Here is a 61,993-nt window from a genome sequence, read left to right as displayed (position 1 = left end):
CTCGAACAACGATCCACTTATAAACAGGCTCCCTCCAATAAGGTGTGGGGGCAGCCCAGAGCTCCTTGATGCATGATTATGAGTTTTTTCTTGTAATTTTGGGGGTGAGCAATGTGTCGTGAACTAATTTTCCCCCTTTTACGTTGGTTGCTTTTAGGGATAATATGATCTATTGAAGGGAGGAATGAATGATCACTTTCTGCTTACAAGGTTAAGACACAACTCACTTTCAAATGACTTGATGCAAGCGCTGTTTGCCGTAAATGGAGGAAGGAGCAGAAGGGCAAATGCAATTAGTTTCACTACAATTGCTGCAGACGTTTCTCTAGATCAACATGAGGCTGCCGAACAGAGCGATCGACCCGAGTGGGTTGGATCTGGGCAGCTGCCAGAATGATCGGACTGAGAACGTGGAAAGTTTGTGACAGAAAATATTCCTATTTTTAATTCATATTTAAAGTAATCATTAAACAGCAACTAGTAACTAGCCAATGCAATAGCTTTGGGTAAACTGAGCACAGAATGTCCTTAAATGCCAAAGCGAATTCATAAAAAGGCGACTGTACGCAGGCGAGGATCAGAGAATTTCAGAACTTTTAAAGAAAAATCTGAAATTGGATTTTACCTGCAGATTGGTGAGTTCTTGTACAGTTTACAAGACGTGAGGGCATCACAGGGAGAGAACCGAGCCATGTATTTACCCATGGCCCTTTATGTAAAATATGTGGAATGAAGACATAATTACAAGATCTGACACACTAGGTGGGTGCAGAGAGTGGTAGCATTGCACACACACACATGTATGCACGTGTTACATCAAAGACCAGATTTAAGTAGAGCTGCACGTGCTCATGGCTCCTGCTATGTTATATTACAGTTAAAGTTAGAAAGAGTTGCTTCAGGCCTACACAAAACCACATTTATTTCAATGTCACTGGTGCATCTGCACAAGCTGGAAGTCTCAACTTCAAAGATTTGTCTCAAGTTTTTGCTTCAACACACGACATTTAATGCCTCAACATTTTGTAAAGTTACTTACAAATAAAGACGTACTTAAATAAAGAAAATGATTTTTCCAGCCTGAACTAACTGCAGTTTTAAGTAATCTGAACCAACAGCTATTAACCTTAGCAGGGTGAGAAATTGTCTTAGAAATTCCTTTATCATGGTTGATTGTTCCTGAGTGCTTAGCTCTGGCACTTGGTGTTTGATGAGAAAGTATTTCAGCTGGTAAACACTAAACAGCATGAACAACTAAATGTATGCGTCAGCCTCTCTTTTCCTGGGGTCCCATTTTCAGGTCCATGGTGTGCCTGTTTAAAAACTCAACTGATGCCATTTTTAAAGGTTTCTAAATATAGCACGTTCACTGAAGAGGCCTCTTAGTAAATGGATGTTCTTTATTAATGCACTAAATTTGGTAGCAACATCATATAAGCATTTTTAATTGACAATTACGCTGGAAACTGTCAGTGTTAAACAATCTACACAAAGGCAATTTCAGAAATGTCAGGAAACATTCACAACAACGTCACATTTGATGCAGAGTTATGAGGACTAGCATGCATTAACAAAACTACATATAAAGGATCACCATGAGTGGTCTTTGCATTCCTGTTAATACTATATCACAGACTGTAAAATGACAATGATTCACTAATAATAATAATGCAATTTAAAAACACATTTAAAAACACATTCATTCATTTGGGAAGCTGAGATTTAAAACACAAGGCTCGTTATACTGAGATGTGCTGCTCCCTGATATTACACCAACAAACACTTAATTCGAGGGTTAACAATTAAATTGTTGTTGATGTTAATTTTAATGCATCCATCCTTCCATCTTAGGTATTCTTCATAAGTGCTTCTCCTCTCCGTCACTCCTGTTTCCTGGAGCGCCCCCTGAACGTGTCCATGAGGTTGAAGGCTCCCAGGTACTGGCCCAGAACAATGGCCTGCTTCATGTTCAGTACACTTTGAAGAGAGAAAAAACATAGAAATGAACATACAAAATACATACAAAAAGGTGTTTGACATCTGTGTTAGTTTCTTTTTATGTGCCAATGTCTTAATATGCTATAACAATGCAACTGCACCAGAAACTGCACGGACCAAAGCGAGTGTAAGTTTCCACGAACAGTTTCAACATCAACTCTGCAAAACTTTTGTGATCAAGTTTTACTGAGTAAAAAAGTCCAAATGCAACTGGAGTGGCTATAGCCTAGGAGAGGTCATCAGGGAGGTTGCTGGTTTGAACCCTGACTAATCCAGCATGCCAAAGTATCCTTGGGCAAGACATTGAGCCCCAAGGTGCTCTGTGTGGAATCACTGGATAGTCATATTTTCAGGTGGTTTAAGAAATTTGGCCAGATTTCCAGAAATTTAAGCGGCTCCATCCAAAGTGGAATGGATGCCATCTTTCCTAACAAGAGGTTGTGTTTCCCCCAGAAAGCTTCCGAAGTATGTACAAAACCCACATCATTGTTCATCCCTAACAGACTGGTAACAAACTTAATCAACTTCAGCCTCCTACACTCCATCTCCCTCTGGATTAGGACTTCCTCAGTGACTGCCCACAGAAAGTTGCTGAGGAAGTAGTAGGGCCGCACCTCTCCGCAGCACTCAGTCATTTTCAAACAAAATAAATGAACACTGGAGAGAGTGCCTCCTTTCAATAACCCTGCAGTATCTCATTTGTGCTATCAATACAAACCATACATGTTGACACACATGTATATAGACAGGGTGTATTATAAAGAGTCAGCCTATTATAAATAAATAAATAAATTTCAGTGCTTTAATTCCACAGCCATTCACAAACCTACTCTAGAAAGGGGGATTCAGTACCACATGGTTGCCAGTATGTAGCACAAGAAGTGCATTGTTAGCAGTAAACTCATCCACCTACAACATTTCCAAACATCTCACCACCATCCCAGCCCCCGGTGGAAAACACACCCCATTAAAAACTCTACAGACCTAAAACCTGGATCACTGGATCCAGATGAAACCAGAGTGTCCTTTAATGAGGCCTACATTTCCACTTGCATATCTTTAACCAAGGCAGTGGAGACTGTCACAACAAGACAACAGCATCCAGCTCCTTACAGAAGAGAACTTTACTCCTGAATACAACAGAACAGAACAGAATAGAATAGAATAGTCCTTTATTGTCACTGTACATGTACAATGAAATTGTGGGTGCTCCACAGTAACTGTGCTGGAATAAAAATATGAATAGTTGACAGCAGGAATAAATGGCAAACAGGAGAAATATGTACAGTCAAGAGGAATATATATCTAAAAATCAGAGAAAGGGCCACTGTAAAGAACAAGTTGCATTAGATTTACATGCTGTTAGACCACATACTTACAACCAGATATTTTAAACACAACAAGGGTATCTATAGATAAGTACAGCTCTTGGCTCTTTCAAACAGACAGAACCTAGCCACCTAAAGATATGTGGATGCCACTGCGGTTAAAATCAAAATCTATCAAAACCCAAGAAGTAGAATCTTTCACTGTTCACATCAGCTCAGTGGATAGAAACATAAAGCTCACCAGGGAAGACACAAAGGACCATAGTTTGCCATTTATGGACTGTGCTGAGCGCATTGAGGACTCGGGAAGCCTCAACATTTACGTTCACTGGAAGCTCACGCACACAGACCAGCATCTACTCTTTGACTCCCATCACCCTTTGAAACACAAACTTGGAGTAATCAGGACCCTGCAACACCGGGCAAAAGCCCATCCCAATAAGGCAGAAACAGAAAGAAAAGGAGCACATACATGTAAATGAACTCTTTCATCCCAAGGACAGAACTCCCAAACACAAACGAAGCAACATAGTGTATGTACTGGAGAAACCAAACAGCTACTCAATAAACACACGACACCTCGACGGGACACGACTCACTGTAAAGATGAGCAAGGCAGCAGAGCAAAGCTAGCCAGCTGGTTCTTAGAAAGTTTATGATCACGTGAGAAGTTCTAAAACAATGAAACTGTACCTCCAGCAACTCTACAAGAGTGCTGCAGCAATCCTTTAAAAATAAACAAACATTCCAAGGACTGATGACCTCATTAGCATCATTAGCATTAAGCATAACAATGAATCTAACAAACAGCTCCTAATGGAACAAAATATTTGTTCTAATTTAAATAGGTCATGTCTAATAATTTCATAGAGCCAGAATAATGTTGCTTGCATTTCTCACTGGTAGCGAAATCTGGATGACTAACAACTCCAACAATGACTGTCTTCAAAGAGGGAGCAGAGACAAGGCAGGATAATACAACACATTATTAAAAGCCCGGATACAATGGCTTTTATCTAAAATGAACAGAGGTGACAGGCGAGGCACTATCTGTGAGCTGTATTTGTGTGAGCTGTTTTCCAGAGACAAAAATCTTTCTAATAGAGAATAATAGCCCTGTCCTCAGATAAATGGACTAGAGGAAGAAGAAGAAAAGAATGGCAGACATCTTTTCTTCTTAAACACTCACTCATGAAATACAATTAAAGAACAAAACGATTCAGCAGCAGTGCAGGGGGCTTCAGCTATCTAAGACCTGGCTCTTCCAAATGGTGCACTATTATCAGTGTTATTGCTAAGGTATTACAGATTTCACTCATTTGGGTAAAGTGATGTGAAGTTTACACAGTGCTCATACAACTAGACTTTTAACTTATGTTGGCAAGCTGAGGGCAGTCAAATACAATGTGACCTTACAGTCCCAGCAAGAAATCATTGCAACTTCTGTTAACCTCTTAAACACCCAAAGATGGGTGCAAGAGGGAGGAGATCGTGGAGATCAGGAAACCACATTAACAGGTTAATGCACTATTATGTAAAACTCACGCGCTGACATTTTTGCTCACTTCTGCTGCCTTTATAACCAAAAGGGGTTAACCTCCCTCACTATTCTCGGAGCTTCAGACTCAGGTGTCAAGCAACTCATATTGATGTGGTGATCAGAAGCTGCGGAAAGTGAATAACATGCAGTGACTTTGAGCAACTACATGTGAAACAACTGTGCTCGAAGGGAAGTGGCAGAACTTCCAGGGGAGCATGTGAAGCCAATGAGAGCAAAGTATGGCGTTGATTGACATACGAGCTGGTGGAAATTTGCTCACCTTCATACAAACTGTACAGAAAATCTGCAATGTTTTAAAGTTCCACCAATGCATTGAAAAGGCAAGTCACATTTTAGACAGACTACGATCTCTCCTCTTTGTTGACTTCTACAGAATTACTGACACAGTAAATGCCACATTCAAAATGTCTATATGATGTTCTGCTATCCCATTTCTGTAACTGAGCAACAGAAAACTGATAGAAATATTAAGTTTATTATTAACCTTTATTTTACCAGGAAAAGTCCCATTGAGATTAAAAACCTCTTTTCCAATGGAGTCCTGGCCAAGAGGCGACAACATGTTAAAATTACAAAGTTACATACATGATTATAAGTAACAATTAAAGTTTAATTAAGTTTGAGTGCAAGGTTCAATTAGCTGAGAATTATATTTTTGACACATCGAAAAAGGATGAAAACTCCCAGTACAGACTGTTAATTGGCAACTGCAGATATGATACATCTTCATGTTTTTGGCATAAATTGTAATACACCTCTATATATTAATGTTAGAATTGATTTTATTTAAATAAATACTGTAGAATAAAGACCCTACAATATTAGAAAGAAAATCTGAACAATCTGACAATCCCCCATGAGCAAGCATGTATCGACAGTGGAGAGCAAAAACTCCCTTTTAACAGGAAGAAAGCTCCAGCACAACCAGGCTCAGGGAGGGAGCAGCTGAGTTTCAGAAGAAACCTCAAAATCAGTTTCTTCACTCTTAGTCCACTCTATTTTTGCAAATTTACACACCAAACTCACATTTAATCATTAGTAATTATTACAATTCATCTAATTTCAATTTCCCCATAATTCTTAGCTAGTACCCTTTTAAAAGGGAGTTTTTTTTCCTCCCCATTGATGCCAGGTGCTTGCTCGTAGGACATTGTCTGATTGTTGGTCTTTTCTCTCGATTATTGAGGCAACTGTTTGTTGATTTGGTCCTATTATTTGGGGCTATATAAAAAACTGTAATGAACCAGATGAACAAACACTAAAATAGGACTGTGGCCTGCATTCGCTTTCATCACTATAACAAGGAGAACCAGGAATATCATTAACATATGTAAATCCATTACACAAATAATGGCTGCAGCTCCTAACTTCATCACCACTCAGTCAGGTTTCATATCCATTCAAGATTACATTTTCAGAATATCACACACTGCTACCAAACACATCCTGTAAATTTGTTATTCTGCCACGCTGCCAGTCTAACCCTTCAAGCTGCCTTAGATTTGTTTCCTCAGATATCTACTATATTTTCCAAAAGCATCAACCCACCTGTATTTTTCATGTCTTGGCTCTTTTCCTTGAATAAGAAGATATTTTACTAAATGTATATAAAGACAACAAAGCAAACATCCTGGGTGCTTTTAGTTGGGAACCTTTATTTGACTTACACTGGTGAAATACAACTTATATAACAAAGTCTCTATTTAAAGAGATGGTAAATGGATAGGTTCCTATATAGGGAAAGCCATGTGTGGTTGTAACACATTGTGCTTAAGCATCTGTAACTCAATGAATTTTTGTACTTTTAAACAAAATATCCTGTTTGTTTACTATGAATGACACCTGCAAGAATACCACAGATCTCATGTGTTAACATTAAAATTACACCAGAGAACATGCTTCAAAAAAGTGGTTTATTGAAAAGAAAGAACAGCGTCCGCCTCTCTCTGTGACTGGCCATAACTCAAACACACTCTTGTGGTATCAGTGTGTAAATTAGTTCACTAAACAAACTTTCAGTTAGTACAATGCACCTGTGTGACAAACATATAGGTTTGATTTAAAGTGCAGGCTGGGTGGACATTTTACCCAAACTACCTCCGGCTTTGAGTTAACAAATCCAGACAGACAACGCAAAAGTTTTTGTCATCTGCTGTCTCAGAATCTTCAGCGTTACTTTAAGACTTTTTTGGGCACATTTCTATTTTTCTTCTGCTCGCCTTGATTTTTTCCTGAGATACTCTTTCTTGTAATATTGGTTATTTTCTGGTCCACTTGCATTAGTGCTTGTTTTAAATGGTAAATGGACGGATTCTTATATAGCACTTTTTTCTTCTTCTTTTCTCTTCTTTTTAGAAGGTTTGTATGGTGGATCAAAATCTGCCAGTACTTTTCTGCTTCGTAATTTGATCAATTTTGGTAATATTCCCAATACTACTGGTTAAAATCCAGCCCAAAACCATGGTAGAGTCTGCACCATGCACCATGTTTTACAGATGGCTGTTGTGTCTTTCTCTTGACCTGCTTCGTACCTATTGATGAAGGTTTGAACCATAAATTTCCCATTTGAAGTCCCTCCACCATCAGACCTGTTCCCACTGATTTTCAGTCCAGTTCTTGTTTAATTTGGCATAGCTCAGCATTTTCTCCATGTTTCCCTTCTTTAAGAATGGCTCCTTGACAGCAATGCTTCCACTGAGACTGTCTTTACTGTCTTTTCATCTGTTTCTTAAGGACATGACTTTCAGATACTGTTTTATCCTCCTTAAATTGTTTTGTTAGGTCTGCCCCCTTTTCCCCATAGATTCGATTAAAGAAATGTGAGCAAATTATGTGTTTTTGCGACAGGCTACTAGTAACAAAGTCCTCAAAGATACAATTTAAAACTGAGAAATGCACAGCTTTTCCATCTTTTCTTCTGCACAGTTTCTTTCTTGAATATCAACTGTGCTAGACAAACAGTGAAAGAATGACTGTATCTGCATTACAGTGTGCAACAGCACGCTGAGACAGAAAAATCTGTAATACGACACCTCAGATGCTGGCAAACCTCTGCATGAGACTCAGACAGGTTTGCAAGTCAAAATGAGAAGACAAATTTACTGGGTGTGAACGCATACCGCTCCGTCATTACTTTTAGAGAATAGTGGCCATTTCCCACACAATGCCAGCTGATGATGCGGGCATCGCTGAATAGCTAAAGACATTAAATTGTCAGGGATTACATAGCGCTTTTCTACTCTCCCGGAGTACTCAAAGTGCTGTATACAACATGCCTCATTCACCCATTCATACAAGCACTTCTAAACTCAAGTGCAAACTAACAAACTCCGATGAACACATCAGAGGGCAACTTGGTGTTAGTATCTTGGATACTAACACTAACTAATACCAAGGATATTTGGCATGCAGATTGGGGAAGCCCAGGATCAAACCGCCAACCTTCCAATCAGTAGCTGATCTGCTCTACCACCTGAGCCACATCCCATACTGGTGTACTGATGATCATTTCAGACTGCCTCTTCTTCCTGATCCTGCCAGTCTTTTTTCTTGGCCCTGGTTTTGAAAATGGCCGTATACCTGAAGAATTGACTGTCTGAGCTGTAGACAACCCTGAGGTACTAGGTTCATCTAGAGGACAGGACATAAATAGTAAGGAAGTCATAAGTCCCTAGGAGAGTTGGAGGACAGCATGGCTGGGAACTTGCAGATCTTAGTGATGGACCTGGTTCTGGGCGGTCTTTGATTCGTGACGGTGCATCGCTACACTTCTCAAAAATGTCAGTGTTGAAGGGCGAAATATCTGTGGACTGTAAACCAGATGGAATGGTTTTGGGTGTTGCAGCTGGAGGCAGAGCAGCCTCGACAATCCCTGGAATATAATACATGATCATAGTCTTGGCAGAATTCATCTTCATCCAGGCAACACTTGCATTATTTCCCGTTTTCTTAAATGGGTCATAGACACTGCGATCCAGTGGATGAGGTTCATGGGTGCAGATGGGATGGAAGGTAAGCGCCATGATTCCCCTTTCCTCGCAGAACTGGATAGCTTTCACTGATATATGCACTACCACACGCCTTTAATGGTTTTTCTTTATTTTCATGACTAGTTGCCTCTGCACTCCTCTGCAACAGGCTGTGGTTCTGCTTCATAAAAATTGTAAACCAAGTGCTTCTCACCACATGATTGTGGGTGTTATAAGTTACTGTGAGCTAATAAAAAAACTTTCAGACCTAAAAAAAGAAGTGGAATGACGACTGAGTACAAACATTTTTTTTAATTGGTCAGGCACCTTTGCTAGTATTCTGTCTAACTTATAACCAGGTCTGCTGTCGAAGTCGAATAGTCAACCAACACTTTTTCCCTGCGCTTCGGAGAAAGCTTTATTGCTGCTATACTAACCTACCAAGGATCACGGGGTCTCTGTCTCACAGCTTTTTGTAGCATCTACTCAGTGTTACATGGCAGATGTTCCTTTGCCACTGATCTGACTGCCTTCAGCAGCCACACCAGTATCAGTATCCCTTTTCCAGGCAGCTGGAAAAGTATAAAAATGAATAAACTCTTCTTTAGGGAAGGGGATGGTTGTAACACTTAAAAAATATGTTACAACCCACCCTACCATTATCTGTTAACGGCTTTAGCATTGTGGTTTGAAATGATCAGGGGGAAAATGCATCAGTTTGCCTAAGAAACTACAATTTCATCTACTGTAAGTCACACTGTTTTGCAGTTTAAGCACTAAACAAAGTTTAGCACTAAACCTGCTCAAAAGATCAACTTTCTTACCTCAAAATCAGTTTTCCCCCCAATAAAACCTGCATGCAGCGGTTTCCAGCCATGACAACCACCATGCAAAAACAGGGATTGTGTCATGTGGGCAAACACTGAAATGATCGTGAGACTCCTAGCGCCTTCCTCATTGGTGACATTTGTGGTGTTATGAGTCTCCCCTAGTGCTTTTCTACTCTGCTCGAACACTCAGAGCATTTTATACTCGAGCCTCATTCATAAAGGGTAACACCATCCAGAGTAACTACCATTAGAATCTACTGTCAGAGGCCATAAGACCATTTGTAACCTTCACTTTGCACTTTCTGTACCGTGATGATCGTTACATTCTGACTGAAACTACTCAAAAGACAAAAAGGAATGAAAGGAAGGTTGGAGATTGGCCTATAATTAGCTAAGGCAGCTGGGTCTAGAGATGCTTTCTGAGTAACAGTTTAAATACTGCCACCTTAATGACTGCTGGTACATAGCCCATTAATAGAAACAGATTGATCATATTTAAGTTTAACCATTACATAGTTTTAAATGCATCACCAAAAGGCAAAGATGGTGCAGCAGCAGGGATACACCTGTCATGGGGAAGTGATGTGGCCACTCTATGTCTCAAGTCTTTTAAATTAGCTCTGCTGAGCTGGATCCTTCCAAGACCTTTGTTTTCTCTGTAGGAATACATGATGAAGGAAAAACTTCCTAATTATGTGACTTTGGCCCTACCTTGCTTTTTTACTTAAAGTTCTTAACCACAAGTGTTTACACTAGGTGCGTGAAGTGTCCCTTGTATCCTAGGGGCAGACCCAGCAGGTTGCTGAAAATTATTTTTATTTTACATTTTGTTTCTCAGCACCACTGTTGTGGAAGCTAATGGGGTTCCTTATAAATAAACAAATAAACCACTACAGACGAGTTTAAAACAAACAAGATGATTGAAGTGGATACAGTAGCTGTAATTCAAGAGGTTTAAGAAAAGTATTCATTTTTGTTTATAATCAGAGTCAATTTTACACACGTGACACATTTTCAGTCTCAAAGGCAGAAAAAAATATCTAACAAATAAAAAAATATGTAATTTTTACACAATGAAAATTGTGCAGTCACTAAATGCCTCACGTCTGGAACCCATGAACATCACCAAATGCTGCATTTCCTCCGTTCAGAGAATCTGCCAGCCCTTTACTGTAGCGTCCCTCAGCCATATTTTTTAATCCAGTTTTGTCTTTTTCCCCCAGCAGAGCACAAAGTGACAGACTAGTTGATACAATATCCAAATTCTTTGCCTTTAGAAACTTGTTTGCTTTTGCAGTGTATATTGTGTCTTTATACATTTGTATTATAACAGGCAGCGTGGTTTGTGAATGCGATAACTTAAGAACAAGATGATGTAGGATTTTAAAATTCATACCACAGGTGTACCTACTTGGCATGTTAGATGAGTCAGAATCTCAGTGACCTTGGATTTAAGGTCAAGGTCAGGGGTCACGTTTTCTGAAAATCCTGTGAATGCAATAACTCAAGTAGGAAGACACTTAAGATTTTCAAATTGATACCAAACATGCATCTACTTGGAGGCTGAGGGGCGGCACTGGCAGCTGACACAAACACGTTTACAGTCATTCACTCGTCAACATCAAAGGCCGGAGACGGTGATCACATCACAGATTTATTAGCAGCTCAGAACAAACTCTATAATCTCCATCTTTGTAACTCTGGCACTAAATAAATGAAATTTAACTGAATTGAATGCAGCTGTCTGTTCAACAGACCAGACTGGTCAGTGACTCGTGTCTGAGAGGATTCCAGTATTTGAGTGAAGTTGAGCCTAAAATGACCAAAAATCAAAAACTGAACTAGATGCATTTGAGGTGAGTTTTAAATGCAGGCTGCAGACAGTCTGTGCTCTGAACATTGGACTGATTCTTATACAGCGCTTTTCTACTCTCCCGGAGTGCTCAAAGCACTGTGTACATGAACATGAATGAACATGCCACATTCAGCCATTCACACCCACTCATACAAGCACTTCCTTCTATACTTAAGCATTCACACTAGGGCTGCCACAAACGATTATTTTGATAGTCGACTAGTCACCGATTATTTTTGCGATTAGTCGACTAATCAGATCATCATCCACTGGACGTAAAACTACAGCTTATTGCACCAGCAGCATCTGCTCTTCTATAACTATCATTAGCTTACAGCTTTAAGTGTTTCAGGTCTGTGCTAACTAAAAATAAAGACAAGATGATAGTTTATTAAATTTTAATGAAATTTGCAGATTGTTTCAGTGAAGTTTAATAAACTCCTTGCTATCTAAAATATAACAGGACACCGGAGTAAATTCTCGAGCATCTCACACTTCTGATGATCAGCTGTCTGCTTGACGTTTATTCAGCTGTGTAAAAACTATAACTTTAATCTCAGACAAACTGATTTACTCAGGAACAAATAAAATACTAAAAAAGCCAAACAATAACATTTTAATTTATCTAAGTGACTCATATATCATGTTTAACCTGAGTAGCGAAAGAGGGCGGTGGGTTTGAAAATGATTTGCCGGGAGTCCGCTGTTCTCACGGCTCTAGTGAGCGTTAAACCCCGGCTAGCTATCGAGCTAGTGGGTAACAGACGTCTCTGAAAATGTCGGAGCGCTTTTGAAAATATGTGGTGTCCTGATAAACTGAGCAGATATTTGAGGTTTACACAGCTACATTCTCACCTGAAATATGTTAAACGTTTATTTTGTGACCCAGAAAGAATAATAAGAGTAATATTAAAACTAACTAGCTGCCGCCATTGTTGGAAACTGAGCTGGGCTGCGCTATGAATTCTGGGACACAGCTGCTTCTTCTTCGGGATTTAACGGCAGCTGGCATCCTTGTACATGCAGTGCTGCCATCTTCTGTTTCAGTCCGTTATTACACTCTTAAATCCTGCTACTTATTCCTGCGTCTTTTGGGATCTTACAAAGCTTCAAACGACGCGTCGACTATTAAATCAGTCGGCGACGATTTTAATAGTCGACGTAATCGTGACTAGTCGACTAATCGTGGCAGCCCTAATTCACACACATTCACACTCTGATGAACGCATCGGAGAGCAACTCGGGGTTAGTATCTTGTCCAAGGACACTTGACATGCAGACAGGAGCCGGGGATCGAACCACCAACAGTAGCTCAGTAGCTGATCTGCTCTACCACCTGAGCTACAGCCATTTCATTTGTTCACATTAATAAAATTCAGAAAATTAACAGATTTATCAATATGACAACACTATCATTAAATTGGGGATTAGATGAATTACAATCAAGTATTTCACTTTGTGTTTGAGGCAACAAAGACATTAGATGCTCTTAAAAAACAAAAACAATCTAATTCATGGAACGAGGTCCCAGGAATCCTAAGGATCTGAAACATCTGAGATCTTAGGGATCTTGGTCAGTCGGTGGCTGATCCGATACCTGCTGATCTCTAATCTGGATTATAACATGCTCTGAAACCAGTTAGGCATGAGTTGCCATGGTAATCTTCCCCAATAAGAAATGATCCACCTTTGTAGTTCTTAAACCACTGGGTTAGTTAGCTGCGTAAGAGCAATCCAGCTTTGTAGCACAAGTCAGGTCCAGGAAGATTTGACCCCACATCTTGTTTCAGTATAATGACATTGGCGAATACAATATTAGGGAAACACAAATTTAATGAAAGTTAAATAAGTGTTATGAGAGCAAGACATAGTATCTGAATGTTGTCTTTAATACTTGACATTTTAGATATTATATAGCACTCATGGCTTCACTACATGTAAATACACCATCACATGTAAAAATGTCATGTGCTGGGTTTCATGGTCAATAAAGCATCAAATCCCTCCTAGTAAACTTCAACATTTAGCACAGACGGAGGTTGCAGAATGTTTCGTTACACGTTACAACAGTCCGAGCTACAATGTGCCCTGTACGTGGTTAGAGATTACATCTGAGTACAACATCCAAACACATTTCAGTGTGCACTGAGGCGTTTGTGGCAGTCTATTTCAACGGCCAATTCCATGTAACGGCCAAAGAGGTAGCGCAGCTTCCACTGTAACACACTGACGATGATGGAGGGAAACAAAAGAGAACAGGATGAGGACAACAGAAATATAACCCCATCAGCACCAAGGTCATTTTAATGAAATGCATAACATATGTAACCATTACGGCAATCGAATAATCTGCCAGTGATGGCTGTGATGTCATTTTAATTATAAGGAAATAATATTTCTCTTCAACAATCAGTTTAAAGCCAAGTTTAACCTCATGTTATTGCTGGGATGTATCCATCTAAAAACAAACATCCACACAAAAAGATGACAAAGACGAGGACAGACCTGAAACAACTACTGTACCAAACACACCGACAACGATAAGACCATTACATAAACAACATGCAACATTACTGTATTCTGGCACAAAAGTCATCCAAGTGGAATCTTTATGAGTGTTAGTTAGTGTGCATGAGTTCAGTGTGTGCCAAAGACATTATTTAGGTCTGAGTCATTCTGGAAACGTTAGTAAGAGGGCAAAAAGAAATAATTAAAAACAAAATAAATCTCAGAATCAGTTTTGGGTTTGTTTTGTTTTTTAAATATACAATAAGTTTTTGCACGTATCAAATTGGTTTTAAATTTGGTGCCTTTTCACACCGGACATACGGACATACGACGTCCGTGTGAACATTTTGTGCGTTAAAAATACTTTTGGACTACCTATTGCTAATGCAGCCGTTCACACCAATCGTGTATTTTTATTGGACGAATTTGCTGAATTTTTTTTGTCAAACCAAGCTTGACTCTTCAGATGTTTTGGATCCGAATAAACTGATCTGACCAACCAAATCGCTGTATTTGGCAACAAGCTTGCTCATAGCTGCATATACAATGATACAGAAAGAGGAAAATGTTACCATTTTTACCACAGACACACTGATGAACGCTGGTCTGGCTCACTGGGCTCTCTGAAACGATTTCTCCTCCTCAGATCTGTTTCCAACTCTGCTAACAGCAGTTCAAACTGACACACTGACATCCTTCAATATGTATGGAACTCGTGACACAGCTTCAGCTGCTGGACAAAGCCATAAAACTCTCTCTGCTGAGAAATGGATAAAACCTAGAATCTGGATTTCTCCTTTTCTCATTTAGGAACATCACCACTTTATGTGGACTCCGTTTTAATCGTTTGCTGTTTTAACTGTTTGGAGTTTGTTGAAATAGTTTTGTGAGCTTTAAGCTGAGATTCTGGCAAAATATATATATATTAGGGGTGCAACGATACACAAAATTCACGGTTCGGTTCGATACTTTGGTGTCACGGTTTCATATTTTTTTGATACAAAAAAATGTTCATGCTTTTTTAATTTGTCATTTATTAAAATTATAAATATATATTTTAACTCAAAAGTACAGTTTTTAAATTTAATGTTGCTGAAACAACAAAGTAATAAAAAATAAATCTGATTGAGGAATCCCTCATCTTTGGAAAAGAGAGTTTATTACAGAGAAATGGCTCTTTCAAAATAAAAGCTACACTATACGCTTCTTCTGGGCTATATTCTCAGCAGCATATTAAACATATCAGGTCCCCATAAGGAGAATCCTGTGCTAACGGCTGTCTAAATGACTCGGGTAAAGTTAGTAGCATGCTTGTTGTTTTTGTCTTTGCACTAGGATGCTGTCGGAATAAATGTGCAGTCATATTCGTTGTGTTCCCACTAGTGCTGTCAGCGTTAATCTGAAATGACGTTAACGCCACAACACGGCAAATCTCCGTTAACGAGCTACCGCGGATCGCCCCGTGCGTGGGGCTGGACGGCCAACAAGCTAACACACTAGTTCCCACCCATGTAATTGAGCATTGCGTGGCACATCCAACATACTGTTTTACTTTAGTCCATGACGCGCTTACCTTCAGGGTCATACGTCACATGAAAACCAAAATAATTCCAAACGCCAGATCTGAATGAGGGTGGGGGAGGTTCAATTTGCCATGTTGCAACGAGCTTAGCTTCTGTCTTGCTAGCTTGCGCTGCGCTCAGTGGATCTGCGCTCGACAGTGCAGCCTAGGCGGATAAGTCGAACGCAGATCCACTGAGCTCTCAACACAGACAGCATCGTCAGAAGAAAAGTTGATAAAATAAATAAAAAATTTTGTATTGTTCGATACATATGCGTACCGAACCGAAAGCACTGTATCGAACGGTTCAATATCGATACGAGTATCGTTGCACCCCTAATATTTATATGTAAAAATGGATACAGGATTTATTGATATGGTTTACATTATTCTAACTAAATATGATTTAGGGTCTAAAGTCCCGTTTTTTTGGCCAGGCCTTCTTTTCGAGGTTGGACTTCAGGTAAATATTGACAGGTTGTCCCATTCCTGTAGGTGAAACGTCACCAGCTACAGGTAGAGACATCTATCACCTTGTATTCTTGTGATAGCCTTTCCCCGCCCCATCGTGTGAACATGTGTACATGATCCTCCTCAACACCCCACCTCCAGCAAAAATCGACCTTCAAAGATGGTAACATGCATCACAACAAAAACTAGAAGTTAACCAAGTCGAGCAAAGGCCAGAGAGCAACAGGCAGTGTCATTAGGCCACTCCCACTCCCATCAAGGCCACCTGAATCACCAGAGTACAACCAGAAATACACAGAATGGTGACTGGTGCCCCCATGACCCCAGAAATAGCCCACAATATTATTAAAAAGTTAGTCATTCATAATTTCTGTGCATTGCTGCATGAGTGTTTTCACCAGAAAGTGGAGTGCAGCCAAACTATATTTGTTATGCACAGAGCATCCAGAAAGCATTCACAGCACTTCGCTTGTTTCACATTTTTATCTTAAAGCCTTTTTTCAAAATGGATTCAATTCACTTTTCACCTTAAAAACAAAAACCCCGCCGGTTCAAGTCTGGCTCCTGGCAGGGCCACTCGGGACATGATAAGAAGCCACTGCTATCCTGGCTGTGTGCTTAGGGGGAAAATGAACCTTCGTCCCAGTCTGAGGTCGGTACAGAGTGCTCTGGAAAAGGTCATCAAGGACGTCTCTGTACATTGCTGAATTCATCTCCCTCCACCCTGACCAGTCTCCCTGTTCCTGCTGCTGAAGAACATCCCCACAGCATGATGCTGCCACCACCCGGCTTCACTGTAGGGACCGTATTGGTCAGGTGATAAGCAGTTCCTCGTTTCCTCCAGACATGACGCTTGGCGTTCAGGCAAAAGAGTTTAATATTTGTTTCATCAGACTGGAGAATTTAATTTCTCGTGATCTCAGAGTCCCCTCAGGTTCCTTTTGGCAAACTTCAGGCAGGCTGCCACATGCCTTTTACTAAGAAGTGACTTCTGTCTGGCCTCTGCGTATAAATGATCAGTGCTGCAAAACAGCCAGTCCTTCTGGACCGTTCTCTCTCCAAACAGCAATGCTCCAGTTTTTTTGAGTGCAACCATCTGGTTATAATTGCTAACTAAGGCCCTTCTACCTGATCCCTCAGATCATCTGGGGAGCTAGCTCCAAAGAGTGAGCTGGTGGTTCTAAGCTTCTTCCATTTACACATGGAGGCCACTGTGCTCACTGTGATCTTCAGTGCTGTGGAAATTCTCTACCCTTCCCCAGATAGGTGCATTGATCTATGGAAGGACCAATCAAGGCCTTCTGTGTCTTGAGGTAGGTCAGGCGGTCTATTAAACCCCAGCACTTGTTCTATTTCACTTTACCAATTTCTGCACCCTCAATTTTCCAATGGGGATATACAAATGATCCATTTTGTGATAAGGCATGACAAAATATGGGACAAGTGAAGTGGATAAATCTTCAGATATCTCTACATTAGTGAGTGTGGAACTGTGTGCAAGTGAAAGAAACAAAGAAAGGTAGTGACTAACTTCTTCAGACCAGCTATGAGGTACATGCTCCGAGGCAAAAGCAAGTAGACCTGGTCTGTGAGCACAGCATGGATGATCTTCTTTGCCACATAATCAGGATTCAGGATTGGTAGCAGTTTTGGCCACCTGATGAACACAAAAAAAGAGACAAAAAAAAAAAAAAAAAGCACTGAACTTAGCATTTGTCAAGTTCTCCATTTCAAGTTCTCCTGCGACAATCTGGGTGGGTAATCAGATATTTGGTTGAAGGTTACAGAGGGTAGATTTTTAAATGATTTGGAAAATTATTACACTTTATATAATTCATGTAATTAATGCACTACATCTGCTTACATGATGTGTATTATAACATTCATCACACCAAATATACAACATGTAATTCTAATTTTCAACAGACTATTGGAATCTGCACAAACAGGCCCCCTAAAAAGATTTTACCCTTCAATAATGCTACAAATGGCAACTCTATGAATAGTTACACCGTACTAGCACCAGGTTTGCCCCCGTTTTGCTGTCAGAAATGCCTTAATGTTTGTGCCATAGATTAAACAAGGTGATGAAAACAGTACTTAGATTTTGGTGCACGTTGACATCATGGCCTCAGCTGCTGCCGATCTGTCGGCTGCACGTGCATAATGTGAACCTACCACATCCCAAAGCTGCTTCATTGGGATGTGGCAGCTGAAGGCCACTACAGTGAACTCATTGCCATGTTGAAGAAACAATATTGAGCTGACTGAGCTTTATGACATGATGCCTTATCTGGCTCGATGCACTGTGGTGATACAGGGATGGACACTGTGGCAACAATACTCAGTACCAACTGAACACTATTTAAACAGGACACACACACCGTAACATCTCCACAAGCATGAACTGACATTCTGACATTGCCATCCAAACATTACAGTAAGGGAGGAAATTTTACTGTAAGTCACAGTAACCTTGTTAATGTTGCCTATCAGCTCGTCACCCAGACAGCTGACACTCACTGGTTATTAATTTCTGGACCAGTCTCTGCCATCCTACAGATGCCTGGGTGGGATTAACCCCAGCAGATCAGCAGTTTGTGAAACACTAAGAAGCATGGTTTGACACCATGCTACATGCTACATTCAAAGTCACTGAAGTCTCAGTTTGATGCCAGTCAGATCCTCAGTTTAAACTTCAGGCAGTCGTACTGACCATGTCTACTTGCCCAATTGCATTGTATGGTAGGCTGATCACATGTTTGTGTTGAGAGGCAATTGAACAGTGTACCTAATAAAGTGGCTGTAAGCGTGTGCCCAAAAAAAAGGAACCTCATGTTCAGTCGTGTCTGTTAACATGTGGCTTAGCACTTTCAGTGCTGCCAGTCCACTTCCATCACATAACCTGTGGTCTTCTGTTCCTGGTTAATAACCAATATGTTTGGTTAGTTGGTCAGCAGCTGCTGTTTTTGTGTGAAACTGGAAGTGTAACAGGACTTCTAGTCCTCATATGTGTCAGCAAGGTGGTTTGCGACTATGTGCTAGATGGCGTCTTGGGACACCTTTGCAGAATCTGCAACTTAGGTCATGTCAGCTGGGGTAGGCTCCTGTCTCTGTGGACCTGCTGCTTAGGCCTGTTAACAATAATCAGAGCCTCTGTCTACATTGGCCTTTTCTAGCCACTGGTAGCACTTCTTGATGTCAGCACGTCCTCGCCCAATGGTATCATGCAAGGGCTTGGTCCGACATCTTTATGCATCTTCAGCTGCTTAAGGCATTCTTGGAGCCACTCATCTGGTGAGGTGGTGATGGTTGGTGGGCTGGCGCATCTCTGATGATGGCTCTGACACTCAGTAATCCTAATCCTCCCCCTCCTGTTGCTCAGAGTCACAGTGTGCTGGATTTCAGGTGGAGACCTCCATGCTTTAAGAGGAGTATGCACCTTGACAACAGTGGCATCTATCTCCGTTTGTAGCATGGAGGAATATTGGTGTGACACTAAGAAAAACTATTGTAATTCTATTTCAAGAAAAAAAAAGTAAAAATATTCAGATTACGGTTATTTCGAGACAAACTGCCACAGCTACAAAATGCCTTGTATAGACAGTTAGTTTTACTAACTGATCAGCATACTTGTGATGCAACTGTTGGTAGCCTTGAATCTGTCCATGAACAACCATTTCATGCTGTATAAATCCATTCTTCCAAGTTTGTGTGGCCATAAGCAACTTTCTGCACCATCTTTTCAATGTCCTTGTACTTGACCCAAAAGAGAAATAACTTCATTCCTTGTTACTAAATGAGATTCTGAAGTACTACGTTATAAACTTATAGGGTACAGCAACTGCCGCAGTTTGTCTGGAAACAACCATAATCTCCACATTTTGACTTTTTTCTCAAAATACATTTGACTTAAATCTCAAAATTTCGACTTTTGCAACTTTTATCTCTGTTTTTTTGTAGATGATGTGCTTCTGTTGGTATCAGGTGGTGAACTCCATCCCACATCGGAGTGGTTAACAGCCAAGTATGAAGCAGAGTGAGTGAGAAGTCTGAGGCCATCATCCTCAGCTACATAAGGGTGCAGGGCCCACTCCGGGTCAGGGACCAGTTACTGAGGAGTTTAAATATCCCAGGGTCTTGTTCGTGAGTGAGAGGAGTGGGAGATCGACAGACTGATTCGTTCTGTGGCTGCAGTGATGCAGCACCTGACTAGTTCGATCAGTCAGTTGTGGTAAAAAAAAGCACCAAATATAAAAGTGAAGCTCTCGATTTACGGGTCAATCTACGTCTCTACGTCTCCCCCCCCCCCGTCCACTAAACTCACAGGCCGAACAAGGAGCTGATCAGAAATGCAGCCAAGAGGCCCATGGTGACTCTGGACGAGCTGCAGAGATCTACAGCTCAGGTGGGGAAATCTGTCCATAGGACAACTATTAGTCGTGCACTGCACAAAGTTGGCCTTTATGGAAGAGTGGCAAGAAGAAAGCCATTGTTAACAGAAAACCATAAGAAGTCCTGTTTGCAGTTTGCCACAAGCCATGTGGGGGACACAGCAAACATGTGGAAGAAGCTGCTCTGGTCAGATGAGACCAAAATGCAAAACGCTCTGTGTGGCGGAAAACTAACACTGCACATCACTCTGAACACACCATCCCCACTGTCAGATATGGTGGTGGCAGCATCATGCTCTGGGGGGGCTTCTCTTCAGCAGGGACAGGGAAGCTGGTCAGAGTTGATGGGAAGATGGATGGAGCCAAATACAGGGCAATCTTGGAAGGAAACCTCTTGGAGTCTGCAAAAGACTTGAGACTGGGGCGGAGCTTCACCTTTCAGCAGGACAACGACCCTAAACATAAAGCCAGGGCAACAATGGGATGGTTTAAAACAAAACATATCCATGTGTTAGAACGGCCCAGTCAAAGTCCAGATCTAAATCCAATCCAGAATCTGTGGCAAGATCTGAAAACTGCTGTTCACAAATGCTGTCCATCTGATCTGACTGAGCTGGAGCTGTTTCAAAGAAGAATGGGCAAAGATTTCAGTCTGTAGATGTGCAAAGCTGGTAGAGACAGACCCTAAAAGACTGGCAGCTGGAACTGCAGCAAAAGCTGGTTCTACAAAGTATTGACTCGGGGCTGAATAATTACGCACACACCACTTTACAGTTATTTATTTGTAAAAAATGTTTGGAATCATGTCTGATTTTCGTTCTACTTCTCACGTGTGCACCACTTTGTGTTGGTCTTTCACCTGGAATTCCAATAAAATTGATTCATGTTTGTGGCTGTAATGTGACAAAATGTGGGAAAGTTCAAGGGGGCCGAATACTTTTGAAAACCACTGTACAGGTTCTTAATGACACCTGTGACATTTGAAACCATAAAAATGGAAACCATGTAGCATGACCTACTTAGTTTGACATCCATCGAACATTCCGGTGTTGATGAAGTACGGGCATACAATCGTAGTTTTGACACCATCTTTCCCAGTTGCTAGCAGCTCAAGACCCACAGACTCTGCAAACCCTACTGCAGCAAATTTACTGGCACAGTAGTCTGCAGAATGAAGGTATAAGACAAAGCATTACAAAGAGATGTTCCTTAAATAAGGTTACTTCACCAATACCAGAAAGTGTATTTGTTTAGTTAAAATGATCACGTATGGGAGTATGCACTTTTACACTGATGGCTTAATAAATAATTCAGTCCTTAATAAAAACAATAAATAGATTAAAGAATACGTCATGTTCTCAAGCTCCACGTGTCAAACAGGGGATTCATCCAACACATTCAACTTTAGAATTACTGAGATGCATCACATGTTTAGGGAAGAAAACACACCTGCCAATCCATTGACTCCTATTAGTCCAGCAGAGCTGGCAATGCTGACAAGGTGCCCATGATTGTTGGCAATCATAGCAGGAAGGAAGGCCTTGTAGGTCTGAGGGGAGAAAGAAAAGGGGGGGGGGGGGAAAAAGACCAAATCACCTGCTGTAACAGAAAAGGTCGTATTCATTCTTAAATTCTACTAAAGAATCAACTGGAGACGTTAATGCCAAATTAAATATCACAGTGTTGTCTAATCTGCTAGTAAAATCATGTGGAGACTTGTCCATGTCCTTTACTGACTGACCCAAAAGTGAGCCATGATGTTGACATCCATGGTCTTCTCAATCAGTGAATCAGGAGCATCCATGAACTTCTTTCCTGTCACAATGCCGGCGTTGTTCACTAAAATGCTGACATCACCCACCTCTCGCTTCACCTACATGAAGGAATGAAGAAAAACCATCACGTATGAATAAATATCATTTTGTAAAAAAGATACTCCAAAGTAAAATGTACAACAGCTGTAGGATATGCATGAGGAAAAGAGATTCTATGATTTCCCAAACAATCTGTGTTGTCTTGAAATTGATCTGTGATTTAGACGAAGAGCTGTTGTTGTTCTCTCAGCTGCCTCAGTGATGCACAGACATAACTCAAACATACAGCGGTGTGAAAAAGTGTTGTCTCGTCAGTCCACAGAGTATTTTCTTAAAAGTCTTGGAGATCATCCAGATGTTTCCTGGCAAAACTGAGACGAGCATTTATGTTCCTTTCGCTCAGCAGTGGGTTTTGTCTTGGAACTGCTCTGCAGGCCATTTTTGCCAAGTTTCTTTCTTATTGTGGAGTCATGAACAGTAGCCTTAACTGAGGCTAGTGAGGCCTGCAGTTGTTGTTCTGGGGTCTTTGGTGATCTCGGATGACTCCTCTCAGGAAAAGCCGGCCGACCAAAATTACCCTAAGAGAACAGCGAAGGTCCACTACAGTTTCATGCTTTTGCCATCTGTGGATGATGGCTCTCACTGTGGTCCACTGGAGTCCCACAGCTTTAGAAATGGCTTCATTACCTTTTCCAGATTAGCTTCTCATTTCTTCCTCAATGTCCTTGAATCGTGCCATGTCGTCTTGTTTTTGAGGATCTTTTTGGTTCTATTCAAAGTGACTTCTTGATTGAGAACAGGTGTGGCAGTAATCAGGCCTGGATGTGGCTAAATTGGCATTGAACTCAGCGTTACAATGCTGTGATACACCACAATGAATTTGTTATAACGGGGGGTTTGTATACCAGTATATCAGTTTAAATCAGATTTAAATCAGATCAGGGTATATCAGTTTTTCCACATGGGGCCATGTAGGTATGGATTTTTCTTCCCTCTTAAAAGCCTTCCTGTTTGTGTGTCATGTAACTAATATTTGATCATCTAATATTTGAATTTCTTTGATGAGCTCAAACATGCAAGTGTGACAAACATACAAAAAACCTGAAATCAGGACGGGGCCAACAGTTTTTCACAGCGCTGCAGGCTCAGTCTACATAACATTTAGATTCACTTTTTAGTTAAATTTTAAATAGCACCAATTCATAATTCAGTTGGAGATCAAACACACACTACATTATGTTACACTGACTAGAAAATATTTCATTATGGTACACAAAATAAAAGCCTCCCAATAAAGTGATAAAACAAAGATCCTGTCAGCTTCCATCTTAGAGAAAACCTCTGACAACAAACTGAATCAAGAGAGAGTATGCAAAGAGAGAAACATGTTTGGATGGTTACAGTTACACTTAAAACGGCCCGTGGTGGCTCCTCAGCCGGAGCGGGCGTGGCCAAGGTAAAGCGATCCCACGCCTGTGACGTGGACAATGACACCACGAGTAGTAACGCCGCTAAGCAACACTACCGGGGGAGTAGTGTGAGTGTCCGTTCATTTACAGCTTCCTACACTGTATATTCATTCTGTTTACATTTTTCAGTGTTAAATCTTCCTGTGAAACGCGATCTAGACCCAAACAAACAAGACAGAAGGCAGGAAGTGATGCTTGTACTCGATGGTTATTGCTGACTCATGTTTCTACACATGAAAGGACAAATCAATTATTTAACCGTACTGCTAATGTATACAGATGTGTACAAAAAGCAAAAGTCTTAATATACAACATGAATTAATTAATTGCTGAGTCAGAGAAAGGTGCATTTTAGTCTTTGGATTATTTTTATTATTGTTTTGGGGTTTTTTGCCCTAAAGAATTATACCTAAAATATGCGGAGCTTCACTTTAACGATGAGGGAAAAGCTGCTGTAGGAGCCACTGTGATTAACACGACTGCTGTCATTGCCACTTTGCACCAGCATTTCAAATAAATGAAAAGTCAACAATGCAAAGGACGGCATTACTCAAGCTGTCTGCAGCTAATTTTAATTTTAGTGTATCACTATGTGTGTGTGGCTGAGTGTGAGAGAGCGAGTTACTCATAAGTGCAAAAGCTCCATGTGCTGTTAAGTAGGAGAGAATTAACACATCATTAGCATTCAACGGGGTCTTAATGAGCAAACGTTTACGCAGCTCTGCTAACTCCTGCAGAAATTATGAACAACTTGTATGTCATAAATTTTTCATATGGTTTCTTATAATTGTGCAACCATAGCATCATTGTCACAAGCCAAAAAACTGAATTAAAGTGAATGGATCAGACAGTGTGATAACAAAGTAAGTAACATGTTGATCCAGTGGTTAGCACTGTTGCTGCACAGCAATTACGTCCTACAGTTAAAAGCACTGGCTTCCTGGGACTTTTCTGTGTAGCAGTCCAGGTACTCCAGCTTCACCCATCACAAATATATGGTTAGATTAGCTGCTGATTCTAAATTGTGACTATGACTCTTAATGGTCATTTCTCTGTTAGCCCTGCAACAAGTAGAAACCTGTTTAAGGTGCGCCCCATCTTTCACCCACTACAATAGGCTCCAGCCCCCCAATGAACCTGAATTAGACAATGAGGGAAACCACAGATTTCTCTGAAGACTTAAAATCATTTGAATACAAAAGTTAAAAGGTCTAAAACTACTTAGACTAATATAATGTATTTTTATTTTCAAGCCACTGAAAGTTTGGACGTTGTAATAAGCTCAGGTAGTTAACTTGTTGCACGTACACATCGATGTTAACTCAAGTCAAAAACGAAGTAGATGCCAGTTGCACTACAGGCACGTCGGTCTAATGTTCACCCAGAAACTTTACCTGGTCAGCCACTCTGTAAACTTCATTCTTGTCACTGCAGTCACAGATATAGTAGTGGACTCGACTGGCTCCATTACTTTTAGCCAGTCTAGCAGTTTCCTTCATCCCTTCCTGGTTGATATCCCACAGCACCAGCACGGTGCTATAAGCTGCAAATTCCTGAGCCATGAGACGGCCGATTCCACTACCGGCTCCTGTAATGAGCACCACCTCACCAGCAATGTTCTTCTTTTTCTTTGGCACAAAGAAGTAGATGAAAGACTCCACATTGTACCAGATGGACAAAAGGAGTACTTTGATGGTTTCCAAGAAGAAATTCATAATGAATCTGGAAAGAAAGAAGAGAGACATCAATCAAAAACAAAACAAACGTTTCCTGGTATTATGAATAAGACTGGAAATCTTGATGAAATGATTTTCCTCCAATTTTTTATACAAGTAGCTTCAGTCAGATTACAGAAACCTTTGTGTTATTCCTATGACTCTTTTTAGTTTTGTCTGTAATGAATTTAAAAGAACTTCAAAGCAAGTTGTTTTGGGGCATTATAGAATTTTGTGAAAAATGAATTCAGGAATAATCATAATCAAAAGGTGCACCTCAAGGCTCTGTATTAGGACCGACACCATTTCAATAATAATTTAAGAAAAAGGCTGTACCGTGACAAAACGTGGAACAAGGGATATGCTGTTAATGCTTTCTGAATGCACCGTGTATCAGCATTGATACTGGCAACTTGCAGGCAGGACCATTTATAAGTGTAAATAAATAATGAGTACAATCAGCAAGCGCCCCTCATTTATCATACACTACCTCATTTGGAGTGCAAATCTGGTGAATGACAGAAATATTTGGATAATATTCTCTCCCCCGATCAGTCTGGTTTCAGAAAGCAACATAGCACTGTCACAGCTTCGATTAAAGTTTTAAATGACTTTGTGGAAGCTTTTACTGTGTGGCACTTTTTATAGATTTGTCAAAAGCATTTGACACAGTACATCATAAGCTGTTATGTCACAGACTTTTAGATATTGGCTTTCCAGACCAAGCTACTGACTGGTTTTCAAATTATCTTTCTGATCATAAGCAGAGTGTTCACGATGCAGTCCACGATTGTTCTTGTTATCCAAGTGTCACAAAAGGTGCACCTCAAGGCTCTGTATTAGGACCGACACTATTTCAATAATAATTTAGGAAAAAGGCTGTACCGTGACAAAACGTGGAACAAGGGATGTGCTGTTAATGCTTTCTGAATGCACCGTGTATCAGCATTGATACTGGCAACTTGCAGGCAGGACCATTTATAAGTGTAAATAAATAATGAGTACAATCAGCAAGCGCCCCTCATTTATCATACACTACCTCGTTTGGAGTGCAAATCTGACATGAGCTGCATCATAGTGCATATATAGCAAGAGAAAAGTTTTTTTGTCTTAAGTGGTGAAACAAGTTTATTTTACACAGTATTGAAGATTGAATAGCTCTCCCTCTCAGACATGCCTGTGTGTCTGTGCTTGTTCCATTGTGTGTGCTGAAGATGTGAACGCATAGCATTGCTATAACAATGACACTGTGATACGACAATCACATAAAAAGTAATACCATACCATATTATCAGCACAGCCCTAAATAATGATGTCAAACACAGCCAGGAGAAAGTATATGCACACTACCTGTTTTTTTGTTGCGGCCCGTCATCCAACTGGGCCTTACTCAGACTTTATCAGAACTCTTTGTTTTTAATCTGGTTTAATGCTCAGTTATTGTGGGTGATTTTAACATCCATGTAGATGCTAAAAATGACAGCCTCAACATGGCATTTAATCTGTTATTAGACTCAATTGGTTTCTCTCAAAATGTAAAAGAACCCACCCACCACTTTAATCACACTCTAGATCTTGTTTTAACATATGGCATAGAAACTGAACATTTAACAGTGTTTCCTGAAAACCCTCTCCTGTCTGATCATTTCCTGATAACATTTACATTTACAATAATTGATTACACAGCGGTGAAGAGTAGACTTTATCACAGTAGATGTCTTTCTGAAAGCACTGTAACTAAGTTTAAGAATATAATCCACCCACTGTTATCATCTTCAATGCCCTGTACCAACACAGAGCAGAGCAGCTATCTGAACGCTACCCCAACAGAGGTCGATTATCTTGTTAATAATTTCACCTCCTCACTACGTACGACTCTGGATACTGTAGCTCCTGTGAAAACTAAGGTCTCTAATCAGAAGTACCTGACTCCGTGGAATAATTCTCAAACACGTAGCCTAAAGCAGATGACTCGTAATCTGGAGAGGAAATGGCGTGTCACAAATCTAGAGGATCATCATTTAGCCTGGAGAAATAGTTTGCTGCTTTATAAGAAAGCCCTCCGCAAAGCCAGAACATCTTACTATTCATCACTGATTGAAGAAAATAAGAACAACCCCAGGTTTCTCTTCAGCTCTGTAGCCAGGCTGACAAACAGTCAGAGCTCTGTTGAGCCAACCATCCCTTTAACGTTAACTAGTAATGACTTCATGAACTTCTTCACTAATAACATTTTAATCATTAGAGGAAAAATTACCAGTAATCATCCCACAGATGTAATATTATCTACAGCTACTCTTAGTACCATTGATGTTAAGTTAGACTCTTTTTCTCTAATTGATCTTTCTGAGTTAACTTCAATAATTACTTCCTCCAAACCATCAACGTGTCTTTTAGACCCCATTCCTACAAATCTGCTCAAAGAAGTCCTGCCATTAATTAATGCTTCAATCTTAAATATGATCAACCTATCTCTAATGATCGGCTATGTACCACAGGCCTTCAAGCTGGCTGTAGTTAAACCTTTACTCAAAAAGCATCTCTAGACCCAGCAGTCTTAGCTAATTATAGGCCAATCTCCAACCTTCCTTTCATATCAAAAATCCTTGAAAGAGTAGTTGTCAAACAGCTAACAGATCATCTGCAGAGGTTTATTTGAAGAGTTTCAGTCAGGTTTCAGAGCTCATCACAGCACAGAAACAGCTTTAGTGAAGGTTACAAATGATCTTCTTATGGCCTCTGACAGTGGACTCATTTCTGGCATTCAGCCTAATCCTGGCCCACCTGAGTAGTTTTAAAAACATGCCTGGGTTACATATTTTACATGTTAATGCCTACCTGACAAGATAGATATGGTGTTCATCGTCCAAGAAAAGATGGTGTAGTAGCAATGTATGTTAAATGTAGTTTTTCAGTGCGAATGAGGCTTTCCAAATCTTTTTCTAAAATAATATTCTCTCCCCCGATCAGTCTGGTTTCAGAAAGCAACATAGCACTGTCACAGCTTCGATTAAAGTTTTAAATGACTTTGTGGAAGCTTTTACTGTGTGGCACTTTTTATAGATTTGTCAAAAGCATTTGACACAGTACATCATAAGCTGTTATGTCACAGACTTTTAGATATTGGCTTTCCAGACCAAGCTACTGACTGGTTTTCAAATTATCTTTCTGATCATAAGCAGAGTGTTCATGATGCCGTCCACGATTGTTCTTGTTATCCAAGTGTCACAAAAGGTGCACCTCAAGGCTCTGTATTAGGACCGACACTATTTGCAGTTTACATTAATAATTTGGAGCAGAATGCATCTGCTGCATCTCTACGCTGATGACACTGTTGTTTACTATCACACAAACTCAAATGCCCTGGATTTTGATCATCTACAGATTGCATTTATTATTCAGTCACATTTGTTCCATCTCAAACTCGTACTGAATGCTGGCAAAATGAAGCGCATGTTGTCTGCAAACTAAAAGAAATACCTGCCTAATTGAATTTGTGTGGTTATAAACACCTAGCTATTTTAATACATGAATGTGTCTCAAGTCACATATTAAAAATTAATTTAAAAAAAAAAGCTCAGATTAAAAGTAGTGTTCTTCTATAGAAATGAATCAAAAACAACTTTGCTACCACGTTCTTACCTCACGTTGATTATGATGAGATTACTTATATGAACACTCCCGTGAGCTCTTTTACAGACACTGCTTGATCATGCAGCGCTATATTTCACCATTGTACTTTTTACTCTTTGGTTAACTGGCCTCCCCTGTCCACACACAGACTAATGCATTTGGCTTGTTCGGAGTCCCAGACACTTTCCTGCACCTCCCCAGATAACATCATCCACAACGACATCTGTGCCAAGAATGTGGAGCAGGTGGCCACGATCCTGGAGTCTCTGAGGCAGGCCAGACTCACGGCCAAACCAAGTGACGGAGGAAGGTGGAGTATCTGGGGTACCACAAACCAGCAGCCATGTTCTTCACAGTGATGAGAATAAGGCCATTAAAATAACTTTTTTCAGCGACTGGTAATCTAACCAATTACTTTTTCTATCATTACAACGCCGTAACCGTTACTAACAAGAAAATGCGGTGGGTGCGTTACTGTTTTTCAACACACAGATGCTTAAAGCTGTCTTCATCTTACTGTGAGCTAGGGAGGGTGAAACAATTGCACAAGTGCTGCTGATTGGCTGAGGAAGAGTAAAGTAGTCATGGTAAATCAACCAGAGGCAGGCATGGGCGGGTGCTGACATACAAACAGATATGTAGAGCGATGAGACAAAGTCATGGAGAGTCCAGATAATTCAAAGGTAGCAAACAGCTGAAGTGGAAGTGCAGAAATGATTTTTCTCTTAGAAGAGATAAAAGGCTAGTTCCCATTTACTTTAATAATAAACTCATTTTTACAACAAACAGCTGAAGATATATTTTAGTATGTTCAAGTATGTTTAGTAATTTATATTTTAGTAGAGTTCATTAAGAGGGGATCCAAGCTCTTTTACATATTTAAACTAGAGATGGACCGATCCGATATTACATATCAGTATCGGTCCGATACTGACGTAAATTACTGGATCGGATATCGGAGAGAAATAAAAAATGTAATCCGATCCAATAAATATAAAAAAAAAAAAGCACCTCACAAAACTTGCAACACGGCGTAACTCAGCTCATAACCGTAGCACGTCGCAGCAGTGTGGTCACGTGATAGAGCAGCTGTGTGTATTTGCAGCCTCGCTACCAAACCAACATTTCATCTCCGAGGAAGTTTTCCCAGAGAGAAGTAAAGCAAGTGTGTAAGTTCATCTCTGAATGTTTGTAAAGCATTCCAGCGTTAAGCTTAACAACCTATGGAGCCACTGCCTCTTCTCTCTCCTGCTGCCACTTCAATCGTGACACTGATCAATGATCAGCTGATCGGCTTTTCTGTGGCGAGTCCGTCTCTCTTTGTTTTTGGCCCACTTTGCAGCAGAAAGAGGAAACCAGCGGCTGAACAACAGCAGCACGTTTAAGCTTGATAAGCTGTTGTTATAATGTATTTAATATTACTTTCTACTCGAGGATCTTTTTCTACGTAGCTGACGGCTGGTAACTGTGCAGGGGCGGATCTAGCAAAGTTTAGCCAGGGGGGCCGATAGGGCATGAACAGGGAAAAGGGGGCACAAAGACATACTTTTCTTTCTTATTCTCATTTAAAATGTCAAGCTTTTAATAAATAATTATCTGAATCTTACACCCAAAGTTTTAATCTGATGTAAAATGTATAGAAGTCCATTACTGTATATAGTAACTATTAAGTCTAATATACCCTAGTAAGCTATAGTACTTTTTCCTTTGGAAAGATACCATCTGTGCAGTTCTGTTGAAGAAAGATGTTGAATCTATTTAATTATTCTTGAAAAATAATTTATTTCTGTGCATTTTTTTTTCACACTGCATCAAATTAAAGTTGATTATGTCGATTAAGCGTCATGAGGTGGAGCGTGGTTCCCCCCTTTTTTTTGCTGGGAGTTTGCAACCCTATTAGTTAGGTTGCTTAATATTTCTGCTAAGTACTCTTTAAAATGCCAGAATAGGGAGGATGGAGCAGGTTTAAGTTTATTAGATTGATCAGTTTTGCTGAACTATGTAATGTTTTGGGTGCAGTGTATTTTTTACACACAGGTATAACAGAATAGCTTTAGTGTTGTTGTTTATTTAAACTTGAGTATGAACTTATCAAAATGCAGCAAGATATTAAAAAAACAGTCTTATTGATTAAAAAACACTATATCGGATTCATATTGACAGATTCAAGATGGCGGCGCGCACGGGTGCAGCAGCTCTTAGCTCTCCAGTTTGGTGCTCGTTTTTACTTCTTTGAACTATTACCGTCAGGCCGACGGTACAGGTCACATAAAACCAGGACAAACAGATTCAGGGATAGTTTCTTTCCCAGAGCTACCACCGTAGTAAATAAGCACAAAAACAATTGAACCTATTCCATACAGTCACTGTCATTATATTATGCTGCTACTCATACTGTCATTATATTAATGCTGCTATCCTGTATATATTGTACATACTATTGTTTGAGTACTTACGATTGTTTTTTTTGTACTTTTTATATTTTACATTTATATTTATTATTGAAACTTGCACCAAGGGAGTGGCACTCCAATTTCGTTGTACTCTGTACAATGACAATAAAGGCTATTCTATTCTATATTGGTATCGGCAGATATCCAAATTTATGATATCGGTATCGGACATAAAAAAAAGTGGTATCGTGCCATCTCTAATTTAAACATTTTCTAAAGTAATGCAATAGTTACCTTTCCTGGTAATTAGTTACGTTTACAATATTGTAACTCCATTACTACTTAAAAAAAGTAACTGCGCATGCGTGTTTTACCCATATTCTATCGCAATATTTCATTTTCCTATCGCTGCCCAACATTACACCGGTATTATCGTGACCGTGATTATCGGTATAGCCCAGCCCTAATTGTAATGCGTTTCCTATCTTAGTTTCCTACAGTCAAATGTATGGCTATCTGTTTAAAATCTAGAGGCTGGCTGCAAATGGGCCATGCAACATGATAAAGAGCCAAACACACCTGCAACAAGAAGGGCTGAAGAATCAATGAGCTGCAATGGCCCAGTCAAAGTCCAGACCTCGACTGAAATGTTGTAGTGGACCAGAGCAAGAGCTGTACATGAACAACTGGCTGCAAAGCTCAACGTAAAGCAACGCTGTTTAAAAACTGACAATGATGCCAGACTGACAGCCATTCATTACTTCAATGTGTTGCTGCTAAGGACAGCTAACAGCTGTCGAATCAACCACCGTGTTAAATAATGACATTGTATAATACAACATGTGCTGCTCATCAGAGGTTGCATTACTTTACTTTCAGAAGCTGGCAGGGACCCGATTTTATTTCTATAATGAGTAAGTGAGAAAAACCTGAGAACTCAATGTGTGTACTTTTCTATGTGTGTGTACTTTTTTTTTAAATATATGCCACAAGACTGAAATCACCCTTCGCAAAAACCTCCTTACACGTGAGACAGAATTTGCAGACAGCACCAAACCGCAAGGCAACAACCACTTCCTCTTTGAACGGTCAAAACCTCAAAACTCTGAAAACTGTTGTCCCGATTGGACAAAGGTTAGAAAGTAGGTTTCGTGTCAAAGGTAATCAGGACACCTTTTGCTTTTTAAAACGACTGCAGGCTTTTCTGGGACAATTAAAACTCGAGTTGTTGATTGTCAAACATCCGGGTAAGTAATTTTCTGGTGATGAAGTTTTGTATGATTCACTAAAAGTAACCAGTTCTAGGAATTTAGACAAAAACGTACTCAAAAATCAAAACTTGTATCTTGTTGTGAAGCATCACTGGCAGTTTAACACCAGCTTGAACACGCTGCCGTGTTACAGCCGTTTGCAAAAGGCAAGCATATCATGAAACACTTTGATGCTTTCAGCTGAAATTAACTTTCATTAACTCACCAAAAACCCAGAGTCCCGTTCAGGCGGTTTGACAGTGAACCCGTTCCCTCGCCTTGTTGGCACACACCGCATCAGTTTGAGTCAACCTTTGCTCTCCACATAGGCTAACGTTATCAAACTGATAACGGAAACTAATAAAGAGTATCTGTAGAGTTCGCAGAGAAAGGAAACGTACCGTGCTCTTTATTTGGTGGGACAACACCGCGTCTCCAACACAAGCCGTTCAATATTGTGTCACAGCAGTTTATGTAGCCTGCGGGCGAAGAAGCACGATGTCACATCAAACAGAACCAACACGGATATGCGGGGTGTGTCTGTGCCTGTTTTCTGCCCAGATGCATCATGGGACTTGGAGTACGTGTGCTTACTGTTACGCATACAGCGTGTAATTAGCCACATGCTACATGTTTAAAGCGCTTCCATGCCTTTAAGCATGTAGACACTGTCAAACCTAACCTTTTCAAACTAGGCATAAAAATGAGAAAGTAGTGTGACTTAAATGACTTTAATCAAACCATGCTGTGGTACTACAGGGCTGAAGGTTTCAGAAGCTGCGTATCTGCTGGGATTTAAGCATAAAACCAGGTTACATAGAGTGATCTGTTACAGAGAAAATATCAATTGTTCTATTTAAAAATGGTTCAAGAGGTGACTGTTGAGCTCAAAGGAAGGCAACAGCCTAATTCTAATATTCAGTCGTTACACCTGAAGTATATAGAAGTGTGTGTGTGTGTGTGTGTGTTTACTTACTTTACCTGCTGTTAAACACTAAACAGCAGGTAAAGTAAGTATTGAACACATCACCAGTTATCATCAATGATCCAAGAAATGCTGTCACATAGTGCAAATCCATATCAGCTGGTTCAGTCCCAACTGATAAAGCCTGTAAAATGATGTCTCATTACCAAGGTGTCACACAAATATCTCATGGGTAAAACCAAAGAGCTTCTGCAACACACTTGTGGCCGTATTGTTGCAAAAAGTACCAATGGCACTGGTTATAGAAGAATTTCTAAACTAATAATTATTTTAATTATTTTATTATAATTATTATTTTACCATAAATCGGGTCACAGCCAGGTGTTCCCTGCAAGATTACAAGCAGAACAGTGAAAAGAAATATCAGAATAGTTGTACAAGAGCCAAGGACCACATGTGGAGAGCTACAGAAAGACCTGGGATCAGCAGGTACAGCTGTTTCAATGCAATCAACCGCCATAGCTTCTTGTATGCACGCCTACCATGCAAGAAAATAACCATGTGGAAGCATGCTCAAAGTTTGCAGAACAACGTTTTGACAACCCTGGAAAATAAAGGAGAATATATTCTGGTCGGATGAATTCCTTTTCAATCTCAACAAAGTTGAACTTTTTGGAAGCTGTGATACACTTTTGAAGGTCAAAAGCATATCACTGTTAAACACCAACAGCGGCATTTGGAGGTGGTGAACATCATGATGCGGTGCTGTTTTTCAGCGTACAGTATTGGTACGCCTCACATAACTGAAGGCAGGATAAATGGAAACATTTACAGGGACATTCTTGATGAAAATATGCTCCCATCTACCAGGATGATGAAGATGACACGAGTGTGGATTGTTCAGCAAGACAGTGATCCCAAATACACAGCCAGGTGTTGGTGGAATTGAACTCAGGACCTTCTTGCTCTAAGGCAATAGTGTGCCACCATGCTGCCCACCTTCAATATGTATATTTAACAAATATTTAGGACAGCTTTCTTCCATTTGCACAATATCTCTAAATTTAAATTCATCCCTCTGATGATCTCTCCTCCTCACTCAGCATCACTCTGATTAGGTGGATGTTGAAAAACTAGTTCATGCATTTATTACTTCCAGGCTGGACGACTGTAATTCATTATTATCAGGAAGTCCTAAAAACTCCCTGAAAAGCCTTCAGCTGATCCAAAATGCTGCAGCAAGAGTCCTGACAGGGACTAGAAAGAGAGAGCAGATTTCTCCTGTTTTGGCTTCCTGTTAAATCCAGGATTCAAAATCCTGCTCCTCACATACAAGGTCTTAAATAATCAGGCCCCATCATGGGGGCTTTCCATGATGCACTGAGTGTTTTCCACTCACTATTTGTTTTGCACAACTCTCTCCACTTCAGTATTGGTTATTATTAATCTCTTGCTCTCTTCCACAACGTGTCTTTATCCCTTTTTTTCCCTGAGCCTGGCTGTGCTGGAAGCTTCTTTCTGTTAACATAGTGTTTTTACTTCCCCTTGTCATCAAAGTGCTTCAAAGGGGGGTTGTATTGTTTGCTGATTGTTGTCATGTCATGAATATATTGATTGTTGGGGTATTCTCTGTTTGCTTTGTGTTATTCTAGGATCTTTACCTTACAATATAAAGCCCTTGAGGCAACGGTTGTTGTGATTTGGTGCTAACTGAATAAAATTAAAAAGAAACTAAATATTTTTTGGATGTTTGTTTTTCTGCTAAAAACTATTTTTTATCTTTATTATTATGGTAGCTGCTCTGTTGGAAGTGTGTCAGCAGTAATATCCCCAGCGCATAGCCTCAGCCACTAAAAACACGCTGACGGGATGATGTCGTTTTTGCAGTCAGTATCTATGGGAACCGACACAAATCCAAAGTTCAGTTATCCAAATGTTGTATATCCTTCTCCCAGCAGGAGAGAAAAACTCATCATGAAGCTGAGGATATTTTGTTTGTTTGTTTTTGTTTGTTTAGGAAAGTTAGAAAAACAAAGTGTGAAAAAAAGAACAATTGCATAACTGTGGGGATTGAAGAAAAGGGGATTTGGACCCTCGGACAAGGAGTGATCCCAGAAGAGCCCATGTGGGAACTGGATAGGTCAATACATTTTAGGGGATGTAAATAGTTTTAAATTAATTTGTCATACAGGGAGTGCAGAATTATTAGGCAAATGAGTATTTTGTCCACATCATCCTCTTCATGCATGTTGTCTTACTCCAAGCTGTATAAGCTCGAAAGCCTACTACCAATTAAGCATATTAGGTGATGTGCATCTCTGTAATGAGAAGGGGTGTGGTCTAATGACATCAACACCCTATATCAGGTGTGCATAATTATTAGGCAACGTCCTTTCCTTTGGCAAAATGGGTCAAAAGAAGGACTTGACAGGCTCAGAAAAGTCAAAAATAGTGAGATATCTTGCAGAGGGATGCAGCAGTCTCAAAATTGCAAAGCTTCTGAAGCATGATCATCGAACAATCAAGCGTTTCATTCAAAATAGTCAACAGGGTCGCAAGAAGCGTGTGGAAAAACCAAGGCGCAAAATAACTGCCCATGAACTGAGAAAAGTCAAGCGTGCAGCTGCCAAGATGCCACTTGCCACCAGTTTGGCCATATTTCAGAGCTGCAACATCACTGGAGTGCCCAAAAGCACAAGGTGTGCAATACTCAGAGACATGGCCAAGGTAAGAAAGGCTGAAAGACGACCACCACTGAACAAGACACACAAGCTGAAACGTCAAGACTGGGCCAAGAAATATCTCAAGACTGGTTTTTCTAAGGTTTTATGGACTGATGAAATGAGAGTGAGTCTTGATGGGCCAGATGGATGGGCCCGTGGCTGGATTGGTAAAGGGCAGAGAGCTCCAGTCCCACTCAGACGCCAGCAAGGTGGAGGTGGAGTACTGGTTTGGGCTGGTATCATCAAAGATGAGCTTGTGGGGCCTTTTCGGGTTGAGGATGGAGTCAAGCTCAACTCCCAGTCCTACTGCCAGTTTCTGGAAGACACCTTCTTCAAGCAGTGGTACAGGAAGAAGTCTGCATCCTTCAAGAAAAACATGATTTTCATGCAGGACAATGCTCCATCACACGCGTCCAAGTACTCCACAGCGTGGCTGCAAGAAAGGGTATAAAAGAAGAAAAACTAATGACATGGCCTCCTTGTTCACCTGATCTGAACCCCATTGAGAACCTGTGGTCCATCATCAAATGTGAGATTTACAAGGAGGGAAAACAGTACACCTCTCTGAACAGTGTCTGGGAGGCTGTGGTTGCTGCTGCACGCAATGTTGATGGTGAACAGATCAAAACACTGACAGAATCCATGGATGGCAGGCTTTTGAGTGTCCTTGCAAAGAAAGGTGGCTATATTGGTCGCTGATTTGTTTTTGTTTTGTTTTTGAATGTCAGAAATGTTTATTTGTGAATGTGGAGATGTTATATTGGTTTCACTGGTAAAAATAAATAATTGAAATGGGTATATATTTGTTTTTTGTTAAGTTGCCTAATAATTATGCACAGTAATAGTCACCTGCACATACAGATATCCCCCTAAAATAGCTAAAACTAAAAACAAACTAAAAACTACTTCCAGAAACATTCAGCTTTGATATTAATGAGTTTTTTGGGTTCATTGAGAACATGGTTGTTGTTCAATAATAACATTATTCCTCAAAAATACAACTTGCCTAATAATTCTGCACTCCCTGTATGTCACATGTCAGAGTCCTCTCAATATTACACATAAAATTAAAGCAAATACCAAGTTCACACAGAAGAATTAGTGACCAGCAGCAGCTCTCATTCGAACGCAGCAGATTTGGAAAGACCCAGAAAGTCAAACAATACATGGAGCCCAGTTTACAAAAAGAGGGGAAAAGTCAAGAAGATGCATCACCCGACCTCATTCTAGTTAGAAGAAAACGAGGAACCGTCAGGAATGCACGGGAACGTTGTCCCTGTGACAGACTGGCTACTGTTTAGATGGAGGTTGTTTCAAAAGGACCATGTTGGAGATCTGAGCAAGCAGAACTCTATAGAAATTGGAATTAAGCCAGGATAAGATTTCCTTCTAGGAGGAAGATTAAAGATCCTTGGTCAACAGGTGGATGAAGAATGAAAACACTCAGATCTATTCAGTCTTTCAGAGCCATCGAGTCAGATTGAGAAGGGGTGTGAGATTTGATTATTTTGGTTTTTTTAAAAACACTTCAGAAAAGAAGTAATCAAGGTTTTAAAAGACCAGACAAGCGAAAAGCGAATATCTCTGGATCAGATGGTTTAGACGCTTACATGTTTATGCATTAAGAAAGAAAAAGCTTGGAAGAGAGGCTCTGAAGAACTCTGTCATTGTTATGAAGGGGGAAATGAACCTTAGCATTAATGGTACTGAAGGAATTTACTGTCCTGCTATCTTCAAACAGGGGATATCCAGCCTCCACAGCTGATGTGAGTGAGGAACATCTGCTCTATGACGATGACGACGTCCCTGACATCTGTTTCCCATAAAAGGGAGTTCACAGTGATTACCTGAGTAGGAAACTGTAAAGAAACACTCAGAGAATATATCATTTAATAAAATGATTTATACTGTGTCTATTGTGACTGACAAACACGAGTATCAAAGAAAATAAAAAGGGAAACAACATATTTCTATATAACGGAGTCAAAAGAGATTGTGTTAAAATAGATATTCATGTGTGACTGAGCTCATGATGAATCCAGTCGAAGTATAAAAGCATAAATTGAATGAAACATGAAGGAAAATATACTTATATGTGATTTAATATTCATGTGTGATGGAATTAATTGTAAAACATAGAAAAGGAGAAATGTATTCAAGTGTTTTTAATGTTTAAACTATGTTTTAAATCATGTTGAAGTAAGGTCACATAGAGAGAAGATGATAGAATGTAACTGGACATCGAGTGATTGGATTATAACAAAAATGACTGAATCTCTTCAGCATCGATGTACAGCTAACAGATCATCTGCAGAGGCTTATTTGAAGAGTTTCAGTCAGGTTTCAGAGCTCAGCACAGAAACAGCTTTAGTGAAGGTTACAAATGATCTTCTTATGGCCTCTGACAGTGGACTCATCTCTGTGCTTGTCCTGCTAGACCTCAGTGCAGCATTCGATACTGTCGACCATAATATCCTATTAGAGCGATTAGAACATGCTGTAGGTATTACAGGTACTGTGCTGCAGTGGTTTGTATCATATCTATCTAATAGACTCCAGTTTGTGCATGTAAATGGAGAGTCCTCTTCACACACTGAGGTTAATTATGGATTAATTAAGGTCTGGGAAGTGCTTCCGCTCCCTTAAGGCCAAAACAGAGAGATTGAGGAGGAGTTTCTTCCCCCAGGCTATTCGGGCCCTAAACCAGGTGTTATGCTTCCCTTAGATCAGCAGTCTCCAACCTTTTTTGCGCCACGGACCGGTTTATGCCCGACAATATTTTCATGGACCGGCCTTTAAGGTGTCGCGGATAAATACAACAAAAAGGGACCGCTGCCTTAGACAGTATCATCAGAAGACATAGCATACATTTTCACTGCTATGAGGTTATTGTACTCGGCCCTGAAAAGCCTAGAAATATGGTATCTAAGCAGATTCTTACCCTGGATGGCATTACCTTGGCCTCCAGTAACACTGTGAGGAACCTTGGAGTCATTTTTGACCAGGACATGTCCTTCAATGCACATATTAAAAAAATATGTAAGACTGCGTTCTTCCATTTGTGCAACATCTCTATAATTAGAAATATCTAATTTCTATTCGATTCAATTATGATTGACTCCAGGATGCCAGCAAAGTCTTTGCCAGCGGGCGATGGTGTGCCGGGGGAGTCTGCCAGGCGACAGCTTTTTGATGACGGCGACTCATTGACCGGGGAAGATGCGCTCTCGGCCTTCTTCATAACTATACCATCAAAGCACCGGTCGATGAAATCTTGGAGAGCGTCTAAACTCTCCCTCCAGGGTGTTGGAGATGATTAAACAGATGTGGTTAGTTATATGACAATTGATTAATATATTGATTAGTATATTTGGTAAACTTGAAGCGTGAAAGAACGTTTGTAAAATTCTAAGCTACCATTCACTTTCTTTCCGCCACATCTCCGGTGTCTGACGTCACCTACAACATGAGTCACTTACCTTTCCCGTCACTTAGCTCCCTTGCTGATCTGTTTATAAAAAACTAGTTCATGCATTAATTACTTCTAGGCTGAACTATTATAATTCATTATTATCAGGATGTCCTAAAAACTCCATGAAAAGCCTTCAGTTAATCCCCGGGTTGATGGCACTCAGGCAAAACCACCAAAGGAGTCCAAAGGGGCCGGGTACTCTGAACCATTGTTCACTGCATGGGCGCAGACGATGGCTAGGACCTGTTACCCGACCCACCGGTGCAGGAAACAGGCCCTCTTGTCCACTGGGAGGAACCCCAATGTACAGAAGGTGGGCGGAGTCAATGCTGATAAAGTTAAAGCCGTTTCTTTGGCTTGGTGGCCATTGTTTTAGTGGGTGTTTCTCAGAGCCAACAAGGACATGTGGAAAGTGAACCGTACTTTGAAATGCCCTGTTTGTGTGTCACCAAATACAATTTTAATATTTTTTCGTGATTGAATCTTCAGATATCTGTTCAGTTTGTCAAGATAGAGCCTTTTTGCAAAAGTGCTTCGATGATTTCGGAGATGTCTGTTCAGCCCAGTCTCACGGCAAAGCGTGTAATCGATCCGCTCGCCTTATAAACGCTCGAGCTTGGTGTTTCCGTCACGTAGTAACTGTTAGGTTTAACTGTGCCAGGCTTGTTAGACATGATGAAACACATACAGACTTCTGGATGTTCAACCAATATTTTTATTGTAAATATTAATCATGAGGGTAAATGGGTAGGCCCGCTGCTCCCTCAGAGCCCTGTACACCACGGAGCGAGGTCAGCATATCCAGGATATCTTTCTGTTATCTGGATTCACTGACCCTAACACTGGGACCAGGATAAACGGTCACACGAAGTTATCAGCTCTCTAAGTTCACCCAAGATTTCCCAGCGCGGTCACATGAAAGCGCTGGCAGCATCAAACTAATCTAACAGTCGTCTATGAATCTAATTCACAGGTCATATCCATGTTCTTTTATCATCCTTATTACTGCCAACTATTCCAGAGAGAGTCTGCAATATAAAGAACATAAAAATACAGCAGTCAAACACAACACTGCTGTGAAAGAGACGAACACTCCAGTTTGTCAGATCAGAGTGGAATGAATGTGGTTGGTTGAACAGATGTTTGTGATGTGTTATCTGCATTTCCATCAGCGTAAGAGACTCAGCAGCAGATAAGAATAAATGATAATAACATTTATACTTTTAATAAATCACCAAATTAATACACGCATGTTCCCATGACAATGCAATGCTGTGTTTGCGCAGTGATTTTAGCTCATTTAACACGCAGTCCTCCATCATTCCCCCGTTTTAAACACTTAAAACATGCTGCAAATAAAAGACTGAGTGAAATCGTGGCACTTTCAGCTGATTTGGAACAGAAACGTTCAAACCTGCTGCGACTGTTTGAGTTTGTATTCTCTCAGCTGCAGACTTGCTGCTGTTTAAAAGTTTGAGAGCAAAGATTAGTAAGTAAGTAAAATGTTATTTATATAGCATCTTTCTAGACACAATTACAAAGTGCTGCACATAGGACAACAAAAAAAGATATATAAAACATAAAACAGGCAAAAATGAACCCAAAGCAATTGTAAAAAGGTGCGTTTTGACTTGTTTTTTTTAAAAAGAGACAACTGAGTCCACAGATCTTAAGCTTTTTTGAGGGAGTTCCACAGTCTGGGGGCCACTGTGGCAAAAGCTCTGTCTCTCTTAGTTCTTATCTTAGTGTGTTGTGTAGCAAGTAGGCCCTGATCAGATGATCTCAGGGACCTGCTGGGACATGGGCCTGTAGAAGATCAGAGATGTAAGCTGGTGCTTGTCCATGCAAAGAAGTCAAAACCAGGATCTTAAAATGGACTCTGAATTCAATAGGAAGCCAGTGTAACTGAGATAGCAACGGCGTCACATGTGAAAGATTAGATATAATTAGATTAGATTAGATTAGACATAAAAACAAACGTCACACATGGGCTCAGTCTCTGTACACAATATGAGGTCAGCAATTACAGAGTGTGTGTCCTGTTTCAACATTAAATGTGTCGGATGGTTTGCAGCCATCTGGCAGTTTTTCATCAGCACCATGCTGGAAGCTGCACGCTGATGAACGACTGACTTTTACTTTCAAAGAGACATGAAGGGTACTTCCCAGAGTCTGACCTGCGTCGACCCACCTGCTTAGTGTCTGTGGTTACCATGGTTACTGCAGAAGCTGCTGTGAATTAAACAGCTGGCATTGAATTAACCTACCAGCGATGTGAGTGTTTATGTTTTTCAATACAAAAGAAATGAAATATTTAATGAATTAATTCACATTTTAATTAATTAATGAAACATTTAATTAATAATTTAATGGCGTATTGAATGAATTCATTTTGTTACTCCTGGCCCTCCATAAGGTAGCTGAACAAGGACTTCTTAGTTGAAGCTAAGATGACTAGATATAGTTTGAATTAATACAGCTATGTTGGTTGCACATAAGTCAGTTTTTTCATTTGAAGTAAAGTGTTTCTAACTTAACTGAATTTGGTGGAAACTGTTGACATAGGTTGAAATTGTTAAATGTTGTCATTGTGTTACTTAAATTTGTAAGTCTTGGTTCAAACTGTATGATCAAAGACATTCCTTTGTTTCTGACTCCCTCCCCAGCCAGTCTGTTGGTGGGGGAGGCTGCAGTGTTTTATTATAGGCACATCCTAGGTCAGACCTTCCCAAAGTGTGGGGCCTGCCATGGCAGGGGGGGTGCGGGATGAAAAGGGGGGAAAAAAACAAAACGCTTGGACACTGCTAGCACCGAGCACCCACAGAAATGCAAAGCAGGAGATGAAGCATCGCTGAATATGTTTCCAAACCAACTTCATTCTAAGACAAAGACTAGAAAACATGGTGAAGCAAATCTTCCCTCTGTCTCTCTTCCACAGCATGTCTTTAATCTTTCTTCACCCCAACCAATCACAGCAGATGGCCCCGCCCCTCCCTGAGCCTGGTTCTGTCGGAGGTTTCTTCCTGTTAAAAGGGAGTTTTTCCTTCCCACTGTCGCCAAAGTGCTGCTCATAGGGGGTCATATGATTGTTGGGTTTTCTCTGTATCTATGAAGCGCCTTGAGGCGACTTTTGTTGTGATTTGGCGCTATATAAATAAAATTGAATTGAATTGAAACATCAACTGCTGATTGCCTATCACTTACACTCATTACATCCACAGAAAGCTGGAGTTGAAGTGTCAAGTGCATCAAGAGTTCCTCTTGAGGTTCTGAAAGATGACATTTCTCTGCCTATCAAACAGATGCATACTGACATGACAGAAGTAAACATGACTAAAAGTGCAGACTATAGAGGGATCAACTACAGAAATAGAATGATAGTTATCTGTGGTTTTACTGATGGGCTACCTGGATTTGGAGAGATAATAAGAATATGTGTTGTTCAGGGTACAATGAATTTCATTGTCAGCAAGTTTTCGTCTTGGTTTAGGGAGCACTACCGGGCCTTTGAACTGCAACCATGTACAAGTGACAAAATGTCCCTGATAACATATGATGAACTGGCAGAGAAGTACCCATCAAATGACTACTTCATTGGTCCCCTTCGAATGGTTACATTGAAAAGATATCCTTACATCAAAAGCACATAATGAATATGTGAGTAAACAGCTCTAATTAATAGCTTACTCAATATGCACTTTAATCTCACTGGCATAAGCACCTTCAGTAGCACCTGGCTTTATTGTGATGTTCAGCCACTAACTCCCTGTGACTTGTTGAATCTAACAGTCTGATAGGCCCATTCGCACATCTTCTAGACAAGAAAACCTTTAATCTGTGTTTTTGTTGAGATTAGTCAGAATTTTTCTCAGTTCTCTCTTAAGTACCGTTGTGAAACATTATGTTGACATCTCAATTTTAATGCTTTCAATTTTATACATAGTTACTGGATTTATGTTCATGTATATATATATTTTCTTTTATATATATATATATATATATATATATATATATATATATATATATATATATATATATATATATATATAAAAACACCCAGCACGCCCCTGCGGGCGGTTTATCCTTCAAGCTCGGGTCCTCTACCAGAGGCCTGGGAGCTTGAGGGTCCTGCGCAGTATCTTAGCTGTTCCCAGGACTGCACTCTTCTGGACAGAGATCTCCGATGTTATTCCCGGGATCTGCTGGAGCCACTCGCCTAGCTTGGGAGTCACCGCACCTAGTGCTCCGATTACCACGGGGACCACCGTTACCTTCACCCTCCACATCCTCTCGAGCTCTTCTCTGAGCCCTTGGTATTTCTCCAGCTTCTCGTGTTCCTTCTTTTCCTCTTTTCCTCGACATTTTGCTGCAACGTTTTAAAGAGCCAGAAAGTAAATAAGCAGCAGACAGAAATGAGGCAGGTGGAATCTTCTTGCGTTTCACGCATGTGCAGGACTGGAACGTAAGCGCTTTTAGCCGTTTCAATGTGGACGCACAACTCTGTGAAAACGACTAAAAATGCTAGTGTGTACGCGGAGCGTTTTCAGATGAAAATGCCGTTTTCAAACCTATCCGGGCTAGTGTGGACGTAGCCTCAGTTGGTCGGCACAGACTTTCAGGCAGGAGGTGGACACACCGTCAGATCCTGGTGCAGGTAGGAGGTCAGAGGTGAGGGAGTGAGGGCTGCAGGTAGTGTTTTAATCTAGGTGTGAGGTGAAGGTGAGCAAATGGAAGGTGTGAATCATTGTCTACTGTTAAAAATGTTATCCAAACCCACCTGGAGCTTTTGAAAGACACGGTGAAAAACATCAGCTTCGATCGAGTCATTCGTCTGGGAGAACATCCTCCGAGGTGGATTCTCCAGCAGCTCTTCTGCTCCTCATTTCGGGGAAATCAGCAGGAGGGTTTTTATGCCAGCGCCACCTGTCACTCTTCTCCAGTCTGTCCTGCTACCCCTGGTGGTAACTTGGCCTCTTTGTGTGCCGCACGGACATCGGAGTGCAGTCGGGACACTTTCCCTGTGACTGTCCTCTGATGGAGGTCGGTCAGGTGTTCTGTGTCTTTGGCCTTCCGACACCTTCCCCCAGAAACTCACACTCAAGACACGTGAGCTTGACACAGCGACTGGGGAGACAGGACTGACAAACCACAAGAGAAGATGAGACGCAGAGGGAGGGAGAACTATCATCAGTAAGAAGCAAAGAGCTAGAAACTAAACACAAACTAAATGATCTAATAAAAACTCACGATTACAAGAAGACCAAACATAAGCAACTTTATTTACTTAGAATATAATTTTAGCCTGATTTACAATTCAATTCAATTCAATTCAATTTTATTTATATAGCGCCAAATCACAACAAAAGTCGCCTCAAGGCGCTTCATAGATACAGAGAAAAACCCAACAATCAGATGACCCCCTGTGAGCAGCACTTTGGCGACAGTGGGAAGGAAAAACTCCCTTTTAACAGGAAGAAACCTCCTGCAGAACCAGGCTCAGGGAGGGGCGGGGCCATCTGCTGTGATTGGTTGGGGTGAGAGAAGGAAGACAGGATAAAGACATGCTGTGGAAGAGAGACAGAGGTTAATAACAGATATGATTCAATGCAGAGAGGTCTGTTAACACATAGTGAGTGAAGAAGAAACACTCAGTGCATCATGGGAATCCCCGGCAGCATAACTAAGGGAGGATTCAGGGTCACCTGGTCCAGCCCTAACTATATGCTTTAGCAAAAAGGAAAGTTTGAAGCCTAATCTTGAAAGTAGAGATAGTGTCTGTCTCCTGAATCCAAACTGGAAGCTGGTTCCACAGAAGAGGGGCCTGAAAACTGAAGGCTCTGCCTCCCATTCTACTTTTAAATACTCTAGGAACAACAAGTAGGCCTGCAGAGCGAGAGCGAAGTGCTCTAATAGGGTGATATGGTACTACATACACATAACGTAACATCCATAACATAAACCCTGGGACCCTGGGCCATGACATGGGAGGCTGGCCACTGGCATATATTCTGGGGATGACCAGTGAATAAATTTACAAAGTACATTATGTATTTGGTATTCTTATATGTGTATGTTATCTTATAACCTCTCCAGTGTGACAGTTTTCTAAAAATTGGTAAGATCTCACTTCTCAGAACTAATACTACATTGTACAATAAAGATCCACCCAGGTATCTTACCTTCATAATTGTATTGGATCACTCTTAGCCAGCTTCACGTTCTGCCCTAACTAATACTGTTGACAAGCCTGGTACATATAAATGACACATTATTCTCTCTCATCTGTTTAAACAAGTTTAAAAACTCCCCAAAGATTGATTCTGTTCATCTGGACGTTTTCAGTGGGAGAAACGTTTCATCATCATCAGGTGACGTCTTCAGTCTCAGCTGACTGCAGGTTTCAATCTTATAAACAGTACATTTGCATAATGACTGAAACCAGCTCAGTGAAGGAACAATGGGCTGGGAGGTCAGTTCCTTGGTCATAATTAAAGTCAATTCTCATGACCATTGATTTATACATCGGGGAAACCAAACAACCAAAGTGGATGGAATAACACAGAAGAGCCACCTCGTCAGGCCAGGATTCTGCAGTCTGTTCACACCTACAGGCCAGTGGACACTCTTTCAATGATGAGGATGTAACATCCTGGACAGGGAGGAACGCTGGTTTGAGGGCGGAGTCAAGGAGGCCGTTTACGTGAAAAGGGAAAGAGCATCTCTGAATCGAGGAGGGGGCCTAAGGGTACAACTGTCACCATCTTACATGCTGTGATTGCAGCCATTCCCCAACTTTCTGTGAATGGGACTCATGAACATTGATCAGTGGTTGTTGATCAGTTGTCATCAATGAAGAATTTGCATATTAATGATCAAGGAACTGACCTGAAACCTGCAGTCAGCTGAGACTGAAGAAGTCACCTGGATGAGTGACGAAACGTTTCTCCCACTGAAAACGTCCAGATGAACAGAATCAACTTTTGGGGATTTACTTACCTGGATGATTGAGCATGCATCCAGAAAGTTTAACAATTATAAATATGTGTTTAGTCTCACGGATGGTGCCAGCCTACTGTTAAGATCCCAGTTACCTCTGTACAGAAGTCTGGACCGGCTATCCGCTCAAAGTGTCCAAGTCTCTGATCCTAGATGTATTACCACAATGCATTAACAGAAACTGATTTAAGCCACTGGTGGGGGGATTCACCCAGCACTACCTCTGTCTGAACGCCTACCTCAGATATTGCTCAAATTGTGCAATCACACGATTTGAGCAATATCTCGTTCGATCACGGGATTTTAATACTGCATTTTTTTTCATATCTTGACTGGTGTATCAGAAGTCTTATTTGAGTAGTTCTTCTTCTGTCAGCATTTACTGTTCTGTCAGAAATGAGTCTTCTAACACTACCCCCTTGACCTGTGGTATACCTCAGGGTTCCAAGCTGCATATAATGCTGTTTTCATTGTGTATGAAAACATTTTCATTGCATTAAAATGCACACTTGAGTGTATATTTTAAAAACCACTTTCACACTGATGACACTCAGATATACAGCCTCTAAAACCAGGCACCACCACCAGTGGTGCCTACTCATTCACCTTCTGCCTGGCTGAGGTTGAATCCTGGCTCTTAGTTTCAGTTTTAGACATTCAATTCAATTTTATTTATATAGCGCCAAATCATAACATACAGTGGGGCAAAAAAGTATTTAGTCAGCCACCGATTGTGCAAGTTCCCCCACTTAAAATGATGACAGAGGTCAGTAATTTGCATCAGAGGTACACTTCAACTGTGAGAGACAGAATGTGAAAAAAAAATCCATGAATCCACATGGTAGGATTTGTAAAGAATTTATTCGTAAATCAGGGTGGAAAATAAGTATTTGGTCACCTCAAACAAGGAAAATCTCTGGCTCTCACAGACCTGTAACGTCTTCTGTAAGAAGCTTTTCTGTCCCCCACTCGTTACCTGTATGAATGGCACCTGTTTGAACTCATCATCTGTATAAAAGACACCTGTCCACAGCCTCAAACAGTCAGACTCCAAACTCCGCCATGGCCAAGACCAAAGAGCTCTCGAAGGACACCAGGAAAAGTATTGTAGACCTGCACCAGACTGGGAAGAGTGAATCTACAATAGGCAAGCAGCTTGGTGTGAAAAAATCAACTGTGGGAGCAATCATCAGAAAATGGAAGACATACAAGACCACTGATAATCTCCCTCGATCTGGGGCTCCACGCAAGATCTCATCCCGTGGGGTCAAAATGATCATGAGAACGGTGAGCAAAGATCCCAGAACCACACGGGGGGACCTGGTGAATGACCTGCAGAGAGCTGGGACCAAAGTAACAAAGGTCACCATCAGTAACACACTACAACGGCAGGGAATCAAATCCCGCAGTGCCAGACGTGTTCCGCTGCTGAAGCCAGTGCATGTCCAGGCCCGTCTGAAGTTTGCCAGAGAGCACATGGATGATACAGCAGAGGATTGGGAGAATGTCATGTGGTCAGATGAAACCAAAGTAGAACTTTTTGGTATAAACTCAACTCGTCGTGTTTGGAGGAAGAAGAATACTGAGTTGCATCCCAAGAACACCATACCTACTGTGAAGCATGGGGGTGGAAACATCATGCTATGGGGCTGTTTTTCTGCCAAGGGGACAGGACGACTGATCCGTGTTAAGGACAGAATGAATGGGGCCATGTATCGTGAGATTTCGAGCCAAAACCTCCTTCCATCAGTGAGAACTTTGAAGATGAAACGAGGCTGGGTCTTCCAACATGACAATGATCCAAAACACACCGCCCGGACAACAAAGGAGTGGCTCCGTAAGAAGCATTTGAAAGTCCTGGAGTGGCCTAGCCAGTCTCCAGACCTCAACCCCATAGAAAATCTGTGGCGGGAGTTGAAAGTCCGTGTTGCTCGGCGACAGCCCCAAAACATCACTGCTCTCGAGAAGATCTGCATGGAGGAATGGGCCAAAATACCAGCTACTGTGTGTGCAAACCTGGTAAAGACCTATAGTAAACGTTTGACCTCTGTTATTGCCAACAAAGGTTATGTTACAAAGTATTGAGTTGTATTTTTGTTATTGACCAAATACTTATTTTCCACCCTGATTTACGAATAAATTCTTTACAAATCCTACCATGTGGATTCATGGATTTTTCTTTCACATTCTGTCTCTCACAGTTGAAGTGTACCTCTGGTGCAAATTACTGACCTCTGTCATCATTTTAAGTGGGGGAACTTGCACAATCGGTGGCTGACTAAATACTTTTTTGCCCCACTGTAAGTCGCCTCAAGGCGCTTCATAGATACAGAGAAAAACCCAACAATCATATGACCCCCTATGAGCAAGCACTTTGGCGACAGTGGGAAGGAAAAACTCCCTTTTAACAGGAAGAAACCTCCGGCAGAACCAGGCTCAGGGAGGGGCGGGGCCATCTGCTGCGACTGGATGGGGTGAGAGAAGGAAGACAGGATAAAGACATGCTGTGGAAGAGAGACAGAGCTCAACAGACCTCAATCATAACAGATATGATTCAAATGTATCCCATTCGTCTATAAGAACTACACTTTCCACCACCCACTCAGATTTTAATGTCCTGACACTTGCTCTGTGGTTTGTGACTGGATTAAGGTTTGACAACTATCGCGTTTACCTTTTTTGAAAACAGTGTAGACATTGGATTTATTTGTTCAGTGTGTTGAAGTCCAGTGTATACTGAAAGGTAAACCCACAGGCAATATAAGCTATTCTTGCTTTTAAATTTTGATTTATATAAAAAAACGATTAAAACACATGTGTACAACTCTTTATATACCCTTAGTCATTTTTTATATAATTTGTAGCGTTTATATTTTATTTTTATTACAGTATCACTATTATAGAAACTACAATAGCAGCCAGTCATAAGTTGTTTGTCTTTATTGATGTGCAGCAAATATTTGCATATTTAAATGAGAGCACTTGATTTCTTTTCTGAGCCTGCAAACACATAAACTCAAACATGTCAGAGTTTGTGAAATTATAATGTGAACACACACATGTTGATTAACATATTCTTTTAATAAATAATATTGTCATGAAAAACATAAACACCGAATAACAGCTTGTGTACATTTGAACAGTGCATGTTCATATTTTTTCTTTATATCATTACATGGACCAGTCAAACCAAAGATCAGCACATTATGCAAAAGAAGATGAAATTTAATTTAGTATAGGTGGGCAGGCAACTTACACGAACACCAAAAAAGTTCTGATAACAAGGTAATTACTTGATAAGGTTGGACGGATGAGGGACTGGGGTGTCATAACTCTCCTAGTCCATGAAGCCACCGTATCTCTTCTGTAGCTCACCACCGTTCTCCGAAGCTCGTTTCATCACCCCTTCATTCTTGCTGTCCACCAGCCACTCAGGCCTACCCACACGCCTCATGAACCCTCCATAGCGTTTCTTGAGGCCTCGGCCTAACACTGCCTCTAGCAGGTCACCCTGCGCAACCTCCCCTTCAGCCCGACGCATGAAACCTCCATACCTCTTTACTACCTCACCTCCCTGATCTACCCCCTTATTGCTACGCCCAATTTCTGTATTAAGGAACTTTAGGATGTCCAGGTGGAGGTTTTCGTCATCATTCTGGTTTCTGGTTTCCTCTAGTGAGCCCTCTGTAGAGGATGAGCGGCGAGACATGAAGCCACCATAGCGTTTCATGAATCCACCATACTTCTTGGACATTTGTTGTTCTGGTGATCTTGCAAACTCATCATCAGTGTTCAGGGTTCCTTCTGCTTCCTGCGCCCCCTGTGCATTGGGGTAAGCATCCATTGGAATACGGCCTTCCTCTTCCAGCAGTAAGTCCTGGCACAGGCGCAGCTTCTGGCTGTCCAACCCACCATCACACTGAGTAGAGCATGTCTGAAAAAAAAAAATCAAAATTGCTATCAAGTCTTTCATAAATGCAATAGCTTCCAAGTACAACTCGCTGTTTTATCCAGTTCAGTATTCATTTGAATCAGTTTTCAGCTTGAGCTGGACACTATAAATGACTGCTTCATTTAGAAGTCCATGCTGAACCATCTTTCTTCAAAAACATCAATAAACTATCAATAATGATGAACAACTGTTCAAATGTTTCTGTCTTCCTTTATAATCAGAAGTTATATTCAGGCTCTATACTACTCATAAAGCTAATACCTCTTACACAGCTCTTTTTCTGTCCTTTTTAATAACATAAGTGACAATGATACATCTTCATTTTGTAAAGTACCACGACAACTTCTAGACATCAGAAAAGTATTTATGGAAAGTGTATTTTTAAAAGGTGAGGTATAATAAGACCCATTATTGACTTTTAGATCTGTTCCAAGATTTTTCTTTTCTTGTTATTTTTTATTTATTTGTCCTGTTTTTAGCCACAAGATTCCCATTAAGTTCTTTTCCTGGTCAAGAGGGCAGCATAAGCAATTAAAATTTCTAAAAAGAAAAGAAACAAAAGTAAATTTTAAGAGAACAACAGCATGCAATATCCACACCAAATTCCACCTGAAGTCCAAGATTTTGTAACAGCAACATCTGCTCAGGGCAGCACATAAAGCTCTGAGGACATGCTGGACACATGTTGAATAATCTGAGTGTTAGTGGCAATCTGACCCCTGAGCAAAGTTGCTGGTAAGAAGACAGGTTACCGAACAATTTCTTGGCAATATATAGCAACAGTTTATTTTCTGAATGAAAGCTAGAGCCTGAGCTTGTTGCACATGTTATATATTATATGTGATAAGACTGTGATCACTAAATGTAACAGTTTCTCTATTTCTAATTCAGTTTGTGCTTGTTTGGAAGAATTGAAATAGAAAAGAATTTCATATTGTTTTACTTTTTTGTCACAGACAAATGATAATAATATAAGAATGAATGATTTTCAGTCTTCCCTTAATGGTTTATTCTGCTGTTACTGTTGTTTTATTTCCCCTCTTCATTAAACCATGACACTGTTACCTAATGAAATGTTACTGAACCTGAAGAGAGGCTGACACAAACAGACACACAAAGACACAAACTGTGTCACGATAAGACAGCAAAGGCATAAACTCAACAGTGCAGAGAAACAATCAACAAGAACACATTACAACGGGTCCACGGTCTTAGCGATTGCTTTAACTACTGACAATACATTTTCCACAAGACGTCTCATCTGTTCCTCACCTGTCATGAGTGTAGCAGATACATCTAATATAAACCTGCTTAAGTTATGAATTCATTTAACTCCAAGCGAAGGAACATAGTCATAATAAATGCAACTGCTGGGCCCTTGAGCTGCACACTGTGAGGATAATCTGCACGTAACCTCTTGGTATGATTGGATTTCACTTCGTAGAGTCATCACAAATATGTTGACTCGAAAAAAATGTTCGATAGCATGTAGGGAGAATTTGTGCCTCGGTTAGTTTTCAGTGCTGTTTGCTTTTGAAGACTGAAAATTGAACTGGGAATATATTAGAATATATTAGCACCTAATACATATTTATCCATTTTCCTCTAAAGACAATAATGTACATTATATGTATATATATGCACACATACATTTGTTATAATATAAAAACAGTGTAAGTGCCTCTTCAAAATGTAAGGTTCTGTAATTCAGATCTCAATAGATACCAATAACATTCAGAGAATGAAGTAAGTAAGAAGTAATTTAAATATACTAAACGCACTGATAATTAATTAAATGATTTGAAATTCATGTAAAATATGATATGGAGTAGTCTTCTTAGAATATGAAACAATGCAAAATATATGTTCCAAACATAGAGTTTTTATTTCTCTGGTCAATATTTTAACTTGTCTGTGTCTCAACATGAAGCACGCAAGGCTGAAATCTGTAACTGCATATGCTGCATACTCAAAGTGATTGAAACATCAGCGTCTGAATTATTTCAGTTTTGAGAAAAACCTAAAACAAATATACAAATATATATACAAATATTAGACAAATATAAAACACGAAGAGTGCGAGGTCTTAAATGGAAAGAAAAGGCAGGGAAACGATAAAATGCATTTGCAGTTTGAAGAACTCGAATGCCAGATCAATATTATAGCCATCAACAGATCTTGCAAGTGGCATTTGAAAGGGAAAAGGGAGGCGTGAAAAGAGGAAAAGACTAAATCAAATCAAGGAGCGAGAATAACATAATATACAGAAAAAATGGCATGGGTTGAAATCCCACAGAGATTACAGTTACGACTGTTGTCTAATTTGGTATAACTGAGTCTACAAATGTGAAAAGGAAAGCTATGGAAACTAGAAGGGAAATAAAAACGGAAAACAGGCGGAAATGTAGTTAGTAAAGAAAAAAACGGCATAGAAAACTGAACAGAAAAGAATAAAGTACAAAAGAATAGCAAAGGCAAGAAGTTGTGTCGTAATGTGTTCGCTGAACACTGTAAATGTCACTTTACATGTTTTTTATGAACTATGACAAAATGAACTGCTTTCAGGGGAGAAGAAAAACTGACTAATGGCTTGTATAAAAAGTACAATCCGACTGACCGTGGACAGACGGCACAGTGCCACTGTCAACTTACTGATTACAATTCATGAATTATTCATTTGTCTCTTTTTAAGAAATATAAACAAAACAATATATAGTGACATTACCATTGATGAGAAACCAGACTGTTGTCCCAGCAGATGGTATACGCAAAGTGCACACTCCTTCCCACAGTCTGTTCCAACCACAAGTGACACACAAACGCCCAGAACCATCATCCACATGCAACTGCTGTATGCGAGGGAAGCCATGGTCTAAGTACGGAAATGAGGGGAGAGAGGAAAAAATTTATTTTAAAATTAATCATTTTCAGACAAATGTTCAACTGAGTACCAAGTACACGACTGATACTACTGGTTGTAACGAACTAGTAGCAATTTATAATGCCACCTTTTATGAGCAGTGACAATTAAAAAATATTTTAAAAAAATGTGGCAAATACGTAACGCAAACTGTGAGAGTTCCCCAAAGGGAGTGCGCCTTCAGGTGATGTGCCTTATTCTCTATGATTTATTACTAGCTGTAGATATAGTGGGTAGTATAAGCACCGGTGCATCACTTTAAAAAAAGTATTCGCTATCTTACCTCTGCTTTACTTTAACAGAAAATAAAGCCGCTCGGAGATTTCCTCGTCCTGTGCCCTTGGGAGTAGCGGCGGGCTGTGAAACTGGACTGGCTCAAGTCTGTGCACTCAATATATCTGCGCGCAGCTCCGTGAGCGGCAGGCTGTGGGAAGAGTGGCCACGGTTCAGCCAATCAACAAAAGACATACACACTGCTTGGTCGCTCCTCTAATCGGCGCTGTATCTTCCGTCTGCTGACAATGACAGAAGTGCAGTGTGTCGCCTTTTAGCGAGAAAAACAAATACCATTACTATCATCAATTTAAAGAGCTGGGTGCAGTGCTGTGTCCGGATGCGCTGCGGGGTGTTAAAGTAGTTGGTGGCAACGACGTCACTGTATAATAAGACAGAAAACGTAAGAGGCGTTTGGCACGACCTGAACCCCACCCTCCATAACGATCACCACTCAGTCAGATTTGGAGGTGCAGTGCTGGCACAAATAAATGCGTAGAATAGTCTCAGTTTGTTGCTCTATTTGTTTTTTCTACAGGTACATGACATTCAAATGGAATAATTCAGTTATTTAGTTCAATATAAAGTACGGGAGGGTTAATTTAAATAACACTGTACACATCAAACAACACATAACGATTTTTCACCACTTTACTACATAATTCTGGATAATTCATGAAAAGTTTTGTAATATTCATATACTAAAACAGACAGTGAACAAAGTGACCTAGTCTGTTACACAATCCCCATTTCCCACTTAATCTCCTTCACACAGATAGCTGTTATCATTGCTTCATGCAGGACGTTTTTTAATTAAAAAAGGCGTTCTGCTAACATTACCAAGGCACTTCACTGTTCCAGCACTTATTTGTTCAGAACAACAGGCTCAATAAAGATATCCCGGCATCAACTGCGTGTTGTGTCTGTGTGTGTGCACATGTGTGAATGCACACAACATTTGCATATTGCTTCCTTATGGGAAACTGCAGTGCAAATGATAAACATTCATCCAATTTTATTAACACACAATTTCCAAGTACAAGAAGCTGGCGAGGAACTTGTGGAGTGGTCTCGAAGAAATCACCTCTTTCTGAATATCAGCAAGACAAAAGACATGGTGGTTGACTTCAGAAGGAAAAACAAATGTGACTAGGCCCATCAACATCATGGGTGAGGAGGTGGAAACTGGACAGCTGCTGGTTCTTGGGCATTCACCTGAATGACAGACTGGACTGGGGGACCAGCAGTGCTCTATAAAAGAAGGGAATGAGCAGACTCTACTTTCTAAGGGTGCTCATATCCTTTAATGTGTACAGTAATCTGTGTGCAGAACTTCTACCGGTCTGTGGTAGTGAGCGCCATCTACTCTACAGTTTCTTCTCAGTTAGCCAACTGAGATTTAGGTGGGTGGATGGTGAATATACATTTTTTCTGTAAGTTATGCTGAAATGTTTTGTAATTCAATTCAGTGCAGTTCTACTTTAATCAGTTGCATTCACTAAACAACAACACTGTCATGGTCTGGGTGAGTCACAGTAATTTTCCACAGTGGCTCCTCCTTGGGGTGGAGCCTTCGCTGCTCCTCCCAGAATCACCACCTGAGACTGATTGAGACAGCTGTATTTAAGACCAGCGTTCACAAAAGTGGATGCACAAACACAGATAGTTAAGTATTTTTGATTAAATTATTTTCATTTAACCTCCATAGTTCATGTTCATAGTGTTTACATAGCTGTTGTTCATAGTTTCTCACAGTCCTCAGATTAGAATTAAACTCATCTGGTTCTACCCTTCAACTTAGCCTTGTTCCTAGCTTCAGCACATGTAAGTATTGTTACCTTCACACTGTTATAAATCAAGTTTAACTGTGGAACTGAAGCTCTAGACACTGCCAAACAAAGGCTCACAGATCTGGCCACAGAGCTACATCAACGAAGCCAAAAGAATGACCCTGTTCTCCAAAGACCCGTCCAAATTGTAAGCGCACTTCCAAGGGAAGAACAGTAAAATGTCAGACCCACCCAAAGCAGAAACTCTGGGACAAAGAAGCACTGTACATCTGCCATAACAAGAATTAGTCCACATCACAAAGTCAGACATCCAGCAAAGCTGCCGGTAAATGAAGCAATACATCAGGACTCTAAGACCAGGCAGTACAAAGCTTAGTGCCATCTGGACTGACTACATGAAAACCTACAACTTACTGGCCCACAGTGGATGCTACAAGAGGCAGCTCACACAGCTGAAGACAGATGGTAATGAGGAACGGATGTAGAGACTGCCATTGATGACCAAGACAGCAAAACGGTTTTATTTTAAAAAGTGAGTCCTTAGAAGTCACAAGAATAACGTCACTTGTATTGCCATTGAGCTTGAGCTGATTGTTCTTTGTTTCATTGAACAATATAGTTGTGTGTTGTCTGCATAAAAACATGAAAACGATGGAAGATGTTTCCTAGAGGAAAAAGATAAACTATACATAACAGAAGTCACCCAATGATCCCTGAGGGACATTATGTGACTGAGGCTGATGTTGAAGTTATTGGACTCTAGATTTTAAGAATGACGGTGACAGAGGCTGTTTTGAGAGATATAAGAAAGTACCAGTGAAACGAGGTGGCCATGGTAGTGTCAGGGTTCCTGGATCGTTGACCCAGTGATTTCAGTTTGTTCATGTTCAGTTTGGTTCGCCACATTAATGTTCTCACTTCCTGTTTTTTCCCGTGTCAGCTTGTCTCCCGTGTCATTAGTCAGATTATGTTCAGCCCTGTACTCACCTGTTTCCAATCATTGTCATCATCCACCTGTGTATTTAAGTTCCTCGGTTTCACCAGTTCTCTGTCGTGTCATTGATGTTAATGATGTATGTCTGATGTCGTCTGTATGTCCAGTCAGTCAGTCAGTCAGTCCTTAGTTCATTCATTCATTCAGTCAGCCAGCCATTTCCTCCCTCTGTACTGTTTGCTCACTCCTTCGGCAATAAACATCCACCTTCACCTACCTGCCTGTGAGTCCAGCGTTTGGGTCCTCCTCCTCTCATCCACGACACTACCCTTGACAGAATGACACGACCCCGCGTTGTGGACCCAGCGGACCCTGAACTTTTCGAGCGGCAGGAGGCAGCGCTCCTTCGCTGGACGGAGGGGCTTCGGGGAAAACAGCGGCTCTTCGCGGAGAGAGAGCACGTCTTCGAGGGGACTCGCCTGGCTCTGGGCGGGCCTCGGAGACGCCACGTTCCCCCACCTGCTGCCTCAGCTGCACCGGAGCATTCGCCGCGGAGAGTGGGCGTCACAGCCCAAGCTTCGGCCGCTCGCTCTCCCGCCGCTTCGCTCCTCGCTCGCCCGCCAGCCTTTTCACTCTCCAGCCTTTCCGCCTCGCCACGGCACGGCGGCTACACCTCCCATCTCTGCTCAGCGGAGGCTACCGCGCCAGAGGCTCAGCCGTTTACCCGGCCCGCTTCCTCTTCCCGGGGAAAGCGGCGCACACGCCGCCATAAAACGGACTCTGTTCAGCAACTCCCGGTGGTGAGTTCCAGTGACTGTTTTCCACACCCCTCATCTGATTATCCACTTAAAACACACAACAGACTCTTTTCTGATTCATGGGGAGTTTCCCTCCTTGAGGATGATGTGGACTGGGAAGATTTTTTCTGCTCTGGCTCCCCAAAGACTGTTCAGTCAAAAACTGTAAATAGTGGTGGCAGAAAGACCAGAATACAACCCGATAGACCTGTCAGTGTCGCTCACCCAGTCGTTATTTCCACTCCTATCAGTCAGCCTACACCCACTCCAGTGCCAGCTCCCAGGAGGAGGGCAGCTGCGACCCAGTCTACCTCCACACCCGCTCCTGTTTCTCGGGTGGGGGTGACTGGTGTCCAGCCACCTTCTGTGCCTGTCCCAGCGCCCAGGCTGAGGGCAGCCAGAACCCAGCTTGACCTCCCTGGAGGCTTGGAAGAGCTAACTGGTCCACCTACTACTTCACCCTTTCATCCACCTCCTGATCCAGCTTTTCACGCCCTCGCAGTATCACTGGTTAGACTAGCTGAACTGTCCCCTGCCCAGGCACCAGCCTTACGAGCCCAAGCCGTAATGTTATCTCCGTCGCTAGCTCACTCTTTAGCTCAGCCATTAGCCTCACCGGCCTCTGTTTATCCGTCAGTCTCCTTAGTCCAATCGGTTCCCTCACCTGCTGTCCAGTCTCCACCTGTCCTCCAGTCACCTGTAGCTCAGTCTCCACCTGTCCTCCAGTCACCTGTAGTCCAGTCTCCACCTGTCCTCCAGTCACCTGTAGTCCAGTCTCCACCTGTCCTCCACTCTTCTGTAGTCCAGTCTGCCGCCCAGTGCCCTGTAGTCCAGTCGCCTCCTGTTTCCCAGTCACCTGTCCACCATCCCGTCCAGTTCCCGGACCTGCAGCCACAGCACCCAGAGCCAGCTGTGAGCCTTCCTGCTCCTCAGCCAGGGGTTTCCACACCCGCTGGCCCGGCCGCTCCTCAGCCAGGGGCCTCCGCGCCTACTGGCCCTGCCTGTCTCCGGCCAGAGGCCTCCGCGCCTGCATCGCCCGGCCCGGCCTCAGCTGCACCCACGCCCGGCCCGGCCTCAGCTGCACCCACGCCCGGCCCGGCCTCAGCTGCACCCACGCCCGGCCCGGCCTCAGCCTCAGAGCCTTCGTCTGCGGCAGCCTCAGAGCCTTCGTCTGCGGCAGCCTCAGAGCCTTCAGCCTCGTTTGGGTTTGGAGCTAAACGGCCATTTTCTAGACCGCTGGCTGAGCCACTGGCCGGGCGCCATCGCCGTCGTGGGCGGCCCACGGACCCTCTTCGCCTGAGTGGCCGCCGTCGCCTTCCGCGCGGCCGGCCCCCGGACCGCCTTCGCCTGAGTGGCCGCCGTCGCCTTCCGCGCGGCCGGCCCCCCGAACTGTGTCCACGTCGCCGCCGTTGCCTTCCGCGCGGTCGGCCCCCGGACCAGTGCTGTTGCCGTCCGCGCGGTCGGCCCCCGGACCAGTGCTGTTGCCGTCCGCACGGTCGGCCCCCTGAACTGTCTCGTCTCGGCCACGGGCCGCGTGGACGCCCACCTGAACTGTCTCGTCTCGGCCACGGGGGCGCCCACCTGAACTGTCTTGGTGTGGACTCCGTCCCTCCGTCCTGGGCCCCCTCCGCCCGCCCTGTTCTGGTTTTTTTTCTTTCTCTTTTGGCCGTCGGGTGCCGGCCTTTGGAGGGGGGGGTACTGTCAGGGTTTCTGGGTCGTTGACCCAGTGATTTCAGTTTGTTCATGTTCAGTTTGGTTCGCCACATTAATGTTCTCACTTCCTGTTTTTTCCCGTGTCAGCTTGTCTCCCGTGTCATTAGTCAGATTATGTTCAGCCCTGTACTCACCTGTTTCCAATCATTGTCATCATCCACCTGTGTATTTAAGTTCCTCGGTTTCACCAGTTCTCTGTCGTGTCATTGATGTTAATGATGTATGTCTGATGTCGTCTGTATGTCCAGTCAGTCAGTCAGTCAGTCCTTAGTTCATTCATTCATTCAGTCAGCCAGCCATTTCCTCCCTCTGTACTGTTTGCTCACTCCTTCGGCAATAAACATCCACCTTCACCTACCTGCCTGTGAGTCCAGCGTTTGGGTCCTCCTCCTCTCATCCACGACACTACCCTTGACAGGTAGTCATGATCAGTGCCAGCGTAGGAAGACAGTCTTTGCTCAAGGAAGTTGGAAGGATGAACATGTGGAGGTTTTGGACATAATATGAGTTTGGTGATGTTTTTCACAGAGCACAGTTGAAAGGAGGATAACCTGGAACATAAAGAACTTGCGGTATCTCCCCAGATGGAGTTTTGTACTTACAGGGATTAGAAAAAGAGAGCTTATTTTAGTCACACGGGATCCTCTTTATCAGCTCGTTTTCAAATCCAAAATCAATTTTAAGATAAGATAACTCTTTATTGTCATTGCACAGTCATACATAGTACAATAGTACAATGAAATTGGAAAACTGTCCTACGTCGGCACTACATATAACACAACACGACACGATATGACACATCACAACGTAACAAACAACACAACACAGTATATTAACTTAGTATAAAAAAGAAGAATAAGTGTATGTGTATTGCACACTGTTATTATTGCACATTAATTATTATTGCACCTTGTTATAAATATAAATATTATTGTTATCGTTTTAAACATTGTTACCTCCCCCTAAAAAGTCCAGGGAGGTATCCAGTCAGGTCAGCTGTTAGCATTGATCAGGGCTATTGCCCTGTTGTAACAGCTGTCCTTGAGTCTATTTGTTCGGGACCTCAGCAGCCTGAACCTCCTGCCAGACGGCAGCAGCTTAAACACCCGGTGTCCTGGGTGTGTGCAGTCCCGTAGGATGCTGCGTGCCCTCTTGCTGTACAGGTCCTTCAGGGAGGGAAGAGGATGTCCAATGATTTTTTGGGCCATGTTGATGACCCTCTGGAGTGCCTTTCTGTGTGCTGTGGTGCAGCTAGAGAACCACACACCGATGCAATATGCCAGCACACTTTCAATGGAGCAGCGGTAGAAGACGGTCAGCAGCTCCTTCTTCAGGTCCATTTTTCTGAGGATTCTCAGAAAGTGGAGACGCTGTTGGGCCTTCTTTAAGACCGCAGAGGTGTTAGAGCTCCATTGGAGGTCTGTGTCTATGTGCACACCCAGAAACTTGAAACTGGAGACCCTTTCCACGCACTCCCCGTTGATGCTGACAGGCTGCAGCTCGGACTTCCTCCTTCTGAAGTCAACTACCTGTTACGGTTCTGGGTCCGTTGGACCCAGTATTTTGAGTTTATTATGTTTTGGTGTAATTTTGCATCATGGATTGTTTTCTTGTTCTCTTGTGGTTGTGGTGATTATTATTATTATTATTATTATTATTATTATTATTAGAGTTTCATGTTTCTGTTATCCATATTTTAGGAATTGTGGTTTCATGTATAGTTCAGTTCCATGTGTCATTTTCTGTCTCTCTGTGTTGAGTCCGTGTCTCTGAGTTGTGATTCATGTTTCCTGTTTTATTGTGAAAGTCTGTCTTATGTTAGTGTGTGCAGCTTTGTTTCCCCCGTCTCGTTAGCCCTGATCTCCCCCAGCTGTGTCCCCCTTCTGTGGCCCATTCCCTCATTACTACCCTGTGTATTTAAGCCCTGTGTTTTCCCATGCTCGGTGTCGCGTCGTACCCTCAGATTATGCCTGTGTGTTCCTGGTCTCCGGTTTCAGTGGTCACTTCACGTTTGGTTTTCAATAAAGCTAAGGTTCTGATTCACAATTCTGTGTTCGAGTCCTGCGCTTGGATCCTCCTCTCCGCCTGCCCGCACACAGAGCCCTGACACTACCAGTTCTTTTGTCTTGGTGGTATTGAGGTCCAGGTTGTTATCTACACACCAATCTGACAGCCTCTGAACTTCAGCTCTGTATGCAGTCTCATCTCCCCCTGAGATGAGCCCCACCACGGTGGTATCATCTGCAAACTTGATGACTGTGTTGTCTGGGTGGGAACTAACACAGTCATGTGTGTATAGAGTGTACAGTAGGGGACTCAGTACACAGCCTTGTGGAGAGCCGGTGCTGAGGGCTGAGGAAAGATGAGGCCCCACTCTAACTCTCTGTACACGGTCTGAGAGGAAGTCTCTGATCCAGCGGCAGGTGGTGGAAGGAAGTCCAATTTCCAGCAGTTTAACTATTAGTCTGTCCGGGAGTATCGTATTGAAAGTCTTTCTCTTCACATACAAGGTCTTCAATAATCAGGCCCATCTTATCTTAATGACCTTGTAGTACCATATCACCCTATTAGAGCACTTCGCTCTCGCTCTGCAGGCCTACTTGTTGTTCCTAGAGTATTTAAAAGTAGAATGGGAGGCAGAGCCTTCAGTTTTCAGGCCCCTCTTCTGTGGAACCAGCTTCCAGTTTGGATTCAGGAGACAGACACTATCTCTACTTTCAAGATTAGGCTTCAAACTTTCCTTTTAGCTA

The 61,993-nt window shown here is 41.6% G+C and overlaps 2 protein-coding genes across 5 annotated transcripts; both read right to left on the bottom strand.

Annotated features, from left to right (window-relative positions):
- Positions 1-1,382: 1,382 nt before the first annotated feature.
- LOC113011018 (epidermal retinol dehydrogenase 2) lies at positions 1,383-33,343 on the bottom strand. Of its 4 annotated transcripts, none has more exons than XM_026150387.2 (7): positions 33,150-33,343; positions 25,152-25,479; positions 22,216-22,347; positions 21,924-22,023; positions 21,494-21,638; positions 17,612-17,737; positions 1,383-1,977 (listed from the first exon to the last, which is right to left on the bottom strand). In XM_026150387.2, the coding sequence occupies exons 2-7, from the start codon at positions 25,470-25,472 to the stop codon at positions 1,881-1,883; spliced, it is 921 nt and encodes a 306-aa protein (XP_026006172.1). In that variant the 5' UTR covers positions 25,473-25,479; positions 33,150-33,343; the 3' UTR covers positions 1,383-1,880. The 4 variants fall into 4 exon arrangements, with proteins under 4 accessions (XP_026006172.1, XP_026006173.1, XP_026006174.1 ...); XM_026150388.2 differs by having other exon boundaries at positions 32,975-33,240; XM_026150389.2 differs by lacking the exon at positions 1,383-1,977 and adding an exon at positions 13,409-13,766 and having other exon boundaries at positions 33,150-33,313.
- Positions 33,344-49,926: 16,583 nt separating this feature from the next.
- LOC113011025 (proenkephalin-A) lies at positions 49,927-54,343 on the bottom strand. Its single transcript, XM_026150400.2, has 3 exons — positions 54,020-54,343; positions 53,542-53,688; positions 49,927-50,798 (listed from the first exon to the last, which is right to left on the bottom strand). Exons 2-3 carry the CDS (start codon positions 53,683-53,685, stop codon positions 50,202-50,204), a joined length of 741 nt encoding a protein of 246 aa, XP_026006185.1. The 5' UTR covers positions 53,686-53,688; positions 54,020-54,343; the 3' UTR covers positions 49,927-50,201.
- Positions 54,344-61,993: the final 7,650 nt, after the last annotated feature.

Source organism: Astatotilapia calliptera, chromosome 18 (genome assembly GCF_964374335.1).
Source record: "Astatotilapia calliptera chromosome 18, fAstCal68.1, whole genome shotgun sequence".
Lineage (NCBI taxonomy): Eukaryota > Metazoa > Chordata > Actinopteri > Cichliformes > Cichlidae > Astatotilapia > Astatotilapia calliptera.
The sequence above is the reverse complement of the archived record's forward strand: the minus strand, read 5'-3'. Positions and strand labels throughout refer to the sequence as shown.

What these genes read in the sequence shown, in the direction of transcription:
- LOC113011018 (XM_026150387.2), bottom strand. Translation starts at nt 25,472, where the DNA reads ATGAATTTCTTCTTGGAAACCATCAAAGTACTCCTTTTGTCCATCTGG. An exon ending in TTTACAGAGTGGCTGACCAG is followed by an intron (nt 22,348 to 25,151) that starts GTAAAGTTTCTG and finishes TCCTTCATGTAG; the next exon opens with GTGAAGCGAGAGGTGGGTGA. An exon ending in ACATCATGGCTCACTTTTGG is followed by an intron (nt 22,024 to 22,215) that starts GTCAGTCAGTAA and finishes TTCTCCCCTCAG; the next exon opens with ACCTACAAGGCCTTCCTTCC.
- LOC113011025 (XM_026150400.2), bottom strand. Translation starts at nt 53,685, where the DNA reads ATGGCTTCCCTCGCATACAGCAGTTGCATGTGGATGATGGTTCTGGGC. An exon ending in AGTCTGGTTTCTCATCAATG is followed by an intron (nt 50,799 to 53,541) that starts GTAATGTCACTA and finishes TTTTTTTTTCAG; the next exon opens with ACATGCTCTACTCAGTGTGA.